This window comes from Dipodomys spectabilis, unplaced genomic scaffold (genome assembly GCF_019054845.1).
Source record: "Dipodomys spectabilis isolate Male_0828 unplaced genomic scaffold, ASM1905484v1 ptg000366l, whole genome shotgun sequence".
NCBI lineage: Eukaryota > Metazoa > Chordata > Mammalia > Rodentia > Heteromyidae > Dipodomys > Dipodomys spectabilis.
Window position 1 is genome coordinate 1,912,384 of NW_024871043.1, and position 60,948 is coordinate 1,973,331.

The 60,948-nt window shown below is 49.6% G+C and overlaps 6 protein-coding genes across 14 annotated transcripts; 3 read left to right on the plus strand and 3 right to left on the minus strand.

Moving 5' to 3' along the window:
• Nucleotides 1-18,375: 18,375 nt before the first annotated feature.
• Coro1a (coronin 1A) lies at nt 18,376-23,822 on the plus strand. 2 transcript variants are annotated; one of them, XM_042666666.1, is made up of 11 exons: nt 18,376-18,538; nt 20,079-20,277; nt 21,292-21,414; nt 21,505-21,634; nt 21,711-21,895; nt 22,061-22,180; nt 22,405-22,509; nt 22,608-22,753; nt 22,869-22,926; nt 23,040-23,255; nt 23,606-23,822. In XM_042666666.1, exons 2-11 carry the CDS (start codon nt 20,080-20,082, stop codon nt 23,708-23,710), a joined length of 1,386 nt encoding a protein of 461 aa, XP_042522600.1. In that variant the 5' UTR covers nt 18,376-18,538; nt 20,079; the 3' UTR covers nt 23,711-23,822. The 2 variants fall into 2 exon arrangements, with proteins under 2 accessions (XP_042522600.1, XP_042522601.1); XM_042666667.1 differs by lacking the exon at nt 18,376-18,538 and adding an exon at nt 19,936-20,001.
• Nucleotides 23,823-25,681: 1,859 nt separating this feature from the next.
• Nucleotides 25,682-26,465, minus strand: Bola2b (bolA family member 2B). The gene is made up of 3 exons (XM_042666680.1): nt 26,309-26,465; nt 26,116-26,213; nt 25,682-25,824 (listed from the first exon to the last, which is right to left on the minus strand). The coding sequence occupies exons 1-3, from the start codon at nt 26,369-26,371 to the stop codon at nt 25,725-25,727; spliced, it is 261 nt and encodes an 86-aa protein (XP_042522614.1). The 5' UTR covers nt 26,372-26,465; the 3' UTR covers nt 25,682-25,724.
• Nucleotides 26,466-26,592: 127 nt separating this feature from the next.
• Nucleotides 26,593-29,647, plus strand: Slx1a (SLX1 homolog A, structure-specific endonuclease subunit). 3 transcript variants are annotated; one of them, XM_042666676.1, is made up of 6 exons: nt 26,593-26,984; nt 28,179-28,230; nt 28,341-28,670; nt 29,066-29,193; nt 29,344-29,431; nt 29,522-29,647. In XM_042666676.1, exons 1-6 carry the CDS (start codon nt 26,797-26,799, stop codon nt 29,549-29,551), a joined length of 816 nt encoding a protein of 271 aa, XP_042522610.1. In that variant the 5' UTR covers nt 26,593-26,796; the 3' UTR covers nt 29,552-29,647. The 3 variants fall into 3 exon arrangements, with proteins under 3 accessions (XP_042522610.1, XP_042522612.1, XP_042522611.1); XM_042666677.1 differs by lacking the exon at nt 26,593-26,984 and adding an exon at nt 27,210-27,461; XM_042666678.1 differs by lacking the exon at nt 28,341-28,670.
• Nucleotides 29,648-30,972: 1,325 nt separating this feature from the next.
• Sult1a2 (sulfotransferase family 1A member 2) lies at nt 30,973-45,534 on the plus strand. 5 transcript variants are annotated; one of them, XM_042666673.1, is made up of 9 exons: nt 30,973-31,034; nt 31,547-31,722; nt 31,825-31,950; nt 32,036-32,133; nt 32,998-33,124; nt 33,218-33,312; nt 33,988-34,168; nt 34,290-34,363; nt 45,418-45,534. In XM_042666673.1, exons 2-9 carry the CDS (start codon nt 31,575-31,577, stop codon nt 45,454-45,456), a joined length of 888 nt encoding a protein of 295 aa, XP_042522607.1. In that variant the 5' UTR covers nt 30,973-31,034; nt 31,547-31,574; the 3' UTR covers nt 45,457-45,534. The 5 variants fall into 5 exon arrangements, with proteins under 5 accessions (XP_042522607.1, XP_042522606.1, XP_042522602.1 ...); XM_042666672.1 differs by lacking the exon at nt 45,418-45,534 and adding an exon at nt 31,152-31,211 and having other exon boundaries at nt 30,999-31,034; nt 34,290-34,685; XM_042666668.1 differs by lacking the exons at nt 30,973-31,034; nt 31,547-31,722; nt 31,825-31,950; ... (3 more) ...; nt 33,988-34,168; nt 34,290-34,363 and adding exons at nt 42,024-42,141; nt 43,234-43,385; nt 43,498-43,623; ... (2 more) ...; nt 44,504-44,598; nt 45,058-45,238 and having other exon boundaries at nt 45,344-45,534.
• LOC122096226 (bolA-like protein 2) lies at nt 36,269-37,046 on the minus strand. Its single transcript, XM_042666679.1, has 3 exons — nt 36,879-37,046; nt 36,686-36,783; nt 36,269-36,414 (listed from the first exon to the last, which is right to left on the minus strand). The coding sequence occupies exons 1-3, from the start codon at nt 36,939-36,941 to the stop codon at nt 36,315-36,317; spliced, it is 261 nt and encodes an 86-aa protein (XP_042522613.1). The 5' UTR covers nt 36,942-37,046; the 3' UTR covers nt 36,269-36,314.
• Nucleotides 45,535-45,692: 158 nt separating the features above from the next.
• Sgf29 (SAGA complex associated factor 29) lies at nt 45,693-60,298 on the minus strand. 2 transcript variants are annotated; one of them, XM_042666674.1, is made up of 10 exons: nt 60,111-60,298; nt 56,735-56,825; nt 53,506-53,581; nt 52,100-52,172; nt 48,012-48,076; nt 46,983-47,112; nt 46,768-46,914; nt 46,645-46,680; nt 46,396-46,558; nt 45,693-45,899 (listed from the first exon to the last, which is right to left on the minus strand). In XM_042666674.1, exons 2-10 carry the CDS (start codon nt 56,807-56,809, stop codon nt 45,783-45,785), a joined length of 882 nt encoding a protein of 293 aa, XP_042522608.1. In that variant the 5' UTR covers nt 56,810-56,825; nt 60,111-60,298; the 3' UTR covers nt 45,693-45,782. The 2 variants fall into 2 exon arrangements, with proteins under 2 accessions (XP_042522608.1, XP_042522609.1); XM_042666675.1 differs by having other exon boundaries at nt 60,212-60,297.
• Between the last annotated feature and the right edge of the window lie 650 nt (nt 60,299-60,948).

Below are 60,948 nucleotides of genomic sequence, written 5' to 3' on the forward strand. Positions count from 1 at the left end.
AGCGCTCTACCACTGGAGCCACAGCGCCACTTCCAGCTTTTTCTGCTTATGTGGTGCTGAGGAATCGAACCCAGGGCCTCATGCATGCAAGGCAAGTGCTCTACCACGGAGCCACCTTCCCAGCCCGAAGAAATGAATTTTTACAGGTTCTTACTTTGACATTTTTGCTGGCCCTACAGAAGTCAACTCTTACTATTAATGTTCAAACAACCATCAACACAAGTTCCTCCACCTGTGCTTCTGCTTCTTTCTATGGTTTTCAGATTTACTGAAAGACTTGTCTATTTCTGACCTCAAGGCAAGAGTAAGTTAAGACCTTAGGGCTCCTGTGTCTGACAGGGTGGTAATCCTTCTGTGATGCTAGAGATAAGGGAAGGGAGATTTTTTTCCCCCCATTTACTGCTCACAAGTAAGCTAAGGAATCTAGCCTGGTGCTGGTGGCTAATGCTTCTAATCCTAGCTACTCAGGAGGCAGAGATCTGAGGATCATGGTTTGTAGCCAGCCAGGCAGAAAAGTCCCTATGAGACTCTTCTCTCCAATAAACTACTCAAAAAGCCAAAAGTGGTGCTGTGGCTCAAGTGGTAGAGTGCTAGCTTTGAGCACAAAGAGGCTCAAGGGCAGTGCTCAAGCTCTTAGTTCAAGCCCCAGGACCAGTGAAGAGAAGAAGGAGGAGGAGGAGGAAGAGGAGGAGGAGGAGGAGAAGAAAGAATATGCAATCGCAATCTTTTTTTTTTTTTTTTTTTTTGGGAGGAGGAGGAGGAGGAAGAAGAAGAAGGAGAAGAAGAAGAAAGAATATGCAATCGCAATCTTTTTTTTGGGTCCGGTCATGGGGCCTGAACTCTGGGCCTGGGCACTGTCCCTCAGCTCTTCAGCTCAAGGCTAGCGCTCTACCACTTGAGCCACAGCACCACTTCTGGCTTTTTTCTTTTTGCTTATGTGGTACTGAGGAATCAAACCCAGGGCTTCAGGCATGCAAGGCAAGCGCTCTACCACTGAGCCACCTTCTCAGCCCTGAAATTGCAATCTTAAACTTTGCTAAGGAGACTAATGCTAAAATCATGGGTAAATATGTGGTTTAGTGGTAGGATGCTTGCCTAGCATGCATGAAGCCCTGGGTTCGATTCCTCAGTGCCCCATAAACAGAAAAACCCAGAAGTGGCGCTGTGGTTCAAGTGGTAGAGTGCTAGCCTTGAGAAAAGAAGCTCAGGGACAGTGCCCAGGCCCTGAGTTCAAGCCCCAAGATTGGCAAAAATAAATAAAAAATAAAAACTGTAATGAGAACTGGGTGCTGGTAGCTCACACCTATAATCCTAGCTACTCAAGAAGCTGAGATCTGAGGATTCTGATTAGAAGCCAGCCTGGGCAGAAAAGTCTGTAAGACTTTTATCTCCAGTAAAAAAACTACCCTCAAGAAAAGCCAGAAATGGAGCTCTGGTTCAAGTGGTAGATCTCTAACCTTGATCAAAAGAAGCTCAGGGAGGGGCTGGGAAGGTGGCTCAGTAGTAGAGCACTTGCCTTGCATGCCTGAGGCCCTAGGTTTGATTCCTCAGCACCACATAGAAATGGAGCTCTGGTTCAAGTGGTAGATCTCTAACCTTGATCAAAAGAAGCTCAGGGAGGGGCTGGGAAGGTAGCTCAGTGGTAGAGCCCTTGCCTTGCATGCCTGAGGCCCTGGGTTTGATTCCTCAGCACCACATAAACAAAAAGAAAAAAGCTGGAAGTGGCACTGTGGCTCAGGTGGTAGAGAGCTAGAGCGCTAGCCTTGAGCTGAAGAGCTGAGGGACAGCGCCCAGGCCCAGAGTTCAGGCCCCACGACCGCCCCCCCCCCCCCAAATAAAAGAAGCTCAGGGACAATACCAGGCCCTGAGTTCAAGCTCCAGAACCAGCACACAGAACACACACACAGACACACACACACACAGAGTCATTAGGGTAAGAGCAACATTTACCCATTCCTTCCCAGTGTGTTTTCTATTTTTCTTTTAAATTTCTTGAGGTTTTTCTACAGTGGTTCCAAAACTATACATAGGGTTTCATCTAGCATCTTCAGGGATGGACTCGATTCAGACCTGCAATCTTGGACATTTTCTCCTCTTTGGGGTTTCCACTCCCTCTTGCTATAATCTTAGGGCATTTTCATTGTTAGCATCATTCTCTTTGCTGAAGAGACAAAGCGGATGAAGGCTGAACAGTTCTGCTTTCTTCAGTCATCTGTTTCTGTTACACCATCTTCTCTCAGCAATGGGCTTATTTCTTCCTTCTGCTTGTTCCAAATATAGCCTGGGTGCTGTTGATAACAAGTTTTGTAATCTTAGCTCATTCCCAGCTACAGCCGGATGGACACTGTTCTCATACGTTCATGCTGTTTTTTTGGGGTATGGTTTTCATTGGCTTCAGGGTGTGTTTGTGTGTGTGTGTGTGTGTGTGTGTGTGTGTGTGTGTGTGTGTGTGTGTGTGTGCCAGTACCAGGGCTTGAACTCAAGGCCTTCTCCTCTTGCATGGCTTAGCTTGCTCATATCTAGTGTTCTACTACTTGAGCCACACCTCCAGTCTGTCCAGTCTGGCATTTTGCTGGTTTATTGAAGATAGTCGCATGGACTTTTCTATCTTGGCTGGCTTTAAACTGCCATCCTTTGGGTAGCGAGGATTACAGGTATGAGCCACACAGCACCACTTCCAGCTCTTTCCGTGTATGTACTGAGACATCAAACCTGGGGCTTCATGCAAGCACTCTATAGCTAAGCGACCTTCCCAGCCCCCTGGTTAATTTTGTTGTTGTTGTTGTTGGTTATGGGGCTTGGACTCTGGGCCTGGGCGCTGTCCCTCAGCTCTTCAGCTCAAGGCGAGCACTCTACCACTTGAGCTACAGTAACACTTGCAGCTTTTTCTGCTTATGTGGTGCTGGGGAATTGAACCCAGGACCTCATGCATGCAAGGCAAGCACTCTACCACTGAGCCACCTTCCTAGCCATCCCCTCCTCCCCGCTGGGTTATTTTTAAAATGGAATCTCCCATCCTTCCCAGGCAAGTGTTAGACCACGACCCACTGTTTTGTTTCCACGGCAGGCGGGATAACAGATATGGCACCACACCCAGTTTCTTCCCTTAAGAGAGAATCTATTGGGCTTTTCTGTCCAGGATGCCCTGAAACCATGATCCTTCTGATTTCAGCTTCTCTTGAGTAGCTAGGATGACAGACATGAGCCATTGCCTAGCTAGTCACTCTCTAAAGTTAGCAATGCATGTGTTGGGAAATCTATGAGGCTTATCATGAAAAACTGGGGCTTCCCTATCACCTGCTTCCTGTTCCACAGAGACAGAAACATTTAACCCTTTAGCTCATTCTTTTGTACTCAGCCTTGTATCTCTAAATAGCACACGCATACTACTATTGATTTCTTTTGTTGTTTTAGGTATTATCTGTTGTTTTCTGGTTTTGGAGTGGAACTCAGGGCTTCCCATTTATCTACCATGTTGAAAGCTGCGGTGGTTTTATTGTTTGCTTTTGTTTTTGTCAGTTGTGGGGCTTGAACTCAGGGCCTGGGCGCTGTCCCTAAGCTTTTCGCTCAAGGCTAGCATTCTACCACTTTGAGCCACAGTGGCACTTCTGGCTTTCTGGTGGTTAACTGGAGATAAGAGTCTCATGGTCTTTTCTGCCCTGGCTGGTTTTGAACCACAATAATCAAATCTCAGGGGCTGGGAAGGTGGCTCAGTGGTAGAGCGCTTGCCTTGCATGCCTGAGGACCTGGGTTCGATTCCTCAGCACCACATAAGCAAAAAGAAAAAAGCCAGAATGGCGCTGTGGCTTAAGTGGTAGAGTGCTAGCCTTGAGCTGAAGAGCTGAGAGACAGCGCCCAGGCCCAGAGTTCAGATCCCACGACCGGACCCAAAAAAAAAAAAAAAAAAAGAAGACTGGAATTTTTTCTGAGGAGGGGGGACAGTGCTAGTCCTGGAGCTTAAACTCAGGGCCTGGGCGCTGTCCTTGAGCTCTTTTGCTCAAGGCTAGTGTTCTACCACTTGAGCCACAGCGCCACTTCCAGTTTTCCCTTGGTTTATTGGAGATAAGAGTTTCATGGACTTGCCGGGCATCAGTGGCTCATGCCTGGAGTCCTAGCTACTCAGGAGGCTGAGATCTGAGGATCACAGTTCAAAGCCAGCCCAGGCAGGAAACTCGGTGAGACTCTTATCTCCAATAAACCACTAGAAAACCGTAAGTGGTGCTGTGGCTCAAGTGGTAGGGCACTTGCCTTGAGCTGAAGAGCTGAGGAACAGCGCCCAGGCCAAGAGTTCAAGCCCCATGACCGACAAAAAAAAAAAGAGTTTCATGGGCTTTCCTGCCCAGGCTGGCTTTGAACCTAGATCCTCAGATCTCAGCCTCCTGAGTAGTTAAGGTTACAGGCGTGAGCCACCAGCTCCCAGCTATGTTGTTGGTTTTTTTTTTTTTATTTTTTTTTTTTTATTTTTAAAGATAAGCATCTCAGGGACTTTCCTGCCAAGGCTGGCTTTGAACCATGATTCTCACTCAGATCTCAGCCTCCTGAGTAGGATTACAGGCAGGAGGCCACTGGTGCCAGCGACCACTGGATTTCTTGCTAGAGGGAAGGAGAATATTTGATCATGTTACTCATTTTCAGAGTGTTTTCATCAAACGTTTACACATTTGAATGTTAATGAAGACATTGACAAATATAGACAAAGTGTGATAATTGGTACTGCTTCCTGATAAGAGCACCAGTTGGTGTTGGTGATGTCATTTGATTGCACCAGAGGCGCTGGGTGAAGGGGAACGGATATAAAGGCTGTACCTGCTGTCTGAGCATCACAAGTTAATTTTAAGAAAAAGGCAAATATTAGCAAAGACTCAGCAGTGTAGGCATTGAGAACATAGAGCTCACTCACCAACTGCTGCACTTTAGATGTGAGATATTAGCCAGGCACTAGTGGCTCACACCTCTCATCATAACTACTCAGATGGCTGAGATCTGAAGACTGAGATTTGAAGCCAGTCCAGTTCAAGAAACTCTCATTGCCTGGCACTGGTGGCTCACGCCTGTAATCCTAGCTACTCAGGAGGCTGAGATCTGAGGATGGAGGTTCAAAGCCAGCCAGCCCAGGCAGGAACATCCCATGAGACTCTTATCTCCAATTAACCACCAGAACACTGGAAGTGGTGCTGTGGCTCAAGTAGTAGATTGCTAGCCTTGAGTCAAAGAGCTAAGGACAGCACACACGCCCAGAGTTCAAGCCCCACAACTGACAAAAGAGAAAGGAAAAGAAAAGAAACTTTTTTATCTCCAATTAACCAGCAAAAGATCAGAAGTAGATGTAGGTCAAGTGGTAGAACACCAGTCTTGAGTGAAAAAGTCAAGGGCTAGTATGAAGCCTTGAATCTAAGCACACATACACACAAAACTTAAAATAAAACTAACCAAGTCTAATCATTATTCAATACATACTAAGAATCCCTGGTATCAAACACTGCTACATATAAATCAAAGATGACTACCTGCCTTCCTGATAAGCCTATATATAAGAAAATAATGCCGGGCGCTGGTGGCTCACGTCTGTAATCCTAGCTACTCAGGAGGCTGAGATCTGAGGATCGCGGTTCAAAGCCAGCCCGGGCAAGAAAGACCATGAGACTCCTATCTCCAATAAACCACCACAAAACCGGAAGTGGCGCTGTAGCTCGAGTGGTAGAGCGCTCGCCTTGAGCTGAAGAGCTGAGGGACAGCGCCCAGGCCCAGAGTTCAAGCCCCACAACCGACAAAAAAAAAAAAAAAAAGAAAATAATAATATGGCCAGGTGCTAGTGGGCCCATCTGTATTCCTAACTATTCAGGAAGCTGAGATCTGAAGATCGTAGTTTAAAGCCAGCCCCAGCAGGAGACTTTTTTTTTTTTTTTGACAGCCTTGGGGTTTGAGCTCAGGGGGTCATGGGGCTTGAACTCAGGGCCTGGACACTGTCCCTGAGCTTTTTTGCTCAAGGCTTGCACTCTACCACTTGAGCCATAGCTCTACTTAATGCTTTTTTTCTTGGTGATTAATTGGAGATAAGAGTCTCAGGAAGGGGGCTGGGAAGGTGGCTTAGTGGTAGAGCGCTTGCCTCACATGCATGAAGCCCTGGGTTCGATTCCTCAGCACCACATTAAAAAGAAGTCAGAGCCAGGGGCCGGTGGCTCACACCTGTAATCATAGCTACTCAGGAGGCTGAGATCTGAGGATCACGGTTCAAAGCCAGTCCGGGCAGGAAAGCCCGTGAGACTCTTATTTCCAATAAACCAGCACATACAAAAAAAGAATAATGATCAAGTACTTGCCTTCCACATATAAAGCCCTGGGCTCAATTCCCAACATTACAATAAATAAACAAATAATTATAATAAATTTCAAAACCAAAAAGTTGAATTCTCATTCTCCCATGTGAATGATAAAACTCAATAGATGAGGTGAAGCTCTGTCTTCTGTCTTCAGTTCTCAGAAGCTGGGTAGATGGCTTAGGCCTATAATCCTAGCTATTCAGGAGGCTGAGATCGGAGGATCGAGGTTTGGAGCCAGCTTGGGCACACTAATCTGAGAGACCTTCCTTCTTTCCTTCCTTCCTTCCTTCCTTCCTTCCTTCCTTCCTTCCTTCCTTCCTTCTTTCCTTCCTTCCTTCCTTTCTTTCTTTCTTCCTTCCTTTCTTCTTTCTTTCTTTCGCCAGTCCTGGAGCTTGAACTCAGGGCCTAGGCACTGTTCTCGAGCTTCTTTTGCTCAAGGCTAGCACTCTACACTCTACCACTTTTGTCTTTTTGTGTGTATGTGGTACTAAGGAATTGAACCCAGGGCTTCATGCATGCTAGGCAAGCACTCTATGGCTTAGCCACATTCCTAGCCCCTGAGAGACTGTTATTACCAATTATTCAGCAAAAGGCCAGAACTGGAGGCATATAGCTCAATAGAGTGCCACCCTTGAACGAAAAAGCCAAGCAAGTGTCAGGCCCTAAGTTCAAGCCTTGTCTCCAAAAACATAAAAAAGAAAGAAGACAAACCCTCCAGAGAAACCCAAGTCCAGAAATGTTGGCAAGGCTAATGCAAACTATTGCAATATGCTGGCTGGAAAATATTAGCAAAGTTCTAAGTTGTATTTACTTACAGAAATTGTCTAAAGTACTGGGTTTTATTCTTAAGTCCCAGCTTTTTGTGCAAACTGAAGTTTCAGAGGGAAGATGGAAAATCATGTTGGCTGTCTCAAGAACAAAAAGCTGTTCTGGCTTTTTACATTTTGGAGGAACAAAAGAAAATTTGAGTAGGAAGCTTCGTCAGTCTCATTGTAAATCACTTCCAACCAAAATGAATGACAAGTCAATGATGTCTCATTAAACTCCTACACTAGCCCTAGGAAATAATTTCTTATAACGATTAAATGGTTTCACAGTTCTTGACAAACAAAATGGTTTGTTTTTTGGAAGGGTTATAAAATAAATTGACAGCAAAGAAAGCATGTAATCTCTCTTCATAGCAGGGGAGAAATATACAGCAGGATTTAAAATTAGAAACAAGGCAAAGCTTAGTAATAATATTTGCCTTGTGCTTGTAAGACTAAAGCTCTACTACTCAAGCAATATCTCCAGTCTTGGTATCTGCTAGTACCAGGGTTTGAACTTAGAACTTCACTCTTTTTTTCTCAGTCAGTCATGGGGCTTGAACTCAGGGCCTGACTGCTGTCCCCAAGCATTTTTGCTCAAGACTAGTGCTCTACCATTTTGAGCCACAGTGCCACTTTTGGTTTTCTGCTGATTAATTAGAGATATCTTGAAGACTTTCCTACCTGGCTTTGAATCTTGACTCTCAGATCTTAGCCTCCTGAGTAGTTGGGATTACAGGCATGAGCCACTGGCTCCCAATTTAAAGCTTCCCTCTTGATCAGCTTTGCTTGCTGGGCTGACACTCCACCATGTGAGCCATACCTCCAGCCTGGCCTTTGCTTACTATTTTTGGAAATAGACTCTCATGGGCTTTTGTGCATGATCTGGCTTCAAACTGAGATCCTCAGGATCTCAGCCTGCTGAATAACTCGAGTTATAGAAGCCATCAGCATTCAGCCACTATATATATAATATATAGCCAGTGCTGGAGCTTGAACTCAGGGCCTGGATACTGTCCCTGAGCTTCTTTTGCTCAAGGCTAGCACTTTCTACCACTTGAACCACAGTGCCACTTGCAGCTTTTTCTGTAAATGTGGTATTGAGGAATTGAACCCAAGGCTTCATGCATACTAGGCAAGCACTCTACCACTAAGCCACATTCCTAGCCCTAGATAGCTTTTTGGGGGGGCTTGAACTCTGGGCCTGGGCACTGTCCCTCTTCAGTTCAAGTCTAGCAGTTCACCACTTGAGCCATAGCACCACTTCCATTTTTCTGGTGGTTTACTGAAGATAAGAGTCTCACAGACTTTAGTGCCTGGGCTGGCTTTGAACCAAGATCCTCAGATCTCAGCCTCCTAAGTAGCTAGGATCACAGGCATGAGCCACCAGCATTCAGCCCTAGATAGCTTCTTATGTTGCCCAAAATGACAATGATTTAGAGCTGTGCATGTGACTTATGCACGTAATTCTAGCATCCAGGAGGCTGAGGCAGGAGATTGAAAGTTAGAGACTAGCTTGGTTAAGTGAGACTCTGTCTCAAGAGAACCAAATTTAAAACATAGTGTCAGACCTAAAATATCATTTTAGATTCAAGTGATTTATTTCAACTTCAATTTAATTAAAGCTGATTTTCTATTCGTTACCTTGGAGACATTACTGTCATCCTTACCGAGGTAATGAAGGATTATACTATATGCCAATAAAATAAATTACTTAGATGAAATAAAGTAGAAAAAAAAACTATCAAAAGGAAAAAATTGAAAAACTGAATAAATAGCGAAGAAGTAAAGAAAACTGAATAATGAAAGAATTAACAGAAAGCAAAGCCTCGCTGGGCGCCGGTGGTTCACACCTATAATCCCAGCTACTCAGGAGGCTGAGATCTGAGGATCAAGGATCAAAGCCAGCCCAGGCAGGAAAGTCCATGAGACTCTTATCTCCAATAAACCACTAGAAAACCGGAAGTGGCGCTGTGGCTCAAGCAGTAGAGCACTTGCCTTGAGCTGAAGAGCACCATGACAGCGTCCAGGCCCAGAGTTCAAGCCCCATGACTGACCAAAAAAAAAAAAGAAAGCAAAGCCCAGGTCCAGATGGTGAATTTGTCCAACCATTTAAGAAAGAATTAATACTTGTTCTTTACAAACACTAGAGAATCAGCAGCCTCTTCCCTGTTCTTCCTATTAGGCAAGTATAACCCTGATACCAAAACCAGAAAGAGATCACAAGAAAGAAAATTGAAAGTCAATATCCCTAGTGAATACAGAGGCAATAGTCTTCAAATAAACATTAGCAAACAGAATCCAATATCATATGAAAAAGAACTGTATAGCTGGGCACTGATGGCTCACACCTGTAATCCTAGCTACTTAGGAGGCTGAGATCTGAAGATTGAGATTAAAAGCAGGGCAGGAAAGTCCTTGAGACTCTTATCTCCAATAAACTACCAAAAAGCCAGAAAACAAAGCTGTGGCTCAAGAGGTAGAGCATTAGCTTAGCCTTGAGCAAAAAAGAAGCTCAGGGGCTGGGAATGTGGCTCAGCTTGCTTAGCATGTATGAAGCCCTTGGATCGATTCCTCAGTACCACATACACAGAAAAAGCCAGAAGTGGTGCTGTGGCTCAAGTGCTAGAGTGCTAGCCTTGAGCATAGAGAGGCTCAGGGACAGCACTCAGGCTCTAAGTTCAAGCTCCAAGACTGGCAAAAAATAAATAAAATAAAAAAGAAGCTCAGAGATAGCAGGCCCCAGGACTGACACCAAAACTCCCCCCAAAACCAACAAAATGAAACTAATAAACAAAAAAGTATAACAGGACCATTTATCCTAGAAATGCAAGGTTAGTTTAATATCTGAAAATAAAACAATTTAATGTATATTACAATAAAGCAACAAAAAACCCATAATCATCTTGATACAGAAAAAAAAAACTGACAAAATCTAACAGCCTTTTGTAATTAAGACAAACAAGCATATAAGCATGTGTCAGGCACCAGTGGCTCAGGCCTGTAATTCTAGCTACTCAGGAGGCTTAGATCTGAGGATCACTGTTTGAAGCCAGCCTGGGCAGGAAAGACCAAGACTCTTATCTCCAATTAATAACCAGAAAATGGGAACAGGTGCTGTGGCTCAAAGCCTTGAGCACAAGAAGTTCATGGTCGATGCCCATGCCCTAAGTTCAAGCTCCATGACTAACAAAAAGAAGAAGCATCAAGTTGGGAGAATTTACATTTTTCAGCTTTAAGACTGATTATAAAGTTATCGTAACTGCAGACACTGGTGGCTCATGCCTGTAATTGTATCTATCTAGGAGGCTAAGATCTGAGGATAGTGGGTCAAAGTCAGCCTGGGCAGGAAAGTCCATGAGATGCTTATCTCTAATTAACCACCAGAAAACCAAAGTAGAGCTGTGGCTCGAAGTAGTACAACACTAGCCTTGAGCAAAAGAGCTCAGCATCAGTGCCCAGGTCCTGAGTTTAAGACCCATGACTGAAAACAAAAACAAAGCCATCTAAATCAAGAGAATGTATACCAGCTGCTGGTGGATCAAGCAAGGGGTACTGGGGGTTCATCCCCGTAATCCTAGCTATTCAGGAGACTGAGATTTGAGGATTTTGGTTCAAAGCCAGCTAGAGCAGAAAAGTTTGAGCCCCCATCTCAAAAATAACCAGTAGGGCTGGGAAGGTGGCTCAGTGGTAGAGCGCTTGCCTTGCATGCCTGAGGCCTTGGGTTCGATTCCTCAGCACCACATAAGCAAAAAGAAAAAAGCTGGAAATGGCACTGTGGCTCAAGTGGTAGAGCGCCAGCCTTGAGCTGAAGAGCTGAGGGACAGCGCCCAGGCCCAGAGTACAGGCCCCACAACCGGACCCAAAAAAAAAAATAACCAGTAAAAAATTGAGCTGGAAGCTTGGATCAAGTGAAAAAGGATAAGCCAAGAAAGCAAGCTGAGAAAGAACTTCAGGCTCTGAGTTCAAGCCCCAATACCAAAATGAAAACAGAAATAGAATAAAGCCAAAGCAAGGGGCTGGGAAGGTGGCTCAGTGGTAGAGCGCTTGCCTTGCATGCATGAGGCCCTGGGTTCGATTCCTCAGCACCACATAAACAAAAAGAAAAAAGCTGGAAATGGTGTTGTGGCTCAAGTGGTAGAGCGTTAGCCTTGAGCTGAAGAGCTGAGGGACAGCACCCAGGCCCAGAGTCCAGGCCCCATGACTGGACCCCCCCCCCCCACACCAAAAAAAAGCAAAACAATGAACTGTTAGAGCAAGGCATTGTAGCTCATACCTGTAATCCTAGCCTTTAGGAATCTAGGGCTAAGCTGGAAGATCCCTTGAGCTTCAGAATTCAACACTAGCTTGGACAACGTAGCAAAATAGGTACCTGTATTTATTATTATTATTATTATTTTGGTGTTAATCCTGGGGCTTGAACTCAGGGTCTGGTCACTGTCTCTGAATGTTTTTTTCTAAAGGCTGGCACTTTGCTACTTGAGCCACAACTCCATTTCTGGCTTTTTTGGTAGTTAATTGGAGACAAGAGTCTCACAGGACTTTCCTGCCAATGTGGGCTTTGAACCGGGATCCTCAGATCTCACCCTCCTGAGTAGCTAGAATCACAAAGATGAACTACCAGCCTGCAGCTCGTTGATTTTTTTTTTTAAACAAAACATATTGGCCAGAAAGACACATCCAAACCAAAGACATATTTAGTTTTGCTCATGTAACATTTTTAGACGTTTTGAAATTAGCTGCCAACACTGAAAGAGCTGCAGCTTTCTCATTAAAAATCTTCATTTCCAACTTCTGTTGAAAACCCAGGTTTGGTATTAGTGCCTGGCAACAAGGCCTAGGGAAGCTGTAATTCCTTCTCTCCTCTCCCCTCCCCTCCCTTCTCCTTCCTGCTACCCTTTACCTGCACAAGATGCCATGGTGGACTGCAGAGAGCGGCCAAGTGATCGTTGAAGACTGGCCACTAGGCAATGAGGGAGCTGGCATATTGGGACAATGGTGGTGATGGAGAGAAAGGGAAAGGTTCAAGTCATGACTTCCTTCTCCCCAAGGTCCCTGTTGGGAAATACAGGATAGAAGTGCTGAGCACAGACAGGAATGGGTCAGAGGCAGGCAGGTGTGTAGATGAGGCTTTCTTTGAGTGTAGATGACTCCTTAGAATAGGCAGTGTCCTGGGGATCCTGACATAAGACATTTAACAGAGGCACAGGGCTAAAGGGGTGGTATAGTGGTGGGGGTATGCCTGGGCCAGGCCAGGTCCTGGGTTCCATTTCCATCACTGTATAAAAATTAAAATGAATTTCTAAGCTGGGTGCAGGTGACTCATACCCATAATCCTAACTACCTAGGAGACTGAGATCTGAGGATAGCTATTTGAAGCCAGCCAGAAAGTCCATGAGACTCTCATCTCCAATCAATTATTTTTAAAAAAAAGCTGGGTGCCACACTTGTAATCCTAGCTACACAGGAGACTGAGATCTGAGGAACATGGTTGAAAGTCAGCCCAGGCAGGAAAGTCTGTGAGACTTTTGTTGTTGTTGTTGGTCATGGGGCCTGAACTCTGGGCCTGGGCACTGTCCCTCAGCTCTTCAGCTCAAGGCTTGCACTCTACCACTAGAGCCACAGCACCATTTCTGCCTTTTTCTGCTTATGTGGTGCTGAGGAATCGAACCCAGGACCTCATGCATGCGAGGCAAGCGCTCTACCACTGAGCCACCTTCCCAGCCCCTGTGTGACTCTTCTCTCTCAATTAACCACCTGAAAAGTGGAAATGGCGCTGTGGCTCAAGTTGCAGAGTGTTCACCTTGAGCTGAAGAGCTGAGGGACAGCGGCCAGGCACAGAGTTCAAGCCCCACAACTGACAATAAAATAAAATAATAAAGAAAAAACAAGCCCAAAACCTAAAGTGGAGATGTGGCTGAAGTGGTAGACCCTTTGCCTTGAGCAAAAAATAATAATAATAATTTTTTCTTTGTTGGTTGTAGGGCCTGAACTCTGGGCCTGGGTGCTGTCCCTAAGCTCTTCAGCTCAAGGATAGCACTCTACCACTTGAGCCACAGCACCACTTCAGGTTTTCTAGTGGTTAACTGGAGGTAAGAGCCTCATGGACTTTCCTGCCTAGGCTGACTTTGAACCATGATCCTCAGATCTCAGCCTCCTGAGTAGCTAGGATTACAGGCGTGAGCCACCAGAGCCAGGTTGAGAAAAACAAAACAAAACAAAACAAAACAAAACAGCACCCTAGCCCTGAGTTCATTAACCAACAAGAATTTTTGGTTAGGAATGTGGCTGGGTGGTAGAGTGCTTGCCTAACATGCATGAAGCCCTGGTTCAATTCCTCAGTACCACATACACAGAAAAAGCCGGAAGTGGTGCTGTGGTTCAAGTGGTAGAGTATTAGCCTTGAGAAAAGAAGTTCAGGGCCAGTGCCCAGGCCCTGAGTTCAAGCCCCAGGACTGGAAACAAAACAAAACAAAAACACAAGAATTTTTAAAGAAAGATACACCCTAATGGAGACTCAGAAAGCTAGAGAGGAAAGAGTGGGGAGAGTGGGGTCCCCCTTATATGACAAAGGGAGAGAGCCCTCAAGAAGTGGACTGGAACTAGTTAATAGCAGCAGACAATCATCAAGATGCGTTTGCTTGATTTGATCCGGAAGGAGACGGGGTGTCCCTGAGGACAGCAAGTCTGCACGGACTGGGAAAAGCAGAGACTCAAGTAGGAGGAAAAGAAGGCAGAGGAGCCAGCTGTTGGCAATTCTAGCTCATTCTTGTAATCCTAGCTCCTGGGAAGGCTGAGATCTGAGGATCATAGTTTGAAGCCAGCCTGGGCAGAAAAAAGCCGGAAATGGAGCTGTGGTTCAAGAGGAAGGCAGGCAGGCAGGCAGGAAACTAGAAAATCTGCTTGTGAACAGTAGGTTGGAGAACTGGTTTGAAATTTCCAAGAACATTTTTATATTATACCCTAAAAAGTGAGGGTTCTAGGGGAGAGAGAAAGGGGTTCAGCCTTGGAAAGAGGTCCCCAAGGGAATGAGAGGGAATGTATCCCAGGAGAGAGGAATCAGCCTTGGGCCCAGGAAGGCTGATGGTCTTTTTCATTATAGGTTATGGAGCAAGACTGACTCAGGCTGGAGTTGACAGCCTGTTTTATACATGTCGTTCTGTCTCCTGCTGAGGCCAGGCCCACCCCGGATGTGGTCAACCCTGATTCTGCAGATGCTAGGAGACGGTAGATCTGAGAAGGCCTGGGGCCACTCCATAGGGGTGAACATGAAATAAGTCCTGGAGACTTTACCTACAACTGCCTTTCACCAAGCTGCAGACTAAATATCTATCCCAAAACCTGTCCTTAGGAGGTGGACCTGAGCCCTGCTCTCCTGTCTCCATAGGTGGCTGCCTGGAGAAACTCTTCTTCTTGGGCAAAACTAGGTTAATTCAGTGATTGGCAACCTGGATGATAGGCAAGACCTGGCCTGGTTCCATACTGAAGCCAGGTCATAGCCACCTGGCTACTGAAAAAAAGTCCTGAGTTTCCTGGCCTTGCTGAGATTCTTTTTTTGGGGGGGTCATGGGGCTTGAACTCATGGCCTGAGTGCTGTCCCTGAGCTCTTTTGCTCAAGGCTGGCACTCTACCACTCTGAGCCACAAGGCTACTCCCAGTTTTCTGGTGGTTAACTAGAGATAAGAATCTCACAGACTTTCCTGCCTGGACAGGAAAAAATATTTACCAGCAATATATCAGACAAGAGGTTAATATCCAGTATGTACAGGAAATTCAAGAAACTAATTCCTCTCAAACCCAACAAACCAATTACTAAATGGGCAAGGGAACTAAAGAGAGATTTCTCAGAAGAGACAAAAATGGCAAAGAAACACATGAGGAAACGTTCACCATCCTTGGTTGTAAAGGAAATGTAAATAAAGACATCCCTGAGATACTACCTTACCCCAGTCAGAATGGCCCACATCCTCAAGTCAGCCGACGACAAATGCTGGAGGGGATGTGGAGAAAGAGGAACCCTATTACACTGCTGGTGGGAATCTACACAGATACAACCTCTTTGGAAAGTGGTCTGAAGGGGCCTCAGAAAGCTAAATATTGACCTCCCCTATGGCCCAGCCATACCACTCCTAGGCATCTATCCTGAACAACAGGAACTAGTATACAAGGGCACATGCACCTTCATGTTTATTGCAGCACTGTTCACAATAGCTAGGATATGGAAACAACCCAGATGCCCCACCACAGATGAATGGATCTAAAAATTGTGGTATCTATACCAATGGAATATTATGCAGCCATTAGAAAGGACAAAATAATGGCATTTGCAGGGAAATGGATGAAACTAGAAGAAATCATATTGAGTGAGGTAAGCCAAGAGCAAAGACACAAACGGCACATGGTCTCCCTGACAAGTGGATGTTAAATCCAAAACATAAGGTGATACAACAGTTAACAAGACTTGAGAAACAAAGGACCTCCACTCATTTGTCAAATCACTACTAAATAACCCCATGCTGCTGATCACATATATGGTATATATGTGCATATCGGAGGGAAATTAGGAGGAGGACACAGAACTAGAGGGAATCAGGGAAAAAAACATACAACCGCGGGACCCATCAGCTGCACTGGACATTGATCAAAATGAGCTAAACAACTCAATGGCAGTGATGGGAGGGAGGGAACGAGTGGGAAAGAGGGAACATATCACCTGATGTGGAAGAAATAACTGTATGTCAAAGCTCAGAGAACTTATCAACTTTATAGACCATGATAGACAATTTGCCCCATGAAGTTAGAATGTGTTTGTGACTTTAACTAAGCATCACTATCCCACAATACTGTGAAATTTGTGAAATTATGTAATCACTTAATCACAATAAAGAATTTGCAAAAAAAAAGTATCTCTTATGTCAGCCCAGGCTGGCTTTGAACCAAATCCTCAGATCTCAGACTCCTGAGTAGCTAGGATTTCTGGGGGCTTGAACTCAAGATCTTTGAGTTATGCCCCCAGCCTTTTTTGCTTTATTATTCAGATAGGGTCAGCCTCAGACTGTAATCCTTCTACTTACGCTTCCCACATAGCTGGGATGACAAGCAGGCACCACTATGCCTGGCTTGTTTCCTTCCTTTTCTTTCTCTCTCTCTCTTTATATTTCTTTCTTTCTCTCTCCTTCCTTTCTTTCTTTCTTTCTTTTTTCTTTTGTTGTTGGTCGTGGGGCTTGAACTCTGTGCTTGGGCACTGTCCCTGAGCTTTTCAGCTCAAGGCTCTACCACTTGAGCCACAGAGCCACTTCCAGCTTTTTCTGTGTATGTGGTACTGAGGAATCGAACTCAGTTCTTCATGCTAGGCAAGCACTCTACCACTAGGTCACATTCCCAGGCTGCCTGGCTTGTTTTCTTGAGAAGAGATTTTAACTTTTTTTTTCCCTGATGGACCTTGAACTTCGATTCTCTTGATCTCTCCTTCCTGGGTAGCTGGGATAACAGGTGAGACTCACTAATCCCAGAAAGAACTGAACTTTAAAATCTTTTATAGTTGATTTGTTTGAATGAAGATCCATAGAAAGTCTATATAGTACAGTTAGTTCTTCATTATTATTATCGTGTGTGTGTGTGTGTGTGTGTGTGTGTGTTGGGGCTTGAACCAACAGTAACATGCACTGTTGCTTGGCAACTAGCTGTTTTTAGCATTTCAGCTGGAGGCTGGACACCACAGTCCTAGGCCTCAAGTACAATTCAGCTCTTTTGTGGTTGACTGTTCCTTATATATCATTTTAGCCTCATTAACTGTGAGGCAGACAAGACAAATCTTACTTATCTCCTATTTACAGGTGAGGAAAATAGACCTTGGGAGAGGTTAGTTCTCTTGTGGAAGATCACAGGCCAGCAGTAGTGAAGGTATATAAAATTTGGGCAGTCTCATGCTATTCCTTGGGCTTGATCACACCAAGTTGACCTTGCCTGGGCTGTCAATGTCCCTCAGCCCACCAGATCCTCCTCTAGCCAGGCCTGCCTGGTAGCCCTTCCTCATCCTCTCAGGTCCAGTGCAAACCTCGTTTAACATAATAAGAACCAACATTAGGTTGGGAATGTGGCCTAGTGATAGAGTGCTTGCCTAACATGCATAAAACCTTGAGTTCAATTCCTCAGTACCACATAAACAGAAAAAGCCAAGGGCAGCCCCAAGGACTGGGGAAAAAAAAAAAAAAGCCAACATTAAACACCTACTACTCTGTAAAATGGGGTGTGAGTCAAGCTCTTGCTGGATTATTTATTTATTCAATGCTGTCTTGGGGCTTGACCTCTGGCCTGGGTCAGTCCCTTAGCTTTTACAGTCAAGGCTAGCCCCCTTTACCACTTGAGCCATGCCTTTACTTCTGGCTGCTTGCTGCTTAATTGGAGATGAGACTCTCACAGGCTTTCCTGTCTGGGCTGGCTTTGAACTTTTATTCTCAGATCTCAGCTCCCTGAGAGCTAAAATTACAGGCATGAGTCAATGGTGTCCAGCTTCCTTGGATTATTTTAAATTATCATCCCCATAACCGTGTGAGGTAGAAAGACTGTTACAGAGGGGAAACTGAGGCTGAGGGAGGTTAAGTATCTTGCCCAAGGTCACACAGCAGAGTGACAGCCAGGGGTCTGCAGGCCCCTAGGAACCCAAGGATGGGTGGCCTCCCCCTCGCCCCTCGTGGGTGCCTTGGGGCTTCGCCTGTGCTTGGCGCGCGCAGGCCGCCCTGGGTCCACCCGCGATGGCTGTCCAGGGGTTCAGGGGTTCAGGGGTGGGCGCAGGCAATCATGTTCAGGCAATGGATGATGGGCCAGCTATGCTCGCTCCTGGCCTCCAACCGGCGAAGCGGGAGGATCCGGGCGCCGGGGATGGAGACCTGCGACCCCGGGCGATTCCCGAGGCCAGCCACGCATGAGTGCGTTGCGGGGTCCCCGGCTGGGGTCCGGCGATGGGCGCGCTCGGGCTTCGCGAGCTTTCTGGAGCGCGCGGGGGCTGGGGAGGCGGGGGAAAGGACGGCGAGCAGGCCGGGGGCGGCTGCGGGAGAGAGGACAGAACAGAGTATTTTTGCATTTTGACATTCAAGGAAGAGCAGATCGGAGCTGGCATCTGTTCCGGCTCGGAGCCGGCGGCGCGGGCCCGGGCGGGGGCTGCGGGTGGAGGGTGGGGGGGGGGAGGCACGCGCCGGTCCCGCCGCCGGGGGCGTGGCCAGCCCCGAGGGGGCGTGTCCGGCCGCCGCGAGCCCCGCCCCCGAGGGGCGAGGCCGCCCGGGAGGCGGCGCACGGCCGCTTCTCATTCATTGTCTGACAGAGCATCCTCGGGCCGCCGGGCTGCAGCTCCGCCGCTCCCGCCGCCGCCTCCCTTCCTCCTCCGCTGGGGGGTCACGCTCGTGTCCGCAGCAGGTAGGGCTGGGCCCCGTCCGCTGCGGGGACCGGGCGCCGCGGCACCGGCCACCTGTGGGGCCGCGCGGGCGAGCGTGGGAGCAGCGGGCCAGGGGTGGCGGGCTGTCAGGTGCCCCCCCGCTCTGTCGGGGGCTGGGGGGGGGGACAGGGAGGGTCCTGAGCGTTCCGAGGTGGGGGCCGCCAAGATGGAGGTGGTCCGGGCGGGAGGGGCCCCCCGGAACGGGCGCCTCGGGGCGGTGGGGGGGGGGGGGCCGGGGTGCGGCGAGCCGAGCAGCTGCTCCGAGCTGGGAGACCGGAAGGGGCCGAGAGCAAAACAAGAAAAAGACCAAGTTCCCCTTTCTGTGGTTTCCAGGCCTGGCACCTGGGTGGGGAAGGAGGGAGGGTGGGGCAAGGCTTCCTGTCCCCCCATCTCTGGTAGGGGCTCCCTTCCCCGCGGGTCTGGACGGCTCACCTGGGGCTGGTACCCATCCTTTCCTTAGCTTGGCCATTTGCTTAGGCTGCTCCTCACTGGCTTTCTGGGCAGGCAGACCTGAGAGCCACCGTGTGTGTGTGGGGGGGGCTGGGGGGGACCTCAGGGTAGGGAAGGAGGGCTGGAACCCCAGAAGAAGCGACCAGGCCTGAAAGCAGAGCAGATGGGCCAGCCTGAGGAGGTGATGGAGGCTCTGCCTTGGCAGAGTAGCTGGAGCCCTTTGGCTGAGCAGAAAGGTGGAACACTTGGGCACCGGGATGGGGCTGTGGAGCTGGAGAACAGAGGTGATCTCCCTGGCTTCGCCCACTCTCCATCCACCCAGCCATCACAGGGAAAATCATACAAGCTAATCTCCAGAGAAGTCAGCAGGCCTTCCTCCTCCATCTCCCTTCCTGTGTGTGTAGTTCCAAGGAGGGTGGAGATGGCCCTGCAGGGCACCTGCTTTTTCTGAGTGGAGGTGGGAGGCGGAGATGTGGGGAGGAAATACTGGACCCAAGCCATGGCCATCACTGCTTCTGTTGGCCAGGGATCCACTGGGAAAGCCTCCTGGCCAGGCCCACGCTCTACTTCCTCCTGTGTGCCAACCCTAGGCCAGGAGGCAAGGGAGGGGCAGCTCTGCCCAGCCTTTAGGAAGCTCCCTACGTGGATGTGCGGTGTTTGTAGGCTCTGTAAGGTTCAGTAAGAGAGGACCCAGCCTTCAGGGCGGTCAGGGTGGTCCCCTGTGTTGTTTAAACCTTTTTAGGGGAGCATTCGGCCTCCATCAGCCAGGCAGCCAACAGCTGAGCTTGTGGTGTCATACCACACAAAGCTGTTTTAGGGGATGAAGGGGCAGTATTGAAAAGGTGGCTTGGAGGGCCTAGGGGTGGAGCATCTGAGCCTGTGGGTTAAGCAGGAGTGAGGCGCTACTGAGAAGGGCTAAGAGACTGCCAGCCAGGGGAGAGAATAAGGGCAGTGCCACAGAGATGATGCTGGGATTCTAAAATCCACATTGAAGGTGTCTGAGGGATGTGTAGCTTCTGAAAGGTCAGAGGTGACCTTTCAGAGGTAGTAAATGTCACGTGTGTTTTCCAGGATGAGCCGGCAGGTGGTCCGTTCCAGCAAGTTCCGCCATGTGTTTGGACAGCCAGCCAAGGCTGATCAGTGCTATGAGGATGTGCGGGTCTCACAGACCACCTGGGATAGTGGCTTCTGTGCTGTCAACCCCAAATTCATGGCCTTGATCTGTGAAGCCAGTGGGGGTGGAGCCTTCCTGGTGCTGCCCCTGAGCAAGGTGAGTCCCTGGAGTCCCAGACGGCAGCTCTCCTCCTGAGGATGTCACCAGTGTTGTCCCTGTGTAACTGAGCAGAGACAATGTGCCTAAGCTCCCTCCAGCTTCTGTGTGTAGTGGTGGTGTGGGAATGGAGGTCCGGAGGAGACAATGTGAGGGAGCCATACAGAGATGCAGGCTAGGACCGAGTCTCCCATGTCTCAGATTGGGGATCTCTGCCCTGGGAAGTACAGAGTGGGCTAGGAGGTTTCAGTGTGGATCCAGCAGTGTTCTCAGGCTATGGACTGCAGCTCTTGGCCTAAGGAGGAACCAGCCTTTGGGGGACCAGCAAGTTGCAGCCCCAGTTCACAGGCATGGTGATTAAAAGGCCAGTCTAATTGGGCCTGCTGTCCATCCTGCTTACCCTCTTCTGACCCCTGCCCCCAGCACACTCTTGTTTTTTTGGGGGTGAGACAGGAAGAGGAGATGGGCCCCAAGTTGTTACCTTAAAAGGGCCGATGGAAATACAGAGAAGAGGAAGTGGTTGTTGGGGTGAGAGCTGGGCCTGTGCTCTGAGCAGCTCTCCACACAGGAAGCCCTGCTGAGGCAGTTGGCCCCACAAGAGGCCATTTCCAAATCTCTGCTGCTGCCTGGGAGCCATGAGGACAGACCTTCTAGGTCCATTTGGCAAGACATATCCCTGCACCACCCCCACTCACATTTCCATAGGACCTCAACGCTACACCTGTATTGGGCCTGTTGTGCCCATGGAGGCCTTTCTGGGAAGCTGGGGTGGGGGAGGGGGGAGGGAGAGGCAGGGTGCTGGCCCTCAGAGTCCAGAAACAGGAAGGGCCCAAATCACACGTGGCTTAGCATACCCCACCTTCCACCACTTGTGGCCAGCCTGCTTGGGATGGGGGCAAAGATGATAACCCCTATCCACCCTAAGGTGTTCTGTCCATCTGCAAAGCAGGTAGGAAGGTTGGATTGGGTTTAGAGGGCCAAGGGCTCCCATCAAAGGCTCTGCTTCCTCTCCAGACTGGACGAGTGGACAAGAATGTGCCCCTGGTCTGTGGCCACACAGCCCCCGTGCTGGACATTGCCTGGTGCCCCCACAATGACAACGTCATTGCCAGTGGCTCCGAGGACTGCACGGTCATGGTGAGTGCTGCTGGGAATGCCGGCCAGGAGGGGGCTCCAAGATGAATTCAACATTTGGAGCCCCAGACTTAACTCACCCTTTCTCTGCAGGTATGGGAGATCCCGGATGGGGGTCTGACACTGCCCCTGAGGGAACCTGTTGTCACCCTGGAGGGCCACACCAAGCGGGTGGGCATTGTGGCCTGGCACCCCACAGCCCAGAATGTGCTGCTCAGCGCAGGTGCTGCAGGCAGAGGGGCAGAGGGCTGGGGGCTGACAGATGGCTCGTGGCTTCTGACACTGGGGCAATTGCACAGGTTGTGATAACGTGATCCTGGTGTGGGATGTGGGCACTGGAGTGGCTGTGCTGACACTGGGTCCAGATGTGCACCCAGACACGATCTACAGTGTGGACTGGAGTAGAGATGGGGCCCTCATCTGCACCTCCTGTCGTGACAAGCGCGTGCGAATCATAGAGCCCCGCAAAGGCACTGTGGTAGCTGTGAGTTGCTATGAACCTTGACTCTTTTCCTCAGGCCTTTATTCCTCCTACCCTACCCACTATCCACCAGCCCCTTGGGTGCTGCCCCCCTCCATGTCCCACCTATGCCCCTTAGTGGGGTGTGTGTGTGTGTGAGACCCTCTAACTCCCTCCCTTTCTTTGCAGGAGAAGGACCGTCCTCATGAGGGGACCCGGCCAGTACACGCAGTGTTTGTGTCGGAAGGGAAGATCCTGACCACAGGCTTCAGTCGCATGAGTGAGCGGCAGGTGGCGCTGTGGGACACAGTGAGTGCTGAGCCTGGAAATGGAGCCCTGGGCTGGGAATCAAGCCTTCATGCCTACTCTGCTAGTGCCTAGCCAAATGGCCACAGGCCTCAGTTTACCTATCTGTAATTTGAGTTTCCACTGCTTTGTTTGGAAAGCCTCTCCTGGTCATTGCCCCATGAAGTTCACTGTCTCAGGGCCTAATGAGGCCCAGCCTGTTAACTACCTTCCACCTATCTCTACAGAAGCATCTGGAGGAGCCACTGTCCCTGCAGGAACTGGACACCAGCAGTGGAGTCTTGTTGCCCTTCTTTGACCCTGACACCAATATTGTCTACCTCTGTGGCAAGGTGTCTCAGCTGAGTGGGTCAGGGAGGTGGGCAGGGGGCTTCGACAGGACTGGGCTGGAGATGCTATTGGTGCTGACACTCGCACACCCCTCCTGCAGGGGGACAGCTCTATCCGGTACTTTGAGATCACCTCGGAGGCTCCGTTCCTGCACTATCTCTCCATGTTCAGTTCCAAGGAGTCACAGCGTGGTATGGGTTACATGCCCAAACGTGGTCTGGAAGTGAACAAGTGTGAGATTGCCAGGTGACTGACCCCTGATCCTGACAGGAGCGTGCTCTTGGGCCAGCGCTGACCTCATGATGATCTTTAGGCCCTCAGCGGACATGCTGTGGCACCGCTCACCTTCCTCTCTCCACAGATTCTACAAGCTGCATGAGCGGAAGTGCGAGCCCATCGCCATGACAGTGCCTAGGAAGGTGAGACACTGGGGTGGCTCCCTGTGCCCTATGGGCTGTGGCCAGGGTGGGTCGCAGGGTGGGCTAGTGTTCCCCATAAACAATCTCATGACCAGTCTTCATCTCGCCTACAGTCGGACCTATTCCAGGAGGACCTGTACCCACCTACCGCTGGGCCTGATCCTGCCCTCACAGCTGAGGAGTGGTTAGGGGGTCGTGATGCTGGGCCCCTCCTCATTTCCCTCAAGGATGGCTATGTACCTCCAAAGAGTCGGGAGCTGCGGGTCAACCGGGGTCTGGACAGCACACGCAGGAGGGCAGCACCAGAGGCCAGTGGTACTCCTAATCGGGTAAGCCAGGATGGGGAAATAGGATAGGGCAAGAACTGCTGGATGGGACCAGTGCCCCAGTGGCAGGAGGTTGGCATTGGGACCTGTCATTGAGGGGCTAGAAGTAGGAAATGCTGAGATCTCAGAAAACGGGAGTGGGCTTATGGGTTTAGGCAGGTACTGACTAAGACACCAGGGACAAGCCCTGAGGTTCTCCAGAGGGCTGGCAGATGCCAGGGTAATGAGCTGGGGGTGTGGGTCAAGTGGTAGAGCACCGGCCTAGCAAGTGTGAAGCTTGAGAGTTCAAACTCCAGTACTGCTAAGGGGAGCCGAGGAAGGAGAGGGACCTGACACGGTGCTGGGTCTCCCAGGATGCCGTGTCCCATCTGGAGGAGGAGATGGGGAAGCTGCAGGCCACAGTGCAGGAGCTACAGAAGCGCTTGGACAGGCTGGAGGAGATGGTCCAGGCCAAGTAGAGGAACCTGGGGCCTTCAGTGGGGCCGAACATTCACATCCCTCACCTCGCTCCCTATATCCCAGGCCACCATGGCAGATAAGAAAAATAATAAAATGTTTTATTTTCTGGTACCTCCTCTCAGACGACTGTTTACTTGAAAGTCAGGTCTGTGGAACTGACCCGTGCAGAGCTTCTCCCTCCCTAGTCTTGATGGGTCTGTCCTTAGCTCGGGATCTCTTCTGAATGTAGTCTGCGGAGGAATGGCCTAAGTATCTCTCTTTGGTTCAGAGACTTCCTGCTGCTCAGTGCAGCTGCCCCTTGTCCCTTCCTGTGGCTTCTGTGAAGAAGACTTAGCAGAAATAGATCTGTGAGGCCCTATCAAGAGAGCTTGTGGGATTTCACTGCCAAATTTTCAGGAGCCTCTTGGGCTGGGCTAACACAGGCTCACAGTGTGGTTCATAACATGCAAGACCCATCAAAGGCTCCATTCCCAGAATATCCTATACAGCATGTCACAGGACAAAGAGGACTGGGTGGTGAGCTGCACAGGACAGACAAATGTCCTTGCCCACATTTAAGACTCTACCTCTGTGGAGGTCACCTGACCGTCGGCCAGGGAAGGCAATCAGCACAGCTTGGGAATACAGAGGTGGATTACATCAGGGTGGAGGCTGGGTTTCGCTTGCATCTCTTCTGTACAACTGACATGATAGGCCTTTCTGGGTAGACTCCAGTCACTAATTTTCTCCTGCTCCAGGAGAACAAAGTTTAGAAAATGATCTCTGGGATATAAACCACTCTGACTCCAACTTGGCCAGCCCATGCTCTCTGATGTGAACAAGAGGAGCAAGTGGAGAAGTTAATACATGGGTTAAGAAATAATCCTTGAAAACAGAAGAGCTAGATGTGGTGGCCCACAATGCTGTCCCAGTGATGGAGGGAGTGGAAGGATCATTTGAGCTCGTGAGTTGGAGATCAACTTGGAAAACACACATCAGGTCTCAAAGCATAAAGAAAAAGGCAAAACTAAGTATATGGCAAAACTAAAACATGTCATGCTCAAACAGCCAAGGCTCCAAGTAAATTACCTGATGTCAGGAATATCTCTACAAGATCCCACCAAACCTACCAATGGAGGATTTAGACTGACACACATATACCATCTGCCCTGTTATGTTGCTCAGGTTAGCCTTACCTTCCTGCTCCAATCCTGTGCCTGTCTCTTGCTCACAGGCCCCATTTTGAGAAGCCCAGGGAATTCCTAGGGGCAGCAGGTAAGGAAGAGCACTTACTGAACACTGGTACCCTGAGGACTGGGAGAACATGCAAGTCATTTTCTGTCAGGGCTCTCTGAAGGAAAGAGAGGTTTTGTTCAGCTACCAGAGCCTGAAAGAAACCCTATGGCCTTTCTCATAAATACATCTTTTTTTTTTTGGTTGGTCGTGGGCCTGAACTCTGGGCCTGGGCGCTGTCCCTCAGCTCTTCAGCTTAAGGCTAGCGCTCTACCACTTGTGCCAAAGTGCCACTTCTGGCACTGTGGAATCGAACCCAGGGCCTCATGCATGCAAGGCCACCTTCCCAGACCCTCAATACATCTTGAAGGAAACTCCTGCTCTCTGGAGGTGGAGTTGACAGTACACCACTGGAGAAGGCTTGCAAAGCAGACATGGGAAGGACACTAAGAAAGATAGAGGAAAGGCAGGAACAAGACTAAACTCAGCGTCTCTCCCCCTCCCCAACACCGATACAAGAAGCAACCCCGAGGGGCTGGGAAGGTGGCTCAGTGGTAGAGTGCTTGCCTTGCATGCCTGAGGCCCTGGGTTCGATTCCGCAGCACCACATAAGCAAAATGAAAAAAGCCGGAAGTGGCACTATGGCTCAAGTGGTAGAGCGCTAGCCTTGAGCTGAAGAGCTGAGGGACAGCGCGCAGGCCCAGAGTTCAGACCCCACGACCGGACCCAAAAAAAAAAAAAAAAAAAGAAGCAACTCCGATTTATGTTTTTGTCATTTAATAGCTGAGCAGGCTCCATCCCTCACTTCCGACACTCCCGTCTCCACTGCTCTGGGGTCAGGGTTTTCTGCTCAAAGGCATGGATGCACTGCAGCTCCTTCGCTAGGCACTCATTCACCAGCCTGGGGGAGACAGGACCGGACCTCGATGGTCCCCGAAGCCAGCGCGACCGCGGAGCCACCGCTTTCCCCGAGCTCGTGGGAATTCCCCGCGAGCCGTGGGAATCTCCGATGTCCACACAGTCGCAATCCAAGCAGCAAGGACCGCAGGGGCGGTCGCCGGGGCCGTGGGCCTCTCTGCGGGGCTGAGGGCCCCGGGCGGCCGGGGCTGGGGCTGGCGGCCGGGGCTGGGGCTGGCGGCCGGGGCTGGGGCCGGCCCGGGGGCCGCGCGGGGTGAGGGTCCCAGTGGCTCACCGGTGTCGCTGAAGCAGTGGCTTCCCTTCGAACTTAGCCGACACGACGAGGACTCGGAAGCTGGTGGCGCAACGGCTGCGCGTCGTGTCCTCCACTTCCTACGGGGCGGGAGAATGGACGCGGTCGGGGCGGGCCCGCCCCCGGGAGCCCTTGGGCCCGCGTCGCGTCGGGGCGGGCCCGGCGGCTCACTCACCACGTGCTCCGCCTCCAGGCCCCGCAGCAGCTTCTCCCGGAGGCAGTCGGCCGTGAGTTCCATGGCCGCAACCCAGCGGGGGCGGCAGCCCGGCGGGGACACGGCCCCACCTCGGACGGGCCCCACCACGCTCCCGGTCAGCTGGAGCCGCTTCCGCTTCGGCGCCCACTTCCGCCCTTACTGGGGAAGCTGAAAGGCGGCACTTCCGCCCTCACGCAAACCGGGTTTTCTGACAGCCGAGGGTGGCCGCGCCTTTCACTGCTAGCCAATCAGAATCAGCCTGAGGACGGGCCCTGCGGGGGCCGACGCTGATTGGTTCGCGCTGGCAGCTTTCAGCTCGGTCCGGAGCTGGGCAGCCTGCTGTGCACCGGTTCTTCCAGCCAGAAGAGGGTGCCCTAAACTGCATTGCTAGGTTTCGTCGCCCAAGTCCTCCCCAGGGTTCAGTTACAGAAATCAACCCCCAGCTTCGCTCCGACTCATAAACCCCAATGGGTCCCGGAGGGGGTGCAGTGAAGCCAGGGCGCTTCTTCGGGGTCTACCTGCTCTACTGCCTGAACCCTCGGCATCGAGGCCGAGTCTACGTCGGGTTCACGGTTAATCCTGCTCGTCGAGTCCAGCAGCACAACGGCGGTCGCAAAAAGGGCGGGGCCTGGCGGACTAGCGGAAGAGGGCCGTGGTAAGCTGGTGCAGGTCTCTAATGGAGTAGGGCTTTAGGGAGGCGGGCCTGAAAGGGCAGAGACCTCTGAGAGGGAGCGTAGGGCGGGGCTGGAGAAACTGAAGTTGAGCCCAGCAATTTGAATTCGCAATAGGGCGCTGTCTGGGAGGCGACTTGGTTGTAGCTCAAATGGTAGAGCCCTTGTCTGATGTGTGCAAAGTCATCGGTTTCATTCTGGGCTGGGGTTGGTTATTCTAGCACTATTCACAACAGCCAAGTACCATCAACAGATCAATGGAAGTGCCATCAACAGATGAATGGAAAAAGAAAAAAAATTTGTGTTTTGGAGTTTAATTCGGCCAGAAAGAAGGATGAAATTATGTCCTTTTCAGGAAAACAGACAGAACTAGAGATTGTTAAGAAAGGGAGGAGCCAAATAATGCATTTTTTTTCTTTTATATAATCTAGAATGGGGGGTGGATGGGAGCTAAGAGCCAGGCCTTGGGGCACAACACAAGAGGATCACTGGAATTCAAGCCTGACCTACATAGTGAGACTCTTTTCACAAGGAATGGGGGGCGGAGGGGGGGAGGGAAGAAAGCTAGACACTAGTGGCTAGGACTGTAATCCTAGCTACTCTAGAAGCTGAAGACTGAGAATCCTGGTCTGAAGCCAGCCTGGGCAGGAAAATCCACGAGACTCTTCAATTAATCACCAAAAAGGAGCTAGAAGTGGAGCTGTGGCTCAAATGGTAGACAGTGCTAGCTTTGAACACAAAAGCTCAGGGACAGTGCCTAGGCCCTGAGTTCTAGCCCCAAGCTTGAGGCAGTAGAAACGGAGGGATGTGGAGTATGCATATGCTAAAATTATTTTATACAAGCGTAACAAATGTCTTAATGAAGCCTATCACTTTGTACAGCTAATATATGCTAATTGTATAACATGCAAAAGGAGCTTGGTAAGCAATGCTGGGGATGGATTAGAGCTTGTGACAGTTAAGTACCTGAGATTGGAAGTGAGGACTGAGGACTGTAGTTGGGAGAGGTCTTAGCTGCACAAAAGGGGGGGGGGCCTTCATGGTCCTTTAAGGTCTGTAAGACTTGGGCTTAACTCACCTTGGAGGTCTGAAGTCAAAGCACGGCTTATAGGATTTGGCTTCTTTCAGAATGCGGGTGAACAGGGTCTCACAGGCTGCTTCCTTCTTCTCCTTTCCAGGGAGATGGTGCTCATTGTGCATGGCTTCCCGTCTGCTGTAGCAGCTCTTCGGGTAAGAGAGGTGACCGGGTGCTAAAAAAGGTGGGCAGAACTGGGGCTTGAGGCTTGGCCCGGGCCCTCTTGCCCTTTGTCTCCCTGACTCACTTGTGCACCCTACCACAGTTCGAGTGGGCCTGGCAGCACCCGCAAGCCTCGCGCCGCCTAGCACACGTGGGTCCGCGCATGCGCAGTGAAGTAGCCTTCGATTTCCACCTGCGCGTGCTGGCGCATATGCTGCGTGCGCCGCCCTGGGCGCGTCTCCCGCTCACACTGCGCTGGCTACGCCAGGACTTCCGCCGAGATCTTTGTCCTCTGCCGCCGCCGCACGTGCCACTGGCCTTTGGGCCACCGCCGCCTAAGGCCTCGGCCCCCATGCCCAGGGCTGTGCCTGTAGCTGACAAGCCTGCCCAAGGCTCTGAGACCGGCTGCACCCTCTGCGCATGCGCGTTCCAGGTCGGTAAGCCCCACCCCAAGCAGGGATGGAGTTAGGCCTGAGTCTTGGTACTGACTTTGCCCACCTGGCTTCATCTCTGAAACGGTGAGAATATAACTTTTGGCCCTTCCTGGCCTCCTCAGTTACTGCTCAGGGCCTTTACCCTTGCCCTTTGACTATGTCTTCCCTGGCCTTCATCTGAGATCGCAGCACTACCTTGTGCTACCCGTTCCTTCTTCCTCTTAACATATAGTTTCACGTTATATGTTATCAGTTTCCACTCTTCACGCGCATCTCCAGGAGGGCAATTCTTGTTCACTTCTGCACTGAGCAAGTAGTCCATAAATACATGGTGGGGCCTGGCTTCTGCTGAGCTCTCAGTAAAGCTGCTTTCTCTGTCTGCCACCTCTGACAGGATGAAGAGGGGCCCCTGTGCTGCCCCCACCCTGACTGCTCCCTCAGGGCCCATGTAATCTGCTTGGCAGAGGAGTTCCTTAGGGAAGAACCAGAGCAGCTTTTGCCCCTAGAAGGCCAGTGTCCTTGGTGAGTCCAGTCCCTTTTCCAACCTGGAGCAGCCCTGGGGAGAGGTGCTCAGCGGTCCACTGTGGGCCAGCTGGGTCCTCATTGAAGCTCATAGAACATAGACTGGAGGGGGCAGGAAATGCCTAACTACCAACTGCACCCCTTTGGTAGTTGTAAGAACTCACTGCTCTGGGGAGACCTGATCTCACTGTGTGGAATGAGCACTGAGGAGGAAGAGGAGGACTCAGAATTAGAACAGGTAAGAGGCTGGGGGCTCAAGGCCCAGCTTCCCCATCTCCTAACACCTACTCCCCAAGGCTTCATTTGATTAACCTTTTTGTCCCCACAGGAACACTGGACAGACATGTTGGAAACCTGATCCTCGGTGTCTCCAACCCAGCTACCTTTTTGTTCCCCTTGTCCATGGTCTGGGCAGTTTTTACTTGAATAAAATAAAAGGTCTGACTTTGGGGTACCTTTCTGGTGTTTTTTTGTGGAGATCTAGATGAGGGCAACAGAGGTGGGAGGAGGAGCTGCTGGTCTGACCTTATGACCCACCTCCTCCTTTTTCAGTTTTCCTTTGGTTACACAGTATCTCTCTCTCTCTCTCTCTCTCCCCCTCTCTCTCTCTCTCCCTCTCTCTCTCTCTCTCTCTCTCCCTCCCTCCCTCCCTCTTTCTCTCTCTGTATATGTGTGTGTGTGTGGTTCTGGGGTATAACCTCAGGAATATCCCTCTGGCTAAGTAGGGGATCTACCACTAAAGCAATGTCCTCAGTGCCTTTTTTTCCCCTTTATTTTTTTGGTAGGGTCTTGTATTGTTTTTGCCTGAGGTTAGCCTCACACTACAATCCTCCTACCTATGGCAGCTGTAAATCTCAGGTCCTCAGCACAACTGGTTTATTGTTCACCTTTACCCCAGGCTGGCCTGAACTATGATCTTCCTGATCTCTGTCTACCAAATAGCTGGGACTACAGGCATGGGCTGGGCCACTGCACCTGGTCTGGTTATACTGTACAACTTTTTAGAAGCTTGTAGACTCGCACTCATCATGCAGAGAGCCTGCATGTCCAGTGCTGAGCTTGACTTTAGATCTTAACCCCAAATGTAAGAAAAAGGTAAAGTAGGAGGGCAAAAGGTGGCCTCCTTCTATGGGACCCTGTGGTTTCCCTGCCCTGGCCTCTCTGTATATGCCTGCAGAGCCCTTGTGAACCTAGGGAAAGAAAAGCCCCTTTAGGGGGCTTGAATAGGTACCAAGGAGCCATGCACAGGGACTCCCTTCAGGTCTTTTGGACTCTAGTGCCCTTTTTCTGTCCTGTGAGGTGCTGCCAACTCCACTAGATTCAGATTCTTCTCAGAGCAGCTAGTTCCCGGAAAGCCTTGTTTGTCCCGCCCATTTCTTCTTACTCCTCCCCCTGACTGGGTCAGTTGTACTGACAGCCCCTGCAGGGTGGAGTTTAGATGAGTCAAACAGGACCTAGATTACAGCTGGAAGAACAAAACAATCTGCCCTGGTCCTTTCACCTACTCTCACCCCTTTTGTTTTCTACAGTCTAAACCTACTTACTGGATATTCAGACAGGTCTGAGGATATTTCTAGTTCCTGTGCTACAATGCATAACATTCCCCCACCCTTTCCTTCCGGAGGAGACTGCAGGGAGTGCCTACTATGGTCAGAAAACAACTTACTCCATTCCTAAACCCCACCTTTTCTATCTCTGTGGTAGCCGGTTCCAACACTGGCTCCACCTCCCTATTACTCAGGACCTATAAAACCGAGAGAGCTCTGTACTCAGTGCACAGGGCACTCGGCTCCACCACTGCTCACTCACCAGGGAGGCCACAGGGTGTTCCCTCAGATAAGGTGAGTGCCGGAGTCGGGAGGGGAGGGATTGACCACCAAGCAATGCCCAGCTCCTAGTCTCGACATCTTCTAGTTATGGTTTGCTCTTGTTTGACTGGACTTCTGTTTGATCTGTAGTCGGAGCCTCTATCCTCCTGCTCTTGCCCCAGAGATCTCCCAGCTCTACTAGCTGGCTTGGTAAGCTTGGACAAATCAATCTCCGGAAGCCTCAGGATCCCAACCCCAAAGCAAGAATTCAAATGAGACAGGTGTGCCAGTGGCTCCTATGTGTAATTCTAGCTATTCAGGAGGCTGAGATCTGGAGGACTGCAGATCAAGGCTAACTAACATGGGCAGAAAAGGCCACTAGACTCCATCTCCAAAATAACCAATAAAAGGCAGGGCTGGATGAGTGGTTTAAATGGTAGAATACCAGTTTAGCAAGCATGAGGCCTTGAATTAAACCCCTGATCCACATCCAAGATGATGATGATGATGATGATAATAAATAGGGCTGTTGTGGTTGTGTTAAGTGGGCAAGGCTGAGTCTCCTGAGGACACATGGAATTGGTCCAGGACACCTCCCGCCCGTCACTGGTAGATATGAAGGGCATACCAATGATCAAGTACTTTGCAGAAGGGACAAGGCTGCTACAGGACTTCCAGGCCCGCGATGACGACCTGCTTGTCAGCACATACCCCAAGTCAGGTAAGGAGGCAGGCCTACCCTCCTTTCTTGGGCTGCAGTTCACAACTGGTAAGTGGGGCCAGGCCCTTAGCCCAATTCATCCCAATTTCCCTTACTCTCCAGGCACCACTTGGGTGAGTGAGATACTGGACATAATCTACCAGGGTGGTGATTTGGAGAAGTGTCGCCGGGCCCCCATCTACATGAGGGTGCCTTTCCTTGAGTTCACAAGCCCAGGTGTTCCCTCAGGTATGTGGAAGAGTGAAAGGGGAAATAACAAGGTAGGAGGTAGGCCAGGGCCTCAACTCACTTGACCTTCCCTGCCTACCCTTAGGTCGAGAGGCTCTGGAAAGCGCCGAACCCCCCCGGCTCCTCAAGACACACTTGCCCCTGGCCCTGCTCCCCCAGAGCCTGCTGGACCAGAAGGTCAAGGTGAGAGGCAGGGCAGGGCCCTGGCCACAGCAGCTTTGGTCTTGGTCTGGGATGGACCCCTCCAGCCCTGTGACATTGCAAATGGGGAGGCTATGTGCCTGTTTAGAGGATCAGAAAAGTGAGATACTTCAGGGTGCCCCTGAGATATCTAGGTTCTCGTGGGACACTGAGAGAGCCTGGTCGGACCCAAGTCTACCTTGTTCCAGTCTGGGTGTGGAGATTGAAGGTGGTAAGATTAGTATGGAATATAATTCTAGCCACCAGCCATGACTTTGCATTTGTATTAGTTATCACTGAAAAAACACCTGAGATAAGCAACTCAAGGAAAGCTTTATTTTGGTTTAAGCTTCTAGTCCACGATCAGGGGCTTTTTTTGTTTTTGGCTTGTGGTGAAACATAGAAAGCTGTGGTGAAATCCACATTACGGTACAAGAGGAACCAGATAAACCCTTCACAGCGATGCCCAAAGTGACACCATCCTCTAATAAAACCTCAAATCCTAGTTACTGCCACCTACTAATAATGTTAAAAAATAGGAATCAATCAATGGATGTAAACAACCAATTAAGCCAGAGCCCTCAGAATTCAAACATTCTCCACAGTGCTATAAACAAGACCAGACAGACTTTCAACCAATGTGCTGTTTGGGGTGACACCCATATCCAAACCATAACAGCATTAAAGCAGGGTTTAAATGCCAACTTGGTGGCCCCAAACCAGCCCGCTTCCTCCTTAGCTACTATACCCAGACAAAACTCCTAAACTGAGTGCTGAGAAGGGAAACAGGAAGGCAGGATGGGGAGCTAGGACTAGTGTGGGGTGCAGTGTGGTGAGGGTTTGGGGTATGGGGGTCTGCCCCTGCAGGTCATCTACATTGCCCGCAATGCAAAGGATGTGGCCGTCTCCTATTATAACTTCCACCTCATGGCCAAGGTGCACCCTGACCCTGGCACCTGGGACAGCTTCCTGGAGAAGTTCATGGATGGGGAAGGTAGGTCTGACTGTGCAGGAAGGAGGGGGCTGGAGCTGAGGGGCAGCAGCTAAAACTAAGCCCAGCTGTGTTTATGCCTGTGTTGCTCCCCAGTGTCCTATGGGTCATGGTACCAGCATGTGCGGGAGTGGTGGGAGCTGCGCCACACGCACCCTGTGCTGTACCTCTTCTATGAAGACATGCAGGAGGTGAGACCACCTGCTGATGCTTCCTTCCCTGTGGCAGCTGGGGAACAGAAACCCACAGGGACTATGTCCTCCTAGCACCTCAGCCCAGGTCCCTGGTCTAGGATTTCCATTTCCGTCTCCTGTACATCATCTCCCCCACACCCCTGGAACTAGCATTTGAACTCAGGCCTCTCAATTGCTAAGCAGGTGTTCTTTCATTTAAGCCATGCCTTCAGTTTTGTTTTTCCAGTTCAGACTCTCAAACCCAGGGCTTTGTGAATGTCCAAAAGTGATTCAGCCCTAGCCTCTATCCACCAGCTGTGCCATCAGTACCAGCTCAGCAGAAGACACTGCAATGCTGGTCCTAATCTCCAAGCACATGCGTTACCCACATGTGTTGTGAACCATTAGCAATGGTGCTTCTGCTTCTCCCTCTCTCCCATGAGGTGTCAGCATGGGTCCCAGCAATGAATGCCTATTGCTGTACTCTCCCAGAAAGGATGCACTGGGCTCAGTCCTTGATGGCAGAATAGGAAATGATTAGTTTGCCAGGGAAAGAGGCCCAGAGTCTAAGAGCTAAGCCTGAGAGTTCTCATAGCAAGTAGGCAACTCCCTGTGGCCTTAAAGAGGGCAGCTGAGGGCATTTGCCCAATGTACAATCCAAACCTCCACTGAAGGGTCTCTATGTTGTTGCAGAACCCCAAAAGGGAGATTCGAAAGATCCTGGACTTTCTGGGGCGCTCTGTGCCTGAGGAAACCATAGATCTCATTGTCCAGCACACAACCTTCAAGGAGATGAAGAAGAACCCTATGACTAATTACACCACTATACCCAGTCACCACATGGACCACAGTGTTTCCCCATTCATGAGGAAAGGTAGGCCCCAGCCAGGGTGGGTATTTGGGGAAAGCAGATGGTAATAGTTAGCAAGTCCACTCTGGTCCACTTGGGGCCTCCTCTGTGGCTGAAATTCCATCTTCCTTCTGTCCCTGTCTAGGCATCACAGGAGACTGGAAAAACACCTTCACTGAGGCCCAGAACAAGCGCTTTGATGCCCACTATGCTGACAAGATGGCAGGCTGTGACCTCACCTTTCGTTATCAGATTTAACTATATTACCAGGAGTTACTTCAGAGCAGTTTGAACAAACCTATTGTTCGCATTCCCTCTCTACCAGCCCCTCCCACTCCTTCATAAAGCACTCTCTGGGGGGCTCCCACCAGCTCCTTTGGGACAGGTGGGCACTCCCACTCTCCACCAGACCTAGCTGCACATGCAGAGTACCTCCCACTTCTAGCCCTGGAGTTACAAGGATCCACCTGGATGGGGACAGGTGCTGTATTGCTCCCTCTCCCATGGGGAAGATGGCCCCTCTGATAAACCTCCTTCTGTATGTGGCTTGTCTCTGCATGGTCCTCTGGGATGGCTACCTACACCTATGGCCTCAAGAATTAAATATGATAAAGATAAGAGAAATGTGAGCTATAAGAATAGCTAGAAGCCGTATGCTGGTGGCTCATGCCTGTAATTCTAGCTACTCAGGAGGCAGAGATCTGAGGATTGTGGTTCAAAGTCAGCACGAGCAAGAAAGTCTGTGAGAGTCTGAGAGACTCTTATCTCCAACAAACCACCAGAAAAACGAAAGTGGTGCTGTGGCTCAAGTGGTAGAGCACTAGCTTTAAACTGAAGAGCTGAGAGACAGCAACCAGACCCAGACTTCAAGCCCCACTTAAAAAAAAAAAAAGAATAGCTGGAAGTATGGTTCAATTGGTGAAGCCCCTGTCTAGCCAACATAAAGCTCTGAGTTCAAACCCCAGTTCTATGCCCCACAAAAAGAAGAAAAGCTACTGAGACAGATGGGGCCCTCTACCCACTCAGTCTCCAGGGAGAAGACATTTCTTCTCAGCCCCAAGCTCTAGACAGAACTCCCAGAATGAGAGCTCCCTGTCTTTTCTGCCCACACTGCTACTCTGGGGCCATGGAGTCCACACCCTGCTGCTCAGAGCTCTCTCTCATGATCAGGAAGTAAGGAGAAATGCAAAGGGAGAGGCTGCCCCACAGTGAAGAATGGCAGGGGGCAAGTGCCAGTGGGAAGCTGTTGTTAAGGGAATGAACAACCTGGCTACCATAGGCCTTACCCAGCAGCAAGAGGCAGAACAATCTTTGGCTGCAGGAGTGAGCACAATCAAGCAACATGTCAGGTGCGCCAAAGCTGACAGGAAAGTAGGAGGTAGACCTGGTACGTTCACAGGGCTTAGGCGCCATTTCTCTACTTGCCAAAGGCCATAGTAGACATCTTTCCAACTCTAGGTGAAGGATAAAATGATCAAGAGGAACTTACATAAGGGAAAGCTTAGAAGCAATCCAATAAACTTGACCCTGGTTTTCAGATGAGAAAGCCGAGACGTAGAAGACTTGCTTGCTGAAGGGCAGACTGAATCCTGGACTAGGCCTTGATACTGCACACTGTAACTGTCTTTTCTGCTTTCTGTGGCCTCTACTTGCCCTAGCCTCTCAAAATAGCACAGGCAGAAATAGCACTATCAGGTCCTAACAAAAGGTGCTTGGGAGTGTGGGGTGGTGCTCACGATTCAATTTGTTCAAGACAGGAATATCACAGGGCTGTTGAGGTGGGTGTCTTGGCACCCAGGTCTTGGTTCATACTGTGTTAACTCCATCAAAAGCTTCATACTCAGCCCTTTCCTATACAATGCCATATTAGAAAGAGATATTTTGGTAAAGAACTTCATGAGTCGGGATGTCCCCTGCCCACCCACTTGGGCCAGACAGCCCCTGCTGTCTGGGAATTAGGGTGGACATTACACAGCGCTGGAGGCCTAGAGGCTTGCAAAGTTAAGTCCCAGGAAGGACTTAGGACCTAGAGGTGCAGATTCGCAGAGGAATTTGTCCACGGTAAGACAGGGATAGAGTAGAGCGTCCAACCCCCCCGCCCCCAACACCGATACAAGAAGCAACCCCGATTTATGTTTATGTCATTTAATAGCTGAGCAGGCTCCATCCCTCACTTCCGACACTCCCGTCTCCACTGCTCTGGGGTCAGGGTTTTCTGCTCAAAGGCATGGATGCACTGCAGCTCCTTCGCTAGGCACTCATTCACCAGCCTGGGGGAGACAGGACCGGACCTTGATGGTCCCCGAAGCCAGCGCGACCGCGGAGCCACCGCTTTCCCCGAGCTCGTGGGAATTCCCCGCGAGCCGTGGGAATCTCCGATGTCCACACAGTCGCAATCCAAGCAGCAAGGACCGCAGGGGCGGTCGCCGGGGCCGTGGGCCTCACTGCGGGGCTGAGGGCCCCGGGCGGAGGGGGACGGGCTGGCGGCCGGGGCTGGGGCCGGCCCGGGGGCCGCGCGGGGTGAGGGTCCCAGTGGCTCACCGGTGTCGCTGAAGCAGTGGCTTCCCTTCGAACTTAGCCGACACGACGAGGACTCGGAAGCTGGTGGCGCAACGGCTGCGCGTCGTGTCCTCCACTTCCTACGGGGCGGGAGAATGGACGCGGTCGGGGCGGGCCCGCCCCCGGGAGCCCTTGGGCCCGCGTCGCGTCGGGGCGGGCCCGGCGGCTCACTCACCACGTGCTCCGCCTCCAGGCCCCGCAGCAGCTTCTCCCGGAGGCAGTCGGCCGTGAGTTCCATGGCCGCAACCCAGCGGGGGCGGCAGCCCGGCGGGGACACGGCCCCACCTCGGACGGGCCCCACCACGCTCCCGGTCAGCTGGAGCCGCTTCCGCTTCGGCGCCCACTTCCGCCCTTACTGGGGAAGCTGAAAGGCGGCACTTCCGCCCTCACGCAAACCAGGTTTTCTGACAGCCGAGGGTGGCCGCGCCTTTCACTGCTAGCCAATCAGAATCAGCCTGAGGACGGGCCCTGCGGGGGCCGACGCTGATTGGTTCGCGCTGGTAGCTTTCAGCTCTGTCCGGAGTTCGGCGGCCTGGTGTGCACCTGTTCTTTCCGCCAAAAGAGGGTGCCCTAAGCTGCGTTTGATTTCCAAGGACTTCTTGAGATACGGGCAACTGCAGCCCCAACTGCAGAAATTCTGGATTAAAAACTCTGGCTGGAAACATAGAGCTCCATAAATAAGGATTCAGTAGCAAGAGCAGGAGGCCCCGAATTCAAGCCCTCGTATCGATTCACACAATCAATAAATACAATTTGGGGTGGACTTTTGTGATCGAAAGCCTGTGAGCCAAACCATGCACTGGGAGGCTCAATCCTGTAATCCCAGTTACTCAGAAGGCTGAGATCTGAGGATCGAGGTTCAAAGCCAGCTCGGGCAGGAAAGTCTATGATACTCTTATCTCCAATTAACCACCAGATACCCAAAAGTGAAGCTGTGGCTCAAAGTGGTGGGGTGCTAGCTTTGAGCAAAAAAGCTTAGAGACATCACCCAGGCTCTGAGTTCAAGCCCCTTGCCCTACAACACACACACACACACATATCCCTGTTAGCCAGGCTCTGGTGGCTCACATCTGTCATCCTAACTATTCAGGAGACTGAGATCTGAGAATTGCAGTTGGAAGTCAGCCAGAGCAGGGAAAGTGTGAGATTCTTTTTTTTTTTGGTCCGGTCATGGGGCCTGAACTCTGGGCCTGGGCGCTGTCCCTCAGCTCTTCAGCTCAAGGCTAGCGCTCTACCATTTGAGCCACAGCGCCACTTCCGGTTTTTTTTCTTTTTGCTTATGTGGTGCTGAGGAATCGAACCCAGGGCCTCAGGCATGCAAGGCAAGCGCTCTACCACTGAGCCACCTTCCCAGCCCGTGTGAGATTCTTATCTCCAATAAATCATTAACAAGCAAGAAGTAGAGCTGTCACTCAAGAGCACCAGCCTTAAGTGAAAAACAGCTCCCAGGTCCTCAGTTCCAGTTTTACACACACACACACACAGCCTCAATGAATGCTTAGTGAATCTGAAACTATTTTCACTCAAGCCAGAAGGAGGAGCACTTTTTTTTTGAGGGCCTTTTCAGGATCCTTCTTTTGCATGAGTCATTGATATGACTGGTGTCCACACATTTGCCACACTCCTTTTCTTGCTATATAAGCAAACTTTTCATCTTTGTGAACCATTTGCAAGTACCCTTTATGCTGCCACCTGGTGTTGCAGGATTGAGCCCCATAAGTGGCTTCCTGGAGTGTCATTTCTTGCCTACCTCTGATCTTCATCATTTAAACCACATGGAGCTGGGCACCAGTGGCTCATGCCTGTAATCTTAGCTACTCACGAGGCTGAGATCTGAGGATCATGGTTCAAAGCCAGCCTGGGCAGGAAAGTCTGTGAGACTCTTATCTCCAATTAATCACCAGAAACCACAAGTGGTTAAACATTCTTTTTTTTTTGGGGGGGGGAGTCCAGTTGTGGGGCCTGAACTCTGGGCCTGGGCACTGTCCCTCAGCTCTTCAGCTCAAGGCTAGCACTCTACCACTTGAGCCACAGCAACACTTCCGGCTTTTTTTTTCCTGCTTATGTGGTGCTGAGGCATCAAACCCAGGGCCTCAAGCATGCAAGACAAACGCTCTACCACTGAGCCACCTTTCCAGCCCATGTGATTAAAGATTCTATGTGACTAGAATAGAGTTTAAGCAGACAGACTAGCACAATGAACAAATGACTAGAGAGATTTTGTGAGCCAAAATGTCCAGCTGAGACTGCATTCTAAGGATGACAAGAATTATTCAGCAGAGGAATGGTATGACCTGATTCACAATTTCATCCAGATCAAAGTTGTGTCTGTGGCTCAAGTGGTAGAATGCTCACCTTAAGCTGAAGAGCTGGGGGACAGTGCCCAGGCCTAGAGTTCAAGACCCATAACCAAAAAAAAAAAACAAATAAAAAAATAAAAATAAAAATCACATGGAGCTGGTAACTGGAAGGAAGCAGAGGAAGGTGGAAGTATAGTCAGTAGCAACAGAAACATCCACAGCTCCTCCTGGCATTGGCAGTAGTAATGTTGACAGGTCCAGCAGTGCTAGTAGCAGTAGCACTGAGAGGCAGTTGAAGAGTTCCAGAGAGGGCAGGGGACCAGTGGCCCATATCTGTAATCTTAGCTACTCAGAAGGCTGAGATCTGAGTATTGTGGTTTGAAGCCACCTCCAGCAGGAGAATCCATGAGACTCTCATCTCCATGCCAGAAGTAGAGGTATGGTTCAAGTAGTAGAACACCAGCTGTTAAAAATGAATTCTATCCCAAGAAAGAGAGAAGACACATTTTGAGAGGTTGGATCAGGAGTCTATTAGAAAGCCAGAATCTGTGAGCAGACACATGTCCCCCCCCCCCAAAAAAAAAAAAAAACTTGCTGCCTTGAATGCACTCAATACTGTTAGGAACTGAGCCATGAGGGTAGAAACACAATCTCAACAAATCAGATCAATTCTAATGGAGAGTTGAAGAGGGACCCCATGGCTAGGCAGATCTGGGAACCTATTGTCCAAGTCCCTGTTTATCTATTTCTAGGAATTCAGGCATGCCTGTCACCTGAGAGTGGGGGGTGGGAATTCACCTCTAAGAGTTTTCAGAAATTCTTCATCATCTGCCAAGATGGCACCAGTAATTAGACCCAAAATCCATATTTCACATCCTTGTGCAAAAAAGTGAAGGGACAATGCCCAGGCCTTGAGTTCAAACTCCAGCAATGGCACTCTCTCTCTCTCTCTCTCTCACACACACACACACACACACAAGTTCCAGGCAAACTGGGTACCAGTAGTTCACACCTGAAATCCTAGCTACTCAGGAGACTGAGATCTGAGGATCATGGTTCAAAGCCTGCCTGGGCAGAAAAGTTCCTATGAGGCTATCTACAATTAACCACTTACAAACCTGTAGTGAGGCTATGGTTCAAAGTGGTAGAGCACTAGCCTTCAGCAAAAAGAGCTCAGGTGACCAGGCCCTGAGTTCAAGCCCTATAACTAACAAATCAACACAACAACAACAAAGCCTCCAATCTGTGTTCCTAGAGCTATAAATTGTGGTTTGAACCTAAGACTTTCCCCTTGCCAAGCAAGTGCTCTACTACTTGAACAATGCTTTATCCCTAATTCTCTGGTTACTGAAGCCTGGAGTGGTCAGGGCCCTAGATTTGAACTTGGATCTGTAAGCTAGGTCTGTCAATCCTGAACCTAGACTTTGGGTACTCAAGGGCCCAGTATTTCCAGTGCTGGAAGAATCCTTGCCTACCCCAAATTCCCATCCAGGTAGAGCAAAAGGATCTCTGTCAACTGAATGGTAATAGTATCTCTTGATGCTATTTTTTTTGCCAGTCCTGGGGCTTGAACTTGGCCTAGGCATTGTCTCTAAGCATCTTTTGTTCAAGGCTAGTGCTCAACCACTTGAACTACAACTCCACTTCCAGCTTTTTTAGTATTTAGTAGTTTATTGGAGATAAGATAAGGGCCTCAGGGCCCTGGGTTAGATTCCTCAGCACCACATAAGAAAAAAGAAAAAAGCCGGAAGTGGCACTGTGGCTCAAGTGGTAGAGTGCTAGCCTTGAGCTGAAGAGCTGAGGGACAGCACCCAGGCCCAGAGTTCAGGCCCCACCACCGGACCCCCCCCCAAAAAAAAAAAAAAAAAGAGAATCTCATGGTGCCTGGCTCCAGTGGCTCACCCTGTAATCCTAGCTACTCAGGAGGCTGAGATTGGAGGATCATGGTTTAAGGCCAGCCCAGGCAGGAAAGTCCATGAAACTCTTATTGACAATCAACTGTCAGAAGACTGGAAGTGATGCTGTGGCTCAAAGTGGTAGAGCACTAGCCTTGAGCAAAAGAGCTCAGAGACAGCACCCAAGCTCCACAACTGACCAAAAACAAAACAAAAAAAGGAATCTCATGGATTTTCCTGCCTGGGCTGGCTTTGAGTTGTATGCTGGCCTAGAACTGCTTTCCTCAGACTTTGAATCCTTGAGTGGCTAGGATTACAGATGTGAGCCACCAGAGCCTGGCTCCTCCTGATGCTATTGTAGAGACCTGGGTAAGGGAATATAGGTGAGAAGAGGGGCTGACCACATGACCTGCATCTCCCCTGGGTATTCCCATCACTCTGGACTTCCTTGACTTCAGAGAAGGCAGTCCTAGAAATAAGTGCTTATATCTTCCAGTATGGAACTTGGATACTTTTTTTTTTTTTTGGTCGGTCATGGGGCTTGAACTCTGGGCTTGGGCTCTGTCCCTCAGCTCTTCAACTCAAGGGGAGTGCTCTACTGCTTGAGCTACAGCACCACTTCCAATTTTCTAGTGTTTTATTGGACATAAGAGTCTCATGGACTTTCCTGCCCGGACTAGCTTTAAACTGACATCCTGAGATCTCAGCCTCCTGAGTAGCTAGGATTACAGGCATGAGCCACTGGTGCCTGGCTGAACTTTGATACTTTTGATATCAAGACCTGCCTGAAGCCAGCAGGAAAGTGAGTGTCTTTAATACCTTCTCTCTTCCTACTGCCCCATTGGACCTAGAGAAATATTCATCTGTTGATTGACAGTTCTTGCAGGGGTAGAGTTTAGATGATTAAGCCAGGAGCTAAATCACAGCTTAAAATATAAACAAGCCACCCTTTGGCCTTCTACATAGTTTGTCTTTTTTATTTCCCAATGGGCTGCACCCAATCTTGTGGTATCAGGTTGTTGTTAGTTTGGTTCCTGATGGGGTGGCTCTTCTGGACATCCCAACTCCACCCCTTCCCTCCAAGAGTACAGTCAGTTCCAGTCCAGGCTCCACCTCCCTACAACTTGGGACTCAGAAAGTGTGAACTCAGAGCAGCTCTACACTCCTGACTGTGCAACCCTGCGAAGCCACTGCTCCCCAACTGGACCGAAGGAGATCACAAGGCAGGATCCTTCCAAATCTGGTGAGTGAGCTCCTCACACACACTCCCTCCCCCAGCCCTACCGCCTAGTCTGCCCCAACAGATTCCTGTTTGATCCCTTGCTGAGGCCTCTATCCTCCCTTGCTCTTTCCCTGCAGATTTTTTTCAGAGCAGAAGACAATTCTATTCTCTCCTGAGTTCCCCTCTGCTCTTCAATTTTGCTCACTTTATCCCAAGATAAAGTCAGTGGATTCACCAGCTTGTTTGTTTAGAAACAAGCTGGAGCTTGTTTTTTCAAGTGGAATTTCAGGATTAGTTGGCCAGAAATGTTTCTATAAATTAACAGGTAGCCCGTGCAGTTCAAGGCAGGGAACAGGGGCTGGGAAAGTGGCTCAGTGGTATAGTGCTTGCCTTGCATGCATGAGGTCCTGGGTGCTAGCCTTGAGCTGAAGAGCTGAGGGACAGCGCCCAGGCCCAGAGTTCAGACCCCATGACAAAAAAAAAAAAAAAAAAGACAGGAAACAGATGGGGGAAACCCTTGGGTATAGGCTTGAAGCAAAAGCAGGAACTACTAAGAAGTAAAAAGCTGGTCCATAGCCTAGCTATTCAGGAGGCTAAGAGCTGAGGATCACAGTTGGAAGCCAGCCAATAAAGGGCAGTAAAGTCCATGAGACTCTTATTTCCAATTAACTACCTAATAACCAGAAGTAGTGCTGTGGCTCAAAGGGCTAGAGCATTAGCTTTGAGTGGAAAAAACTCAGGAGCACGCCCAGGCCCTGATGCAAGCTCCAGGATTGGCCAAAAAAAAAAAAAAAATGTATCTGCTAGAATCTTCTGGAGAGTTGCCAATCCCAAGTTACCCTCCCCTCCCCCAAGTGCTTCACTTGGCCCCTGCTGTGGTGCTGATTGGGGTCAGAGAAAGCTGTGCAGGCAAGCTCAGGTTATGGCAAGAGTACAGTTCTGAGCAGTTATACCGGTCTTTTCCATCAAGCTCCACCTCCTGTTGGCTTGGGAAGCTTGGCCAAAATTGCTCAACCCTTAGATACCTCTGAGTCCAAACCCCAAAGGAAGGGTTCAGGAAATAGTACTGTGACCATTTTAACATAGTGGACTGGGCTGTGTTCCCTGATGCAGCAGCATGGAGCTACTCCGGGACTTCACCCGCCCACCGCTGGTGCATGTGAAGGGAATCCCACTCATCAAGTACTTTGCAGAGGCAACTAAGTTGATGAAGGATTTCCAGGCCTGGCCTGATGATCTGCTCATTAGCACCTACCCCAAGTCTGGTAAGTGGGCAAGCTCGCCCTCTTCTCCCAGGCTGTAGTCCTTACTTTGCTGATCACTTTGCAGGATGAGGTACTCACTCAGCACCTTTCCCCCTGATGTTCCTCTTTCCAGGCACCACTTGGGTGAGTGAGATACTGGACATGATCTACCAGGGTGGTGATCTGGAGAAGTGTCGCCGGGCCCCCATCTACATGAGGGTGCCTTTCCTTGAGTTCCAATGTCCAGGCATTCCCTCAGGTGTGTGGAGGGGAGCTGGGAGTGAGTGACATGGCAGGAAGTGGAACCTGGCCTCAGCTCACTTGACCTTCCCTGCCCACCCTTAGGTCTACAGTCTCTGGAAAACACACCAGCTCCACGCCTGATCAAGACACATCTACCTCTGTCCTTGATCCCCCAGAGCCTGCTGGATCAGAAAGTCAAGGTGAGAGGGCAGGAACGCTGGACACGCCAGCTTTGGTCCTGTTTGGGGAAGGATTCCTCTAGCCCTGTGTCATTGTGAGGACATATGCCTGTCTTTTAAACTCTGTTAGAGTTTAAAAGACCAGGAAATTGAGACATTCACCTGAGATATCCAGGTGTTCACAGGACACTGGGGAGCTGGAGTGGGGGGAGGGTTAGGACCCCGGTCTGCCTTGTTCCAGTCTGAATGAGGTGTTATTGACGGAACAGATTAGAATGAAATATGCCAGGGCTTTGGTATCAAATTGGGGTTTAAGGCCAGTCTGGTTGCCTTATATCACAGAGTCTCAACAAGTCAGTCTCAGCCTGCTACCATACCTAGAGAAAACTCCTAAACTGGATGCTGACAAGGGAAACAGGAAGGCAGGATGGGGAGCTAGGACTAGTGTGGGGTGCAGTGTGGTGAGGGTTTGGGGTATGGGGGGTCTGCCCCTGCAGGTCATCTACATTGCCCGCAATGCAAAGGATGTGGTCGTCTCCTATTATCACTTTTACCACATGGCCAAGGTGCACCCTGACCCTGGCACCTGGGACAGCTTCCTGGAGAAGTTCATGGATGGGAAAGGTGGGTCTGACTGTGCAGGAAGGAGGGGGCTGGAGCTGAGGGGCAGCAGCTAAAACTAAGCCCAGCTGTGTTTATGCCTGTGTTGCTCCCCAGTGTCCTATGGGTCATGGTACCAGCATGTGCAGGAGTGGTGGGAGCTGCAACACACCCACCCTGTGCTGTACCTCTTCTATGAAGACATGCAGGAGGTGAGACCACCTTCCCTGTGGCAGCTGGGGAACAGGAAGCCCAGAGGGATCTACTCAGGGCCTTAGCCCTTGTACCCCAGGATTTCCCTCTTCCCTCTCATTGCTGCACATCAGCTCTTGCCAACAGGACCAGCTCAGCAGAGGACACTGATGACCCTTATCACCCATTAGCAATTCCATGCCTCTGCTTCTCTCTCCCTGATGGGGTATCAGCTCGGGCCCCAGAGATGAAAGACTGTCTCTATCTTCTCCCAGATGGGACATATGGTACTCAGGGCACGATGTCAGGGTAGAAAGGGATTACAGTACTGTCTCAGAAAGATGCCCAGAGTCTTGGAGCTGGGCTTGAGTTCCTCAGTGCAAGTGGGCAGCTCCCGGTACCCTTAGAGCGGGTAGACTTCTGCTGTTTGCCCAAAGTACAATCCAAACCTCCACTGAAGGATCCTTCTGCTACTACAGAACCCCAAAAGAGAGATTCGGAAGATCCTGGAGTTTGTGGGCCGCTCTTTACCTGAGAAGACCATAGACTTAATCGCCCAGCACACTTCCTTCAAGGAGATGAAGAAAAACCCTATGGCTAACTATACCACATTACCTTCTGAAATCATGGACCAAAACATTTCCGCCTTCATGAGAAAAGGTATGCCCCATCCAGGGTGGGTATTTGGGGAGATGGTTAATAGCAAGTCTACCCTGGGGGCCTCCTCTTTGGCTGAAACTCCTTCCTCCTTCTGTCCCCATCCAGGGACCACAGGAGACTGGAAAAATACTTTCACTGTGGCCCAGAATGAGCGCTTTGATGCCCACTACGCTGACAAGATGGCGGGCTGCAAGTTCACTTTCCGCTCTGAGATCTGAATGTGTCGTCAGAAGTCACTCCAAAGGAGTTTGACAAAACCTGATCATGACCTCAAGAATAAAATACGATGTGTTCAACACAGAGAGTCTGTTGGAGAGCAAGCGAAAACCTGAGCTGTGGGGATATACCATTGAAATCAGACTGGACCCTCTCTCCACTGCAGGCTCCCATCTCCACCTGCCCTGATGGTGGAGGGGAAAGGTGCTGGAAAAGGAAAGCCCTAGGAAACATGGAGTAGGAGGGGGAATATTTATTTGATGATAGAAATCCTTTGTTGCCTTCTCCCTCAGGGATGGCAGTGGCAGGCTCAAGTTTGCAGGCAGCTTCATTTTTTCTTGGGCTCCTTACAAGCCACCACGTACCTCTGGGCCACATTCAGGGGAGGAGAGTAGCCGTCTGCGTAGGAGGTATCTTCAAAGAGGACCGAGTAGTCATCCTGGGGCTGGCAGGACACATGCAGGAGTGGATCAGAGGCATCTAGGCCTGGACAGCCTCCTCCCAGCCCTAAGCTATAGACGGGGAGGGCGAGTGCTCTCCCACTTTTCCACTCTGGGAACAAGAAGCCAGTCTCTGTTGCTCCAGAGCTCTTCCTCAGCTACTCCCCAAACAGGGAGTTGAGAGGACAAATGCAGGGAGAGGAGTGGGGAGTGGCGTTGGTGGCGTGGCTCAGTGGGTAGAGCACTAGCCACTAAGTGAAAGTATCAGAGACTGAGTTTGAATCCTGGTCTTGAACCAAAAATAATAACTAAAAAAGGAAAGAGAAGAGCAGGGAAAAGGTGGGGGGGGTCACTGCTCCCCAACTCCCAGTGCAGAATTGTTGCTGTTAGGATGCTAGGGTAAGGACTTAAGGACAAGCCAGGAGCCACAGTGGGGTCCTGGAGAACGAAGCAGGACAGGGCGCTGGTGCTCAGAAGGCCCCTTGGTGGAGGCTGCCTTACCCGCTGAGGGGGCGTGTGGATCAGAGCACGGTAGAAGCAGGTGGTTTGGGGGTACAGTGCCAGCACAAGTTGCTCCTTCTGGAACAAGGCCTCAGGGTCCGTCTCAGGGTTAGCCTTCCACTGGGGCAGTGGGATGATGCGCCTGCGGCTCAGGGTGTGTCTCCTGGAGGGGGGGGAAATGCAAGCCATGGCTCCGGGAGGCTCCCCCCAGTAGCTTGCTTTCCCCTCCCTTTTCCCCTGGACACTCACTCTTTGCCTTCTTCATCAATGTCATCCACCTCGTACCTGTGGGTGACAAAAGGAGACGCCTGAACCAGTGTAGAGCGTGGGGAAGCGGCTGTGGGGAGGCCAGACAGCTGGCGGTCCACTCACTTGTTGGTGGCATGGCTGTAACTGACCACCTCGGCCAGGATCCATTGCTCATCGCCATCCACAGCCTTCACCCGAGCAGCCACCTTGTCTCCGGGCTTGGCCACATAGTCCCCTGAGGCTGGAATGGCACCACAGAGGGGCGGAGGCCTACAAGAGGAGGCAGGGTCAGTCCAGCTCCTGGATACCAGCCATCCCTGGGCGGCTCCCAGGCTCACTTGTCACCAGGCTTCCCAATCCACAAGGGCAGGGTCATGGCTGACTGCTGCAGCAGTGTCATCAGCACCCCTCTGCGCATGGTCTTCCGGGGCGGCTCTGAGTCATTGTACAGACCTGCGATCTTGGCCGCTGTGGGAAGGAAGGGGCCCGAGGCTCCTGAGTGGTACTGTGCCAGTGCCACCACCCCGCTTGGCAGTGGGGCCAACCACATGCGCATCCCTTCCACTAGGTGGCTGGGGTTGGAGAGAGGCAAACTAAACTTCTAAGAAGTCAGGATGGCAGTCATTCTCTTTAGAAGCAAGTAGAAAGGTATGAAGTGGGGGGTTCAGAGGGGCTGGTCATAAACTTAGGTACTTGAGCTCATGCTGGGTCAGTGGAAAATCTCATGGAGTGGGACCCCTCTGCATACTTTTCTATGACTATATAGGAATTATGCAGAAGTTGAAAACAAAATACCCAACATGGACCCTTGGTCTCAATACACCCCTCACTACCTCAAAACAAAATAGCATGTGGTCACCACACTGGGGAAGAGGAGGGCAAGAAAAAGGAAGGAGGGGCTGGGAAGGTGGCTCAGTGGTAGAGCGCTTGCCTTGCATGCCTGAGGCCCTGGGTTCGGTTCCTCAGCACCACATAAGCAAAAAGAAAAAAGCCAGAAGTGGTGCTGTGTGGCTCAAGTGGTAGAGTGCTAGCCTTGAGCTGAAGAGCTGAGGGACAGCGCCCAGGCCCAGAGTTCAGGCCCCACGACTGGACCCCAAAAAAAAAAAAGAAAAAGGAAGGAAAGCCTGTGTCTGAGAGACTCTGGAAGCCAGTACACTGGGACTCTACCTAAACCAGCCAGGTCTCACACCATGACAGTAGGCAGGTGTAGTTACCAAGGCTATGGCCAGAGCCTAGAGAAGGTGACAGGGTGACAGGCTGGGTAGAGTCATCTCTGTCTGTGGGGAGAACGACTCTCGTTGGCCCGTTCCAGAGGTGAGATCGCTGTGTGCAGCCCTCTCTCCTCCCTGAACATCCTTCTCACTTACCAATCCGCCTCTCTTCCAATAGAGACTTGATCTCAGCAATCTTGTCCAGGGCTTTGCGGAGGATGCTGAGGGCAGAGAAGCAAGAAAGGAGGCGGGTGAAGCACTTGGCAATGAGCTCCCTTCTCTGCTTAGAGCAGAGCTCTTGAGGCCAGCTCCGCTAGAAACCACTGACAGTAAGTGGAGTGGGACGCTGCAGAAAGATGACCCATGTGTATATATGTCACAGTGACCCACAGCAATGGAGCTGGAAATTCCTTTGTCTACTGGCATTTTCATGTCTGAGTGGAACACATCATTTGCCTGTGGCGATGCTGGGGGAGACAATCCCACTGTGATAGCCTGTCAGAAAATGGAGACCATGCAGCCACGTACAGCACATTGCACTTGACCATAACAATAACCACAGTGCCATTGCTATAGGACTCCCTGTATTGCACTTCATGCTATTTTTTTAACTGTGAAAATACCTTACAGAGGGGTTACAATTACATGAGCAAGGTAATGAGTACATTTCTTATCAAGCATTGTTGCTTCCTCCTTTGTTTCCCCTTCACTTCATGCTATTTTGTACATCTTTTTTTTTTTTTTTGTCGGTCATGGGGCTTGAAATCTGGGCTTGGGCACTATCCCTCAGCTCTTCAGCTCAAGGTGAGCACTCTGCTGCTTGAGCCATGCCACTTCCGATTTTCTAGTGGTTTATTGGAGATAAGAGTCTCACGGACTTTCCTGCCCGGGCTGGCTTTGAACCGTGATTCTCAGATCTCAGCCTCCTGAGTAGTTAGGATTACAGGCGTGAGCCACAGGCACCCAGCTGTTATTTTGTACATCTCTGGATTGAACCCAGAGGCCACCCTGATTAGCTTCCTAGAGCATCCAAGTTGGTGTCAAGTCTCTGTGATGTTTGCCTAACACCATCTCTCAGTGATTTAGGATTTTTAGGACTTTTTTTTTCTTTTCTTGTGGGTTGGGAATTCATGTGCATGTGAAGGTTTGTTTTGTTTTGAGACCTGAATTTGTGATCCTCCCACTTCCTAAGTGCTGGATTTACAGGCATGTGCTGTACTCAGCCCAGAAACGTTTAAGATTCAAAAAAATATAATATCAGCAAGAACTGCAAAGTGGGCCCTGAAATTATCAGACGAGCTTTTACAAGCTTACCTCTGGGCTAGTCAGTGCCAGAGACAGCACACATCAAGCCAGATCCAGAATATTTTTGCTTGGCTAGCCGTGAGTCTAGAAAAGGAAAGCTCACTTTTTCACTCTCAAATGAAGAGCCAGGAGTGTGGTTCATGGTAGAGCACTTGCCTAATATGTTGGCCTCAGGTTTTATCCCTGGCTGCTCTCCGCCTCCCCCCCACCCCCATCTCTGTCTCTGTCACACACACACACACACACACACACACACACTCTTCTGAGTCACTATGACTTACTCAAACCATTGCAGCCCAGGTGAATGAAAAAGGGCTAAATTTAGGCCAAATGGTAGGGAGGTCTGCAAATTAAGGTGAGCTGGAAGACACTGCCCATCAGAATCTCCTGTCTCTGTGAGTTGGCACTATTCTATTCTGCACCCCAGCCTGCCACAGGGAGCCCCATCAGACCTTTGTCTAAGGGGGAAACCTTGGAATTCTGAACTTCCTTTCCACCAACTGGCCCACTCATCTGATCTCAAAGCTACTCTGAACCCATCTTGGTTCTCCATATCATGCCTACTGTCCTGTCCACCTCCAATAGCATCACAGCCCTGGGCTCTTAACTGTCCCAGAACCGCATCCAGATCAGTCTTTTTCTTTGTTGCTTTGAATTTTCACTGGCTTCCCATGACCTCCAGGATTAGGCTGAGATATAGGGGACCATTAGGTTCTGCCCTAGTCATGCTGGTCTGCTTCTCATCCCCCTAAAGCAACATGCTCTTCAGACTCTCTCTCTCTCTCTCTCTCTCTTGCCAGTCCTGGGGCTTGGACTCAGTGCCTGGCACTATCCTGAGCCTCTTCTGCTCAAAGCTAGCACGCTACCACTTGAGCCACAGTGTCATTTCTGGCTTTTTCTGTGTATGTGGTACTGAGGAATCGAATCCAGGGCTTCACGCATGCTAGGCAAACACTCTACCACTAAGTCTTCAGACTCTCTCTGGCTTTTTCCCACTGTCTTGCTGCCTGGACTGCCTTCCTCATCTGCCTGATTCCCAGCTTACAGCCCAGATCAAGTTCTTCCTATTCTCTGAGCCCTTTCCAGATCCATCTCTGCTATAGGCCAACTATGCTGTCCTGTAACTGTTTACCTAGGATGTATCTCCTCTCTGAATTGTGCTCTTGAAGGCAAAAGTCCTCTCTAGTCTCATGACGTCTATGGGGATGGCCCAGTGCCACAGCTAGATAAGCACCAGCCAAGCCCTAAAAGAATGGCCATGGGGTCTTTTGCAATGCTTACTTAGTGTGCTGACCTCGGAACCCATGGTTGAAGCCTCTGAATGCAGTTATTACATTCTCCTCCTCCTTCCCCTCCCCCTCCTCTTCCCTCCTCCTCCTCCTTCTTTCCCTTCCTCCTCCTCTTCTTCTTTTTCTTTTTTGCTTATGTGGTGCTGAGGAGTCAAACCCAGGGCCTCAGGCATGCAAGGCAAGCACTCTTCCACTAAGCCACTTCCCAGCCCCCCCCCTTTTTTTTTTTGGCAGTTGTGGGGCTTAGGCACTATCCCTGAGCTTCTTTTGCTCAAGGCTAGCACTCTGCCACTTCAACCATAGCACCACTTCTGGCTTTTTCTGTTTATATGATACTGAGAAACTGAACACAGGGATTCGTGCATGCTAGGCAAGCATTCTACCGCTAAGCCACATTCCCAGCCCCTCAGTTATTACAATCCTAAATGTGCAGTTGCCATTCTTAGCGTAATAAAATAAATTCCTTGGGTTTAACAGTTATTACAAAGTAAATAGATAAAACAGGTAAGGAGCTGGGCACCAGTGGCTCATGCCTGTAATCCTAGCTATTCAGGAGGCTGAGATCTAAGGATCATGGTTCAAAGCCAGCCTGGGCAGGAAAGTCTGTGAGACTCTTATCCTCAAAACCAGAAAACAGCAAGTGGTGCTGGCTGAAAGTGGTAGAGTGCTACCCTTGAGTGAAAAAATTCAGGGATAGCACTCAGGCACTGAGTTCAAGCCCCAAGACCAACCAAAACCATCCAATTAACAGATAAGGCTATACATAATAGCAGTAATAACTAAACTCATCCTAATCTTCTGATATATATTAATATAAAACAAATGAGTATCCTATGGAAAAGCACTATTATATCACCTAGTAGGGTATTAAAGTCTATAGTCACAAACATGGACTTTGGATTTAAAATTGTGCTTTATGGCTAGGAACCAGTGGCTTACACCAGCAATCCTAGCTACCCAGAGAAGGCTGACATGTGAAGAATTGCAGGTGGAGGTCAGTCTTGCCAGAAAAATTTGCTAGACTCCATCTCCAAAATACCCAACAAAAGCAGGGCTGGAGGTGTGGCTGAAGTGATAAAGCACTAGCTTAGTGAGTGTAAGGCCAAGTTCAAACAACCACAACAAAAAAATCAGGTATTCCCAGTAGTTATATGGCTTTTTGCAGATTTTATAACCCCTGTGGGCTTCAGTTTATGACTGAAAAACTGGGGGCAATACTACAAAGTATCTAAAAAAAAAGTGCCGTGAGGATTAAAGGAAGTAAATGTGAAAAGCACATGGAGTGGTACCAGTCACAGTGTGCCACACAGTGGTTACTATTACCATCACTGGGCCTCCCGGCAGAGGATGGTCAGAAGAGGTTATGGAAGACCGGATTTTGGCATTTCCTGTGCATTCTCCATTTTCTGGTCATAAAAGTGTACTTATTATTCTTATTCTCAAAAGGAGACAACTGAGTTTCAGAGGAAGTAACAGTCCCAGGTCACGTGACTGGTGAATAGTTATGCAACACCTGGCATCTGCAAAGCAGCTGACGGAGCAGGGAGCAGGGAGCAGGGAGGGAGCCAGGGGGCTGTCTTCTCCACAGCTGGAGAGGCCAGCTGGGCTGGGCATGGGTCATAGGCAGGGAAGGCTGTAGGCGGTACTTACTTGCACTCGGCCTCAGCATCAGCCTTGGCAGTTGTGTAGAGGCCACGCAGCTTTGTCCGGAAATAAGGAGAAACTGTGGAGTAAGCACAGGGTAAGGAGGCTGGGCAAAGGGAGGCAACAGCAATGCACATGGTTTATGGGACACTGGGATCAGCCTTGGGAGAGCAGAGGTCAGAGCCTAAACTGTGGTCTTTGTAGACTTTTTTTCTTTTTTTTTGTGCTGGTCCTGGGGCTTGAACTCAGGGCCTGGGCACTGTCTCTCAAGGCTAGCACTCTACCACTTGAGCCCCAGCTCCACTTCTGGCTTTTTTGGGTGCTTACTTAGGGATGAGAGTTTCACAGGACTTTCCTGCTAGGGCTGCCTTTGAAACTCAATCCTCAGATTTCAGCCTCCTGAGCAGCTATGATTACAGGCGTGAACTACCAGCACCTGGCTTGAGGAGAGCATTTCCATAACATTACATGTACGGTAATGTTTGTTAGCATAAAGAGAAAAGATTGAGAGCAGGAAAGCACCAGCAGAGGGATATGAGCACCTGTGGGCCCTGGGTACATGCAAGGGCAGCTGGAGGGAAAGCTCTGCCCTAGGAAACCCTGGCTGGCTGGGCAGCGGTTTATACCAAGGGCAAATTTTCCTAGATACAGCCTTGCTTTGCTGCCTTCCCAGTCCTCATGGAGGGAATCTGAGGTTTTTTGGTGCTGAGCAATATGTGGTCAGTTTCCTGTCACTACTGAAGGACACACTGTTCCTCTGGCCTCAGGAGCAGTTCATTTGGAAGTATGCAAACAAACATGCAAGTCTCCTTTGAGAATAGGTTTGGCTTACCCCTCCTTCCTGTGTCCAGATACTCATTTTTTTTTTTTTTGGTTGTTCATGGGGCTTGAACTCTGGGCCTGGGCACTGTCCCTCAGCTCTTTAGCTCAAGGCTAGTGCTCTGCCACTTGAGCCACAGTGCCACTTCCAGTTTTCTGGTGGTTCACTGAAGAGAAGGGTTTCATGGACTTTCCTGCCTGGGTTGGCTTTGAACCTTGATCCTTAGATCTCAGCCTCCTGAGTAGCTAGGATTATAGGTGTGAGCCACCGGCGGCCAGCATCTTTCTTTTTTCTTTTTTTTTGGCCAGTCCTGGGGCTTAAACTCTGGGCCTGAGCACTGTCCTTGAGCTTCTTTTGCTCAAGGCTAGCATTCTACCACTTGAGCCACAGCACCACTTCTGGCTTTTTCTGTTCATGTGGTACTGAGGAAATTGATCTCAGGGCAAGTACTCTACCACTAAGCCACATTCCCAGCCCTCTTTTCTTTTTTTTTTTTAGGTCTAAGACTGGGTCTTGACCTTGGTACCTGCTGGTTTTGTTCATTGGCTAGTACTCTACCAACTGAGCCACACCTCCAACCCCAGATACTCACTCTTGTTCTCCGTCTGCATACGCTCATGAGTCTTCTGAATGTTTACTAAGTTGTGCTCACTCCGTGAACGCTCCTCCTGTGAGGGAGATGAAGAGTATGTGAGGTGCTGGGAATGTGGCTTAGTGGTAGAGTGTTTGCCTAGAATGCATGAAGCCCTGATTTGATTGCTCAGTACCACATAAACAGAAAAAGCCAGAAGTGGCACTGTGGCTCAAGTGGTAGAGCCACGCAGTACCACAATAAATAAATATAAATAAATAAAATTATTCCTTTCACCATTCTCATAGAATTTTTAAGGGATTGAAGAATAGTTTGTTCCTGTATTTCTGGTGGCAAATTGAGCTGCATGGCAGAGGGTATCAGGTAACTGGATCCTGAATGAGCAGGAAGGGACAGGGCTGTATGTGGAGATTGCTAAACTGGTACAGCTGCCAGCAATCTAGATCAGCACAGCAGCCAAACCTAACATTCTTCCTGAGGGAAGAGTAGGAGTAAAGCTACTGACCAATAGAAAGGAGGACTGTAGTCGAGGGGAAGAATGGGTTATGTAATTAGGGGAATCTAGTATCAAGACCTTGAGAGAAGCCAAAAACAAGAGAATAACTGGCATTCCTTAGTTATATCAGATCCTTGGATGCTTGCCAAGACTATGTCTGGTTTTGAAAGCTGTTAAGATCACAGTCGCCTACAACCCTGAGTGGCTTCCTTGAGAGATATCATGTTAGATAAGGTGATAATAAAATGAACTCTCAGGTGATGGCCCAACTAAATCAAATGATATGCCAGCATCTTTTTGTTGTTGTTGTTTGTTGTTGTTGCCAGTCATAGGGCTTGAACGCAGGGCCTGGGCACTGTCCCTGAGCTTTTGCTCAAGGCTAGCACTCTACCACTTGAGCCACAGTGCCACTTCTGGCTTTTTCTGTGTATGTGGTACTGAGGAATTGAACCCAGGGCTTCTTGCATGCTAGGCAAGCACTCTACCACTGAGCTGCACTCCCAATGGCATCCCCCACAACCCTTGATCTTTTTTGTCCTTAAAATTTTATTAACTACTTTAAGAAAAGTTTTCAATTTACAAAAATTGAATAGCTACTGGAGAGTCCCAATGTACCAGTTCTCCTCTGTGCAGTTCCCCCCTTTATTCACATCTTGAGTTCCTGTGGTCAACTTTTTTTTTGGGGGGTGTGTAGGGGGGTTGGTCAGGGGGCTTGAACTCTGGGCCTGGGCGCTGTCCCTCAGCTCTTCAGTTCAAGGCTAGCGCTCTACCACTTCAGCCACAGTGCCGCTTCTGACCTCTTCTGCTTATGTAGTGCTGAGGAACCCAGGGCCTCCTGCATACAAGGCCAACACTTTACCACTAAGCCCCCTTCCCAGCCCCTCCTGTAGGAAACTTTTTAAGTTTTGTGGTGGTATCAGAATTTGAATTCAGAGCCTTGAGCTCTCTCTTGGCTTTTTCTGCTCAAAGCTGACACTACCATTTTCATTTCTGGATTTTTGCTGGTTAACTGGAGAAAAAGCCTCTTGGGTTTGTCTGCAGGGGCTGGCTTTGAACCAAGATCCTCAGATCTCTGACCCCTGAGAGTAGCTAGGATTACAGGCGTGAGCCATCAGTGCCTGGCTAGTGTGATTTATTTTATAGCTGATGAACTAATACTGATTCACTATGGCCAAACAAAGGTGGTAGTTTACAACAAGGTTTTTTTTTTTTTCCCTGTTATACAGTCTGAGGGGTTTTGGCAAATATTTCATGTACCTAACCCTCGTATGTCTGTACCAGTACAGTAGCATTCAGAATAGTTGCCCTTCCTAATCATCCTCTATTCTCCAGCTATTCATCCTCCTATCTCACCCGCCCATCCATCCCATTCATCCTCACACTCTGGCAATAACCTAGTTTTGCTTTTTTTTTTTTTTGCTACTTAGGAGGCTGAGATCTGAGGATTGTGATTGGAAGCTGGTCTATTCTTTTTATTTTTAATTTTTTAAATTTAAATTTTTTTTTGTCAGCTGTGGGGCTTGAACTCTGTGCCTGGGCACTGCCCCTCAGCTCTTCAGTTCAAGGCTAGAGCTCTACCACTTGAGCCACAGCGCCACTTCCAGTTTTTCTGTTTATGTGATGCTGAGGAATCGAACCCAGGGCATCATGCATAAGAGGCAAGCACTTTACCACTGAACCACCTTCCCAGTGCCTTAGTGGAGATTCTTTTTTTGTTTTTTTTTGGGTCCAGTCGTGGGGCCTGAACTCTGGGCCTGGGCGCTGTCCCTCAGCTCTTCAGCTCAAGGCTAGCACTCTAACACTTGAGCCACAGTGCCACTTCCGGCTTTTTTTCTTTTTGCTTATGTGGTGCTGAGGAATCGAACCCAGGGCCTCAGGCATGCAAGGCAAGTGCTCTACCACTGAGCCCTTAGTGGAGATTCTTATCTCCAATTAAACACCAAAAAGTTGGAAATAGAGCTGTGGCTCAAGTGATAGAGTGCTGTCTCAGGGACAGGACCTAAGTCCTGAATTCAAGCCTCAGGACTGATCCCCACCTCCCCCCACACACACCAAAAAAAATAAAAATAAAAAAATAGAAGAAGAAGAAGAAGAAGAAGGGGCTAGGAAGGTGGCTCAGTGGTAGAGTGCTTGCCTTGCTTGCCTGAGGCCCTGGGTTCGATTCCTCAGCACCACATAAGCAAAAAGAAAAAAGCCGGAAGTGGCGCTGTGGCTCAAGTGGTAGAGTGCTAGCCTTGAGCTGAAGAGCTGAGGAACAGCACCCAGGCCCAGAGTTCAGGCCCCACGACCGGCCCCCCCCCCCCCAAAAAAAAAAAAGGAAGAAGAAGCAGGAATAGATCCCGTGCACAATAGAAAATCCAACAGGAAAAGCAGTCACTCCCAAGATTCCCTTCCCCTCATCTTCATGACATCACCTTAGCTTCTTCTTGACCATCTCCAAACACAAGCCTCCCACAGCTCAGTATCACAGCCCATTTTCCCCTCTAGGAGGGACATGTGGCTTTTTTCTTTCTTTTTTTCTTTTTCTGTCAATCATGGGGCCTGAACTCTGGGCCTGGGCACTGTCCCTCAGCTCTTCAGCTCAAGGCTAGTGCTCTACCACTTGAGCCACAGCACCACTTCTGGCTTTTTCTGTTTATGTGGTGCTGAGGAATTGAACCCAGGGCCTCTGTATGCAAGGCAAGCACTCTATCACTGAGCCACCTTCCCAGCCAGATATGACTTATTTCTTACCTGAGTTTGCTTGATCAGCTGATGGAGCTCTGTAAGAAGTTCCGCAATTCGTGAATCAGCAGAAACAAGGGCCATAGTATATGTGAGGTTCCTGACGGAAGAGGAAGAACAGAACAGAACTCTGTTAGTGACTACTGTGGGTTGAATTGCATCCCTTCAGAGGACAGGTTGAATGTGATCTTATTTGAATGTAGGATCAGAACTGGAGGTATGGCTCCAGTAGTAGAGCAACAGCCTTAAACAATTAAAGCCAAATGAGGGCTGGGAATGTGGCTTAGTGGGAGAGTACTTGCCTAGCATTCATGACGCCCTAGGTTCAGTACCACATAAACAGAAAAGGCTGGAAGTGGCACTGTGGCTCAAGTGGCAGAGTGCTTGCCTTGAGTGAGAGAGCTTAGGAACAGTGCCCAGGCCCTGGGTACAAGCTCCAGGACTGGCCAAGAAAAAAAAAAAAGTGCCAAATGAGAGTCTAAAGCTTTGAATTCAAGTCCCATATGTGCGTGCACATACACATGCACACCACTGCCATAAACTTCTGAAAATACAATCATTGCAGATGTAATTAAGATGTTAAGAGGAGGTCATATCAAACAAAGTAGGGTGGACCTTCAGTCTAGGGTAGCCAGTGTCCTAATTTAATGAGAGGAAAAGAGGGCTGGAAGAATGGCACAAATATTACAGCCTTACAAGTGCAAGGTACTGAATGTAATCCCTAGTACCGGAAAAAAAAAGAAAGAAAATAAACAAGAGACACAAAAGACTGGAATTATGTAAGGAATTCTGAAGATTAAAGGCAATTACCCAACCAGCTGGGAAGACCATGGAACTTACGTTCCTTGGGAGCCCTACGAGGAAACAAGCCCAGGTTTTCAAAACTCTTTTTGCTGTTATTGTTGGTTATGGGGCTTGAACTCTGGGCCTGGCACTGTCCTTCAGCTCCTCAGCTCAAGGCTAACACTCTACCACTTGAGCCACAGCACCACTTCTGGTTTTCTGGTGGTTAAAAGGAGATAAGAGTCTCACAGACTTTTCCTGCCCCAGATGGCTTTGAACTGCAATCCTCAGATCTCAGCCTCCTGAGTAGCTAGGATTACAGTCATGAGCCACCAATGCCCAGCTATCAAAACGCTTAAAAGATAAAAACAAAAACAGCTGATGTCTTGATTTGGGTATTGGACCTTCAGAACTTTGAGAATTTGTACTTTGTGTCATTTACTATGGTAGCCCTAATAAACTGAAATACTGGCAAGTTTTCCTGGAAGTCTACTCTACTCCAAGGGTATGCATATTAACTCTGAACAAGCAAGCCAAGGAGTATTTATTTATTTATTTATTTTGGGTCTGGTCGTCAGGCCTGAACTCTGGGCCTGGGCGCTGTCCCTCAGCTCTTCAGCTCAAGGCTAGAGCTCTACCACTTGAGCCATAGCGCCACTTCCAGCTTTTTTCTTTTTGCTTATGTGGTGCTGAGGAATCGAACCCAGGGCCTCTGGCATGCAAGGCAAGCGCTCTACCACTGAGCCACCTTCCCAGCCCCCCAAGGAGTATTTATTGAGTGCCTTCTGAAGGAAGTTCTGTTGCTAATAACCTGACATTTTATTTTTCAGTCACTTTGGTTATCACTTTGGAGTTTCAAAATAAAACTTTTTTTTTTAGTACTGAATGAAACCTAAGACCTTGCACATGTAGGCAAGTGCTCTACTTCTGAGCTATATGCCCAGCCCTTTTTGATTAATTAATATTGCCAGTACTGGGACTTGAACTCAGGGCCTGGGCATTGTCTCTGAGGTTGTTTTTGTTGTTGTTGTTGTTTTCTCAATGCTAGCACTCTATCACTTGAGCACACAGCGCCACTTCTTGCTTCATCTGTTTATGTGGTACTGAGGAATCAAACCCAGGGCTTCACGCATGCTAGCAAGTACTCTACCACTAAGCCACATTACCAGCCCTACTTTTCTTGACATAAGGTTGCAATGAGTTGCTCAGGCAGGCCTCAAACTTGTGCTATTTCTGCCTTAACATCCTGAAATCATATGCCTCCATGTTTGATTTCAAATAAGGCTTTATATGAAGACCTTGTCCAACTATTAAAGAACTTATTTTCCTTACTGTAGAGGTAACAGCAACTAACTATTGATAAATATCTTGTTGCTGGGAATAGGTGGTTCACACCTGTAATCCTAACTACTCAAGAGGTTGAGATCTGAGGATTGTGGTTCAAAGTCACCCAAATATGAAAGCATATGAGACTCTTACCTACAAGCCACCTAAAAACTAGAAGTAGAGTTGTGGTTCAAGTAAAAGCATGTGAACTTTGAGCAGAAAGGCTAAGGGTCAATGCCAAAGTCCTGAGTTCAAGCCCCTTTACCAGCACAGAATTAAAGGAATAAATAAGTAAATCAAACAAATTAACACCTTCAAAGCATTGCTTCATATCCTGGAGCTCTTTAGCAGCTCTCTTCTACTAACCCTACCTTACGAAAATATACATTGAGTGATACCAGGCCCTCCATCCCAAACAAAATGAGACATTCCCCCACCCCAACTTTCTTGTCTCACAATATCTAAATCAAATGGCAGCTGTCAAATGAACACATCCACAGAAGTACTTGTCAATAAAGTACTTGTACAAAGAGAACATGGTAATACGTATACAGCACACTAGGGTAAAACCACAAAACTGCTCAACAGAGAGCCATTGTTTTCTATGGGAGCCTGGCTATCCCAGGTCCCTCCCATCTACCCCAATGTCAAATGTAATGGCAAGTTCTGGAAATGCCCTAAGTCCTGTCTGTATACAAACGTCTTGATTTTTTTTTTTTCCAAGTAGGTAGTCTTGTCCAGGACAAGACTTGACCAGGACAAGTGTGTTGGATAGGGAAAGGTATTTCGAAGTACAGGCTGCTGAGAAATGGAGCAAACAGATGAAGAAAAGTTGGCTGGAGAAAACGTGAAACGGTTCTTAACATGGACACGCTTAAGCACATCTTAAATCCCAGCTTGTGGCAGGCTGAGGTATAGGATTGTGAGTTCGTGGCCCACCAGGGCTACATAACGAGGCTTTGTCGAAAGAGAAAAAAGAAGAGCACATTTTGGGAGACACCTTTAGGTACAAACTGCTGGTTTTCATGGACATTCATCATTCCAGATCACTCACCAGGTGAATTTCTCCAAAAGTAGCAGGCTGAGTTGGAGATGACAAGAGTAGGGCCCCGCCCACCCAGGCCCCGCCCCCTCCAGGCCCCGCCCCCCACGTCGCTGCGCACGCGCCGCCCTCCAGGCCGCCTCAGCGAGGCCGAGAACCCAGCGCTAAAGGAGAGCCTCGTCGTGGTTCTCGCGCTTCCCCGGAGGTCCCAGGCCGCGGCCCGACCCCGCCTACCGAGTCTCGGGCGAAACAAGCCACGTCGCGCTGGAAACTACGACGGCGGGAGCAGGCGCGTCCCTCGAACGCTTTCCCAGAGTCTGAGGATGGTTACGCACTGGCGTTCGAAGATTGGCGGCACGTCGAGAACCACACACGCTTTTTTTTCCCCCCTTTTAAGAGCTCGGGCCAAAACGATGAAAGGCTCTGCGCATGTGTGGTCCTCCCTCCGTGACGTGCCGCAATGCCCCCTGGGAAATGTAGTTTTTGTGTTGACACCTTGTTCCCTACACGGATGCACTTTGATTTAACAAAGCAGGTTGCATAGTTTTCCTCCCCGACCCCAGTGCTTTCCCTTACTCTTCAAAGCTTCTACATAAAGCAAACAAATTGAAAAGCGAGCATAGAGTTTTTGGGTAGATGCATGAGGATAGATTGGATCCTCCAAAAGCAAATAGTTGCGGGTGGAGGGGACGAGTCTTCATGAAAAGTTGGTATAATCAGCTCAATGTTCCTGTGAATCTAGAAGTGTGTGTGTGTGTGTGTGTGTGTGTGTGTGTATTCCAATACTGAGGCTTGAACTCAGATCCTGGGCACTGTCCCCGGAGCTTTTCCCCTCAAGATAGAAGCTCCACAGCTCCACTTCTGGTGGTTAATTGGAGATGAGTCTCACAGACTTAACTTTCTCAGCTAGTCCTTAAAAAGTGTTTTCAATTTAAAAATTTAACAAGCAGATTATTGAATCCAGAAATCGCACTTTTCCAGAATCTTCCCAGGATATTAAAATGTGGACATGCAAACATTTAACTACAATAGTGTTCCTGAAAACTATTCTTGTTTTATTTCCAATGTAATT

Bases quoted from the DNA above. Each gene is read 5' to 3' on its own strand.
- Coro1a (XM_042666666.1), top strand. From the start codon at position 20,080: ATGAGCCGGCAGGTGGTCCGTTCCAGCAAGTTCCGCCATGTGTTTGGA. The intron at 21,635-21,710 runs GTGCTGCAGGCA...GCAATTGCACAG, and splicing joins GAATGTGCTGCTCAGCGCAG to GTTGTGATAACGTGATCCTG. The intron at 22,181-22,404 runs GTGAGTGCTGAG...CTATCTCTACAG, and splicing joins AGGTGGCGCTGTGGGACACA to AAGCATCTGGAGGAGCCACT.
- Bola2b (XM_042666680.1), bottom strand. From the start codon at position 26,371: ATGGAACTCACGGCCGACTGCCTCCGGGAGAAGCTGCTGCGGGGCCTG. The intron at 26,214-26,308 runs GTGAGTGAGCCG...CCCGCCCCGTAG, and splicing joins GCCTGGAGGCGGAGCACGTG to GAAGTGGAGGACACGACGCG. The intron at 25,825-26,115 runs GTGAGCCACTGG...TGTCTCCCCCAG, and splicing joins CCACTGCTTCAGCGACACCG to GCTGGTGAATGAGTGCCTAG.
- Slx1a (XM_042666676.1), top strand. From the start codon at position 26,797: ATGGGTCCCGGAGGGGGTGCAGTGAAGCCAGGGCGCTTCTTCGGGGTC. The intron at 26,985-28,178 runs GTAAGCTGGTGC...TCTCCTTTCCAG, and splicing joins ACTAGCGGAAGAGGGCCGTG to GGAGATGGTGCTCATTGTGC. The intron at 29,432-29,521 runs GTAAGAGGCTGG...TTGTCCCCACAG, and splicing joins AGGACTCAGAATTAGAACAG to GAACACTGGACAGACATGTT.
- Sult1a2 (XM_042666673.1), top strand. From the start codon at position 31,575: ATGGAATTGGTCCAGGACACCTCCCGCCCGTCACTGGTAGATATGAAG. The intron at 31,723-31,824 runs GTAAGGAGGCAG...CTTACTCTCCAG, and splicing joins CAGCACATACCCCAAGTCAG to GCACCACTTGGGTGAGTGAG. The intron at 34,364-45,417 runs ATGGCAGGCTGT...TACGCTGACAAG, and splicing joins ATGCCCACTATGCTGACAAG to ATGGCGGGCTGCAAGTTCAC.
- LOC122096226 (XM_042666679.1), bottom strand. From the start codon at position 36,941: ATGGAACTCACGGCCGACTGCCTCCGGGAGAAGCTGCTGCGGGGCCTG. The intron at 36,784-36,878 runs GTGAGTGAGCCG...CCCGCCCCGTAG, and splicing joins GCCTGGAGGCGGAGCACGTG to GAAGTGGAGGACACGACGCG. The intron at 36,415-36,685 runs GTGAGCCACTGG...TGTCTCCCCCAG, and splicing joins CCACTGCTTCAGCGACACCG to GCTGGTGAATGAGTGCCTAG.
- Sgf29 (XM_042666674.1), bottom strand. From the start codon at position 56,809: ATGGCCCTTGTTTCTGCTGATTCACGAATTGCGGAACTTCTTACAGAG. The intron at 48,077-52,099 runs GTAAGTACCGCC...CTCTGCCCTCAG, and splicing joins GATGCTGAGGCCGAGTGCAA to CATCCTCCGCAAAGCCCTGG. The intron at 46,915-46,982 runs GTGAGCCTGGGA...CTCCTCTTGTAG, and splicing joins ATTGGGAAGCCTGGTGACAA to GCCTCCGCCCCTCTGTGGTG.